The sequence below is a fragment of the Trachemys scripta genome, chromosome 14, assembly GCF_013100865.1.
Source record: "Trachemys scripta elegans isolate TJP31775 chromosome 14, CAS_Tse_1.0, whole genome shotgun sequence".
In the NCBI taxonomy this organism is placed as follows: domain Eukaryota; kingdom Metazoa; phylum Chordata; order Testudines; family Emydidae; genus Trachemys; species Trachemys scripta.
Genome location: NC_048311.1, coordinates 26,203,029 through 26,275,117, shown reverse-complemented (window position 1 = coordinate 26,275,117; position 72,089 = coordinate 26,203,029). Strand labels below are relative to the sequence as shown.

The 72,089-nt window shown below is 38.2% G+C and overlaps 2 protein-coding genes across 2 annotated transcripts in view; one reads left to right on the top strand and one right to left on the bottom strand.

Annotated features, from left to right (window-relative positions):
* The window catches only part of CRLF3 (cytokine receptor like factor 3), a 23,732-nt gene extending 9,447 nt beyond the window's left edge, over positions 1 to 14,285 (top strand). Inside the window, exons 4-8 of the mRNA XM_034789981.1 lie at positions 416 to 593; positions 1,740 to 1,962; positions 2,967 to 3,099; positions 9,784 to 9,896; positions 11,411 to 14,285. Coding sequence (XP_034645872.1) covers positions 416 to 593; positions 1,740 to 1,962; positions 2,967 to 3,099; positions 9,784 to 9,896; positions 11,411 to 11,664 — 901 coding nt within the window. The 3' untranslated portion in view covers positions 11,665 to 14,285. The remainder of the gene's footprint in view (positions 1 to 415; positions 594 to 1,739; positions 1,963 to 2,966; positions 3,100 to 9,783; positions 9,897 to 11,410) is intronic.
* A 1,683-nt stretch (positions 14,286 to 15,968) lies between these two features.
* SUZ12 (SUZ12 polycomb repressive complex 2 subunit) lies at positions 15,969 to 60,552 on the bottom strand. Its single transcript, XM_034790436.1, has 16 exons — positions 60,246 to 60,552; positions 57,001 to 57,047; positions 56,843 to 56,907; positions 48,490 to 48,558; positions 39,923 to 39,972; positions 35,684 to 35,769; positions 32,816 to 33,047; positions 31,843 to 31,945; positions 29,585 to 29,690; positions 28,704 to 28,881; positions 22,941 to 23,032; positions 22,493 to 22,636; positions 21,161 to 21,318; positions 20,194 to 20,392; positions 19,522 to 19,601; positions 15,969 to 18,366 (listed from the first exon to the last, which is right to left on the bottom strand). Exons 1-16 carry the CDS (start codon positions 60,550 to 60,552, stop codon positions 18,021 to 18,023), a joined length of 2,262 nt encoding a protein of 753 aa, XP_034646327.1. The 3' UTR covers positions 15,969 to 18,020.
* Between the last annotated feature and the right edge of the window lie 11,537 nt (positions 60,553 to 72,089).

Here is a 72,089-nt window from a genome sequence, read left to right as displayed (position 1 = left end):
TTAAGGCAATGGACATTAGGGACTTTTATTTCAAAGGTTTATTTCAGGCTTTGCTATCCCACTTACATATAGATTCTGGAAGGGGTTGGCCTTGATAATTCAAGTTGTGTTCAGTCCTCAGATGGTCTCTCTTGAAATATGGATTGTCTGTTTGCAATAGTTTTCATCAATCCCAATGAAAGAGAAGAGATTACTGAGACACAGATGACATCATTAGGCCTAAAATATTAGGTACTTCCTCAGTCTTTTAAGTCTGAAATCTGGAATTCCTTTAATGTTCTAATTTTTAAAACCAGTCCCTTGAAGTATAGAGTTAAAAAAATAATCAACACATGTGTTGTCTTTTAAGTGTATGGCTGAAATAGAATTGTATACAAGCTGCTCCCTTACATGTCAGCAATTTTTCTTTCCTTAGCTTGCCAGAAGTGCCCGCCTTGGTTGATGTGCCTTGTTTATCTGCCCAGCTGGATGACTGTCTTCTTACTATAGTGAAAAATCAAATCTTCAACCATGGGACTGTAGCATCTCGGCCGCCTGTACAGGTAGAAGAACTTACTGAGAAGCCTGGCGGTATCCTAGTCCGGTGGTGTAAGGTGAGTAAAATCTCTTGAATGTAACTCAGATTCTCTTTTAGACCCTGTTTCAGAAAAAAGAAGGTATTCTTTCTCAAACTGAATGTCACTTTCACGCTGCATTTCTTCCTCCATCAAGGGAATCATCTCCTTTTGACTTGGGATTTAAAATACACTGGAAGAAATTGTATGTTATGGTTCAATCCAGGTGCACATAATGGTAGATTTTGAGGCACAAGTGTGTGTGGAGGAAGACTTTCACATGAGAATCCAGCCCTTAGACCGCTCAGTCTGGCACTGGGCTACCTGTGTGCTGCTTGATAGTACCTACTGTCTCCCAGTATCTGCCAATTAGTGCAACAGGGCTGTATACAGTCTGTTGTGTAGAAAAGCCAGCAGAGCTCACTGAAAAAACTGCCCACTCCTCCTCTCTTCTTGGGCCAAACTGTTGGAAATGGAAGAGGCAGGAGATTACCTCCCCTCCCCCGAAAAACAAAAACCAGCCTATAACACTTCCCCCTAAATAGATGAGTGCTACAGAAATATTAATTCTGTGACACTATCATCTAAATAGCAATTGCCGAAATAGGTCTTGTATTTGTCAGAAGCACAGATTGACCTAGAAATAAACGTCTTGTAGAATCCATACTTGGTGGTGATGTGTATTACAGTAGGTAATTGCAGGTAGGGCCCCATTGTGCGAGGTGCTGTACAAACAATGGAAAACTCCCATTGATTTCAGTGGGGCCAGGATTTCACTCATAGGGATAAACATTAAACTTCTGCACCCTTAAATATTTAGTACTCTGGTAGGTACAGTGGGTGAGTAAAGAACCTCAGATTTTGTATCAGACGCTTGGCTAATTGCTTTCTTCAGTATTCAGAAGGCATTCCTTTTTTATTCACTAAATCAAAGGTATGGTTGCTAGGACCATACATATTTAAGTTGCTACTGGATGGCTCTATCTTCCTTGCCATTCCTCCCTAGAAGTATGAAAGAATGTTGTGTTTCGGATGTTGTTTTAACAAAGGCCAACCATTGGTCACCTTACCTTGGGAAGGACAAATGTTGCTAACTTGCATTGCTACTGGGATACATTGTAGTTCAAAGAAATCCAGGGAAGAAATGGTCATGATCCCTTGTTAATGGAATAAATGTCTGTTTAGGTGGATGATGACTTTATACCACAAGACTACAGGCTTCAGTATCGCAAGAGTACTGCCAATCACTTTGAAGATGTGTATGTTGGCTCAGAGATGGAATTCATAGTACTACATATCGACCCCAATGTTGATTACCAGTTCAGAGTCTGTGCCCGGGGTGACGGACGGCAGGAATGGAGTCCATGGAGTATTCCTCAAACTGGCCGTTCTACATTAGTTCCTCATGGTATAAACTTTTGTTGTTAGTCTTCTGAAGCTTATAGTGTGTGTGAAAAACCCATAATGTGCTGTAGATTTTGTGGAGCTGTTTGCTGTCTGCAGACAATGGAATTTGCTGCCTTGCAATATATGGAATTAAATGTGTATCTAGATAATACAAGGTAATTAGATACATACCCTTCTACAGTTGGAGTCTTTGCTTAATTTTAACTGCAACTAATTCTGTAGCACACATGGTAGCTATCAACCTGATGCTTGGGCTGGAGCAGCGCCTGCACTTGGAAAATGCCAGTGTGAGATTCTGTTCTATGTTTCATGAAGAATTTTAAATTCACATCTGTCATTGCCTGTTGTGTCAGAGCCTGTTTGCAGGGGGTTTCTACCTACTTCCCTTTTGTATTGGTTGTAATGAGAAATGGAGCGTTAACTCTTGTTCTGGCTTTCCTCAAGGATTTCTGGTTTCTGTAATAGCCTGGGGTTTTGCTTTCTTTGAGGATGGAAAGTTAGGTTTCCATTGAGAAATGAGTTCCTATCTCATCGTGATGTTATTTAGACAGGTAGCTGAGGGGTTAGCAAGATTCACTGAATGACAAAACTGAAGATCTTTCCTATTTTTTCCTCATTGTTATAGAAAATCTACATCTAATAACTTTGTAAATGTCTATAAGGCTAGTTCTTAAACTGGCTGAAAATGAGAGAAACGCCAGGTTATCTTTAGTCCCAATTAATTTTATAAGGAAACTGTGTAATATACATTTTTGTCACTTCTGTGTAAGTAATCACAGCCAAGAGTCAAATGCAGGTTAATCTTTTTGGCGACAATCACGATATTGCAAAAAATGCCTCATTTCTCTCTCACTCCTTTTGCACATCAATGAGAGGTTAGACCCAGAGCTATGGTAACCTGACTCTAACTTGCAGATGAAGTAAAAAGACTGGATGCAGCCAACTGAAGCTCCTTCCCCACATGATAGCCAGTGAAGTAATTCATGTTTTTGTTTTTGTTTGAAGAATGGACAGCAGGTTTGGAGGGTTACAGCCTGAGCAGTCGAAAAAACATAGCACTTCGAAATGATTCTCAGTCATGTGGTGTGCTCTACTCCAAAGCTCCTACTTACTTCTGTGGGCAGACATTAACGTTCAGGCAAGTACATGCTGTATTGCCATTGCATGAGGCACTTACGCAAACAAGAATTTCCTGTTTTGTCTCATTTTGCTACCGCTGTGTTGTACAGAGAACTCAAGCCTCACTATGCCTTTAAGTTGTAAACTCCCAAATCGCTGACTGAGTGGTGTGTACGTAATACACAGTCTCATTTGTGTGTGAAGCCTGAACCTTCCGCTCTTTGCTTCCACCTCCTAGTTCTTCAGGACAAAGTCCAAGACCCTCTTGTAGGATCCATCCTAACCTAGAACAGGAGCTGAAGTGCTCTATTCCTTCCTCAATGAGGTCCCCAAATTAGCCTAGACTGAGTGGAGCTGTGGGGTATTTAGAGCTTTTTTGGTGCTTCTCAGCAACTGCTATGACCTGATCTAAAGCCCATTGGTATTCTTCCATTGACTCCAGTGGGCTTTGGATTAGGTCCCCTAAACAGTAACCTCTTTCCTTCCCAACCCTCCTAATTCTTCTAGGACTGTTGGAGCGTTGTTTTCATGTGACAGTGTAAGAATGGCTGATTGGCAGTGGAGTAAGTTCTCAAAAAGATACCACCTCCAGGATAATTATAGCTCAGGTCAGATGACTGTTGGTTGCCATCTGTAGAAACTCCTGAGGGGAAAAGATAGCATGGGGAATTTACTTTCAGGGTTAAGAATTTTAATTTGGCACAACAGTGAGATTAGAAACCTTGGCAGCTTTTCTGCATTGAGCCCTTCCCTTGAGATGAAGCTGTTTGGCTGGGGAAGAGGAGAGTCCCTGTGGAGATGTCTCGTCTGCCAGGCGGTGTCAGTTGTGATAGTAGATTTAAGAGACTTAGCCATAGTTTTTCCCCACCTTTCTCTTATTACAGAGGCACACAGACTGACAGTTTTTGTATAATAGGCTTGACAATCCTGCTGCAAACTCCACTGGTAGTTTAGGGAGTGTGATTATGGTGTTTATCCATGTAGCTTTTAGATGATGTTACATTAACCCTAACCCTGAAACTTAGATTCTGTTGGCTTTGGATGGTCATAGGGCGAGGGCATATTCAACTGTCCTCTGTCTGCCATGGATGCAAAGAGCTCCACAGCTTCCATCTCAAATAAAACAATAGGCTTAATATTGCCTGGTACAGAAGCATCTGTGCTATTAAATGCAGAGCTTTGAGGCGTTCCCTGGTTCTGTTTCACACCAGTGTGTCTCTTACCTTTTCATATTGGTAACAGAGCTGAAAATCCTTTTGATGTGCAGTTTTTTTGTAGTGTGGATTTTGCTCGTTCTCTCTGAGGAAAGATCATGTTTCTGTATCACAGAGCTCTAGCCCACATGTGTCTTCAAAAGATGTGATGGAACATGTGTTTTTTTTTTAAAGAGAATCTCAAAAGTTAGAAAATAGGTTGTGTTACTTTCCCCAATCCCCGCAAGAGCTTCCCATTTCAAAGCATATATTAGATTCTGCTAGTTCACTAGATGCAATACTTAGCATTTGGCTTTATCCCTCTGTTTCAACAGTACATTCACAAAGGGATAACCAGCCTCCTGGATAGAAACGGTCAAGACTCATGTTACAGATAATCTTCTTGTCATATATGCAGGAAGCATAATAGCCTCTCTAGTGAGTAGCAAAGCTGTAATAAAACCAGCATTTCATATGTCCCCTTCTCATAACTAGATCTCTTTAATCGGAGTATCACCAACCAAGACATTTAGATGAGGCTATAATTGGGGGTATGAGGTAATTGGCCTGGGCCAACATTATTCCCAGTTCTCTGCTGCCCCCATGGAGCTGTGCTTGGAATGGATGGTGAGAGATTCTCCAGGGTGACCACCCCCTGCTCTTCAGACTGCAGTTGTTCGTAATGCTTATCCTTGCAGTAGGAAGACAAGATTAGTCCAGCTGCGCTAGCAATTCAAGACGATAAATGAGGCAGTCTGAGAGGGCGAAACAGTGTGCCCCGGTGACTCTGGCAGGCTTAGCCTAATCTACATATAGCTAATTCATAAATTAGTACATATGATGGATGGTGACTTGTGCATCTCTCTGTTTTTGAGATTAATGGAAACTGTGGGGTGTTCAATTTCACTAACCATAAAAACCTATGGTTGATCTTGTATAGCTGTCTACTCCCTGCAGTTACAAGGAGAGGACATCTTGTGGGCTGCATGCTGCCTTCCAACAAAGTGATGATGTAGGATTTAAAACATGGTCTGTTAAATAGTATTTCTACTGCATGTTCTAGATACAGTCAACAACTCCAGGTCACAAGTTCTCCAAAACTGCAGAGAAAAATAGTCATCCTAAACATGGATTCTAGATCAAATGGTTTTCATTAGTAAAATGAATAGCAGTTTATCCCTGAACACCACTGAGACATTCATAGCTAAGTCTTTCTAAAAGTTCCCTTATATACGACTCCTGTCTAGGGCTGTGCTTCCTGGGATGGTTTGCTGCTGGAATTGACAAAAATATTAAGCTAAGAAATGGTGTCCTGCACCAAACCCATAGGCCTGTTAACAATTTAAGCTTACCCCCTTACTGGGGTGCCCAGCCTGCCACCATGCCCAGGGTCTTTATACTGCGTGTGTTGGCATATTATGTTTGTAAGGACTTCCACACTGTTGCCTTGAGTCCAGTGGTTCTGTCCTGCTGATTGTGTAATCGCTCGGTTTTCCCTCTACTATTAGTCTAGCTTGTTTCTTTGATCTGCTCAGTCATATATGCCAATATGCATGGAGTGATAGATCAAAGCCATGGATCACTTACTTGAAAATGGGTTTTAAATGTACAGATAAGCTAGTGCACTTGGTCAGCTTTGTGTTATGCAAACATACATATTTCCAGACAAAAAAATCAAAGAGATGCTGCATTAACTGGAGAGGCATAGAATTGATGTTCTCTAATGTACAAAGACATTAACGATATCTGAACATTTCTAAGTTAATATTTATAAAACTGCAGTAATGACTAGACCTAATGAACACAACCTTATCTAAGGTTTTTTTGTACAAACAGTTCATTGTGGATCAATTCAAAATGCAAAACTTCTAGACACTTAGATTTTTGTTTGTTTTCTTAGCTGAAAGCTATGTTATAAAGCAATCTCAGTGATGATTTCCAGAGAACTGAAAAATCTGATAGAATGAGAGTACAACATGGTTCCAATTTGGATTTCTCCTGTACATCTTTAAGGAACTAACTAATAATTTGCCAGACCACTCTCAAATCCTAAAATATAATTAAAAGGGGCTTTATTAATTTCCAGTTCTTGAAGCTGCTGTTGCATGTTTGTGAAGTTTGACAAATCATAGAAATGTAGGACCTCAACAGGTTATCAAGATGAGCTTCTTACGCTGAGGCAAGATCAAGTATATCTAGACCATCCCTGACAGATGTTTGTCCAACCTGTTCTTAAAGACCACCAATGATGGGGATTCCATGACCTCTCTTCAAAGCCTAGTCCAGTGCTTAGTTACCCTTACAGTTAAAAAGGTTTTCCTAATATTTAACCTAAATCTCCCTTACTGCAGACTAATCCCATTACTTCTTGTCCTACCTTCAGTGGACATGGACAGCACAGCACAGCCTGTAACATGTTTGAAGACTTATCAGTTCTTCCCTGCCTTCCGTCAGTTTTTTTTTTTCTCTTCTCCCCAAGACTGAACATAAGTGTTTTTTTCCCTTTCCTCATAGATCAGGTTTTCTAAACCTTTTATCACTGTTATTGCTCTTCTCTTTTTTCCCTCTAATATGTTCACATCTTAAAGTGTGATGCCCAGAACTGGACACAGTACTCCAGCTGAGGCCTCACTAGTGCCAAGTAGAGCAGGACATTTACTACATTACACTCCTTTAACCCAGAATATTAGCTCCCCTTCGCCCCCCTTTTTTTGGTTGCAACTGCATCACATTGACTCTTATTCAATTTGTGATCCACGGTAGCCCCTAGATCCTTTGCAGCAGTACAGCTGCATAGCTCAGTGTCTTTCAACCTGTGGCCCGTGAACCCCTAGGGGTCCACAAACTATGCCTAAGATTTCCAAAGGGGTCCACACCTCCATACAACATTTTTTTAGTGGTCTGCAAATGGAAAAAAGATTGAAAACCCCTGGTATAGCCAGATATTCTCCATTTTGTAGTTGTGCATTTGATTTTTCTTAAGTGTAGTACTTTGGTCTGGTGTTTCATCTTGTTGAATTCAGATCAATTCTCCAATTGGTCTAGGTTCCTTTGAATTCTAATCCTTCTAATTGCATCCCCTCCCAGATTAGTGTCATCTGCAGATTTTATACACATATTCTCCATTCCATTATCCAAGTCATTCATGAAAATATTGAATAGTACTCGACCCCTATCTACACCATACATCCTTCATGTTTGACAGTGAACCATTGATAACTACTTTGTGCACCAACCTTATAGTAATTTCATCTATACTACATTTTTCTGGTTTGCTTATGAGAATGTCAAGTGGGACTGTGATAAAAGCCTTACTAAAATCAAGATATATCACATCTGCTTCTTCTTCACCATCCTCTAGGAAATTAACCCGTCAAAGAAGGGAATTAGGTTGGTTTTGCATGATTTGTTCTTGACAAATCCATGCTAGCTATTTCTTATAACCTTATCATCCTGCTGGTGCTTACAAATAGATTGTTTAATAATTTGGTGCAGTATCTTTCCAGGCTGACTGGTCTATAATTCTCTGGGTCTTCTTTGTTTCCCTTTTTAAAGATAGCTACTATATTTTCCCTTCTTCAGTCCTCTGAGACCTCACCCCCTGCCATGAGTTCTCAAAGACGATTGCTAACAGTTCCAAGATTGCTTCAGCTAGTTCCTTAAGTACCCTAGGATGAATTTCATCAGGCCCTGACAACTTTAATACATCTAATGTCTCTAAATATTCTTTAACCTGTTCTTTCCCTATTTTGGCTTGTATTCCTTCCCCCTTGATAATATTAATTGTGTTAAGTATCTGGTCATCATTAAATGTTTTAATGAAGACTGAAGGAAAAAAAGCATTGAACACCTCTGCTGCCTTGATGACATACAACTAATAATTTATCAGCTCCAGTGAAAACCAATTCCCCCCAAAACAGGGCAGGTTATGTTTTCAAGAGTGCTCAAGGGAGTTAGGAGTGACTTTGCCACTTAATAGTCTGTTGCTTTGAAAGTCAACATAATGTTGTATTTGAAATCACTTGGGCTTTTTTGAAAACTTTACCCAGCATCTTTAAGGAACAACAGAGGTAAATGTACGATTCATGGGACAGAAGAAAACAGATCCATTTATAGAAATATCTTTAAACATAAAGCTTATATAGCCTCCCTCTCCTTTATAGGCCTGATTATTGGCCTTTGGCTGGGATGTGGGCATTCGTTTTCAATGGTTTGTCCGTACACACACGTCTGCTTGGTTGATCATTGGAAAAGTCTATCAGTTCTTTATCAAAATTATAAATTCATCTTGGCAGAAGCCAGGCTTGAAAATTACTTGTTGTAAGATTCTGTCCCCACCTTCCCCACCAAAGGCATGGTCTCTCTAGCCAAAGAAAGTTAGCAGGATAAGTTAGGGTCCCATAATTGTTAAGGGAACCTGCTACTCTTTATAATAAATGCTAGAGAAAGAGCCTGCAACTGTCAGTACATTCTCACCCTGAGGGATTAATCAATGACCCAACACAGGGCTTCATATTAATAGGGCTATATGGCTGGTCAGCCCCTTAGTGACAGTCACTTTAACTTCTAATAAAGATTAGAACACAAAAGAGTAACTAGGTATATGGCAGAAGTACACCAAGCTCAGAAATTCTGTGGTGGCAGCAAGCTGCCGCTGAGCACTTAGTTGCCCAGATCATGGGTTTATTTTCAATACCTTACCAATTGACATTTGCAAATATCAGGTACGATTCTATTCACATGAATAAATTTCCATTCTGGCCTCTCTGCAATGCCTTACCCTTTTACAGTTGACTAGCACCACTGATTCTATTTTTCCTTTCAAATAGATGAATGGCAACTCCTTAAGAGCGTACAGTGTTAATCTGATAAAGATTGCACCTTGTTCTTCTGCATGATTCATCCTCCTTTTGTCATGGATATCATCTATATTAAACCCACTTTCAACCCCTCTATTAGTAACTTAAATCAGGGTTATGTTCTGAGTCCCTTTTAAGGAGCTTTTGCTGCACAGAGGGCCTTCTGTACCTGCCAGAAGTGGAGCACTTTGCCTTAAAAATGTGATGTTGACCGTTTGGTAGACAATTTTGTGATTCTGCCTGGATTGGTACAAATACTAATAGATGGGACAGCCAGCCTAAGGCCATGTGCCACAACTGTTGAAAGTGGCAGGCCAAAGGCTATATCACATGGGGAACATTTAACAGAAGAAACCAAAAAAAAGAAAATTTTAAGATTGTGAGAAAAGATACAGCTGTAACCTCTATGCCAGCTGAGCATCTGCTACAAACTGAAGAGAAGTATATGGTGAAGCTGGTCTTAAGGACCTACATGACCAATTACTCAGCAGAAGTGGTCTCAAAGTTTGTGTGAAATTGTGGTGGACACCTTAGGGCCATTGTAAAGAGGCCCTTTATGATAAGGTAGTGCTGATTTGGTATGAACCTTGCTGCAGTTTTTACTGTTTGTTAATTTAAAACTTCAGAATTTAACAACTTTCTTCTTCATAGAATTGAAACAGTTGGTCAGCCAGACAAACGAGACAGTATAGGAGTCTGTGTGGAACAGCAGAACGGCTATGATTCTTTGCAGCGAGATAAAGCAGTATGCATTAGTACGAATGGTGAGCTCATTAATATTGCACTATTGAATATAATCTACTTGTTTATGAAGATCTTGGCTATGTCTCATGTCTATTGTGTGCTTGCCAACATATTTGTCTCTAAATGGCTGGATCTTTTGCTGAAGTGTTGTTACAGCTTCCAGCAACCCGAGCAGTCGAATTCTGTTATTTGAAGTGAGCCACATGGAAGTGTACTGCATCTTTAACATTCACAAGTTCGCTTAATACTGTGTATGCTATAGGCATTTGCATGTGTTGTTCTAAGACTTCAAAAAAAAAAAAAAAAAATCAACTCAATTCCTGAGACTAGTCCCCATTTAGGAAAACCTGCTTGGAGCTGGGCTTTCCTCTTACTGACTGCTACTATTGAAGCCTGCCCTGTGTCTCGTGTATTAGATAAATTCATGGAGGATAGATCCATCAATGGCTATTGGGTAAGAATGCAACCCCATGTTCTGGGTGTCCCTAAACCGCTGCCTACCGGAAGCTGGGACTGGCTGACAGTTGATCTGGATGGATCACTCAATAAATAGCCTTGTTCTTTTCATTCCCTCTGATGTATCTGGCACTGGCCACTCTCAAGACAAGATACTGGTCTGGATGTATAGACTTGGTCTGAAATAGTATAGTCATTCTTACTTTCTTAAAGAAAAGTACAACTGATTTTTACTTAAGGTTACATTGATAAAAGAGAACAGTACAACTGGTAAGCTTCCATTTTATTAATCAATTACCCAAAACTTTGCCAAACACCACTCAAACATCTAAAAAGAAAGTCCCTGCCCTCAGGCACTTACAATGAAAGAATTTGTGGTACGGACAACTTTCCTACCTTGATAAGCAAATGCACTGGAGATAGGAAGAGGGATAACATGTTATTTTAAAATCATTGATCTATGCTTTATTGGCGATCCTTTGTTTCTTGACCCAACAATTAGTTTGCCATAGCCTTAATTTTTTTTTAATAGTAGATCAACATAGTATATTGCCCTATCTTTGATAATTAATCCTTGTCTATGTTTAGTGCTTGTCAGTCTCTCTGTATTTAACTTAAATAGAATATTTAAGAGTTATTGTGAACCCTAGTTTCTATTTTATTGCTGAAAAGTCAATGGTTAATAATTTGGGATAGGAGGGCAAGTGAAAACATTTTTAAGTTGATTGTTTCCTGATGTGTATAAGGAATGTAATAGTGGAGCTCTAATACACTTGTGTTTCAGCTGGTATATTTGCTTATTAGGCCCAGTGCAATGTGTCACAGGAACTGGTTAAAATGTTGTCAATACCACCTATTCTGTTTTTGGGAAGAGCTAAGACTGGCACAGAATTAGTATAGCTGTTATAAAGTTCCATTACGATTTTACATGTCAGTTTTCTTTGGGTTTGAGTAGTGAGCAAATCACATGATGATATGCATTGGGGGGGTGCTGGGGCTTCATCAGTGGTGCAGCCAACTTCTGCCCCTAACCATTATGCACTGTAAAAAAAATGTTTAAATATCTTGACTGTTTCAGGGGCAGTATTTGTAAATGGCAAGGAGATGACAAACCAATTGCCTGCTGTTACTTGTGGATCAACTGTGACATTTGACATGGAAGTTGTGCATTTAGGTCCCAATAACAACGAGGGAGGAAACACCAAACTCAGAGTAACCATCAGTTCTAACAACAGGGAAGTAGTTTTTGATTGGGTACTTGATCACTCATGTGGTTCTTTATATTTTGGATGTTCATTCTCCTACCCAGGCTGGAAGGTGTTAGTGTTCTAGCCTCTTTAGTTGTTTGCTCTAAATTTTAAAAGTTGAATTCATTTTTCCAGCTTTTAATCTCTAACTTGGGTTTAACAAAACTTGTCTTTACATCACTTGAAGGTCACTATGTTGTACTTAAATCCATTTCAAAATAATGGAAAACATGATTTATTACTCTATAAAAAGCTAAACAGGCAATTAATTTCATACAGGCTTGGAATAAAAACTGGAAAAACCTCAGGGTACATGTATTGAATTGAATGAACTTTGCTTACTGCTGCTGTTCTGTGAAACAAGCCTGTAACACTTTTGGCTTAGGGTTAATGGTCCAACGTTTTATCTATCCCACCTACAATAAGAGCAAACTATCTTAGTAAATTTCAGATAGACTTAGTTACAGAATGCTGCAACTCGAACTTTAAAAAGGCAGAACTTTTGTGGTTCTACATAATACATTTTCTTCTGGGTGTGGTACGGTTTGTCATCATTCCCCCAAAATAAGAATGTCTGAGCCTTAAGTAAGTTAAAATATGTAGTCAGGCTGTTAAGTGTCTCATTTCTTTACCAATGTGCCTTACCTTCAAATACTGAACAGTAGTTTGTGTCTCTTATGGAATAAGTTTGATAAACCACATGGACCATGCTTAAGACTCAACACTTTAGTACCATGAACTATGGAACTTAAGTCAGACCATAAAGCAAAGAATGGTAACTTATTTTCTTGCTCTATTATAATAAAGTGTAGTAGTATAGGAATTTACTATGAATTTGAACAGGGTAGTTATAAATGACTGGGTAACAGTATTAAACTAGTCCTGTTTCTTGTCCAGAGACTATTAGTGTTACTTTGTTTACAAGAGCATGTTAACAAAAAAGTGTTTAGAGCGCTAAAATACAATAAGTATATAAAAAACCTTTGCTTACCTCAAAGGCAAATATTGTGTATATAAAGCAACTGTGGCAGTTTTTTAAATACAGGTGGTGATATTTTGTAAAGCTTTTTTTTAATAGATCATACAATCATAAGATCTTGCCCTATTCCTTTCATTTAAATATACCCATGGCTGTGGTAGCTACAGATGCCCCATACTAGTCACAAATAAAGTTACCCCATTTGGACTATGTGAATTTTTCCTGTCTTTACCCTAAAGGATATAGGAGAAGCAAGTTGATTTTAAGACAGGCAACAATTAGGGGCATGGAAAAACTCAGAGGGGAGGGATTATTCACATTAGACAACATGTTGAAAGTGGGGAGAAGCCAAAGTAGGAACTTTTATACCCCTTCTTGTTACACAAGAAATATATTAAATGTAAGTGAAAAGTAGAAATTTCAAACAGATACCAAAAATCTCCTCAGCCACCACAGAACTAGATTAAGATTTACTGTGAAAAGATGGTGAGAATTAAGAATTAGCTACAGGTAATAATACCCACTGAGATTTTTGGATCTTCAAACTTCATCATATAAACTGTTCAGTGGGGATTAGGAAGAAACTTTGTCTGGGAACAGGTTAAGTGCAGGATTTCTTCCTTTGAGGCAGCTGATAGAGGACATTTAGTGTAGTGGATTAGATGGACCACTGATCTGATGCAAATTTTTTTTTTTAACATAATATAGTTCATCTATACCTAGGAAAGTGCTTTTGAAGACTATTCATGTAGTATCCCTATTTACAGGGGAACAGAGGGTACAACTTGCCAATAGTCAAGTTAGCACTGAAGCTGGTAGCAGATCTGTTTCATATGCCCATGCCTTATCCACTGGATATTTCTGATCCCTTTCACTCTGAGTCCAGGTGTTAGGTACTGGGTGTGTATGATTAACCTCCATAAAACTCTACTTCAAGCAAAGAGAGCTAGATTGCGGTCTTTAAGGAAAAAAAAGGGTATTCACTCTAAGAGGCAAATGTATGCCTCCCTCTTCTTGTGAAAGGACTGGTAAGAATAGGTAACTATCAAAATATAAAATGGAGATACATTATATAGGGCTTTGTTCACACAGTTCAGTATACTCCTACCCGAGATAGATCTGTCAGCTTGTTTACAGTACATTCTACAAACCAGCTTAAAAAAATATAATTTGTAGTAAGGGCTGGTACATTTGTACAAGATGAGAGAAATGTCCAGCATGGTAAACTAGCCCCTGCACTACTGCAAACCCTCACTCTCTCTAGCTTTTAGGGAAGGTATAATTGAGGTCAAATCAGTCTTACCTGAAATCATGAAGTTTAAGTAGATAAGTCACTTACATCAAAACCCATCTTTTGCCATTATCCAAGATGTCAGCTTCCAGCTGTTTGTAAAGACAGATTTGTTGTAGATGATCACAAAGGCTAGACGCATGAACTACTAGATAGGTACTCTTCAAACACCAAAGTACTCACCTGTACTGTTAATCCTTTTAAAGAACATTACTGTAGCAGTAGCTTCTCCAGAACAATTGAAGGCTTGACACTTGCAACTGCTTCAAAACATGTTCCACATCTAAATACTAGTCATGCAAAAAGCTTGTTGTAAATACAAAACTGCTTATGAAACTTTGAAAGTATGTTCTCTGAAGCCATAATACTCACTTACCTCAATGACAGATGTTTGTCTTGTGAAATTATTTTTTAAAAATAAAAGTTGATCCCTGAACTCTGTGTATGTCTGTTAATTGTTAGCACTGCTTATATTGCTCTCTTCACCCCTCCCTCCGGAATAAACCTCAGCATCTGTTCAAACTAGGTATACATGAGCCCTATACTAGTAAGTCCGTAGATCAGATGACCAGCATAATTGGGTCTGTCCATAAACATGTCTACTCAGACCAAGTGCAGCTTTACTATTATCCTTTCTGTATGGAGTTCTTTTCTAGTAATTTTCACAGGACCTGCTACTGAAGTGTACATAAACACTGTTGGTGATTCTTCCCTCTAACCTCAGAAGTGCTACTGTTGGGAAGAACAAGACAAGCATAATTTCTCCCTTTAAGTCACAGCTAGTTCATTTGCCACAAGACCAAAGATGGTATCATACTTGAAACTTGCCTTGCTCATTATATAGGTCTGCAAACCTTGCCACAACCCGCACAATTGTTGTTCACGTACATTGCTAACATACCTATGCCTTAATTTCCTCTCACTGCAACTCCTTCCTGTGGCTTCCTACTCAGTTTAGCCTATGCTGGTGCCTCCTTTCATAAAATAAACACCCTCACACAACTCCACTGGCTCCCTCTTAGTTTCAAGATCCATTTCTAAACTGCACATTTAAGCACTCTATGAACGTGATGCAGCCTATTTCAGGCATTGCCTCACTACACCCCTGCCTTTTGCTCACCTACTATTGGCCATGACTCTTCCTTCCCACAAAAACACAGCTGGTGAAACACCAAGCCTTCCCAGCAGTATCTCCCCATCTCTTCTGAAAACTCCTTTCATAATGACTCCATCTGGCCATTACTATTGTTATTTGCCTACTCCAACTAGTCGAAGCAGCTTTGCTGAATTTCTTTGTGTATAAGTCCACCTTCCTTTGAAAGGAATATCAAGACCACCACCACAAGTGTTGGGAGGTGAATGTCAGACACCCACCCACCCAGAGAGAGAGAGAACACGTGTGAGGGGCATTTCCCCTTTAACCATGCTGCCCTTTTAAGTAGACAAGCATGTCCAGATGCAGCAGCAGCTGCCAGCAAGCTCCCTCTGTCCTGACCCATTATGTGTCGTCCCCCCAACCCCGCTCTGTGGAGATGGGGTACAGGGGCAGGGGGACACCCTGACATCAGTGCTCCCCACCCTGCACAGCAAGCAGGAGGCTCCCAGGAGCAGCTCCAAGGCAGAGGGCAGGAGCAGCACAGTAGTGGGGGGAGGGACACCTGAAGTGCACAGCACTTGATAGCCTACTGGGCAGCCGCACAACTTAGAGGGGCCTTAGCTCACAACATATACACCATCTACCCCAAACACCCACCCTCAAAAAATGAAATAAAAACCTGTAAATGAAACAAAAAAATCTCAAGTGGATTTTTTAAAACCTTCAAAAGAGCCAGAACCAGAGACTCCCTGAAGTCCATTAGGGATTTCAATACTGATTTTATGGGGAAGGCACTCTGATACTACAATGATGGGTGACCATATAAAAGTCCAATATAGACAGGAGAACTGTGACAACTGGACAGATGGCGAGTGTAGATCCAGATTTGGTCAAAACTGAAAACTGAAAAGAAAGTTATGTCGTTCAGACAAGGTATTATTTGTGGCCTTTTTGCACGCACACAAAAATGACTGGACAACAATGGTGGCAGATTTTATATTACTGAACTTTATGTACAAAATCTGATTTCAAATAAACATTTAATGTAAAAACAAAGGTTCATTTAAACAACTGAACTTGCTTCTTTCTTTACATCTACTGTACCATTCAAATGCTTTTTAACCAGCTTACATGATTTCTTCAAAATTTCTCGTTAAGGGTACATATAGAAAAGGCATCTTTATTATAAATAGAAAACAAAGGGATTTTTTCAGCTTTTATTATAAATTGACATGACATACAAAGTTTACTGGACAGAAGTAATTTCATTACTTTTTTGGGGATCACCAACTTTTTGTGCAAACAATGCTAGCCTTCTTTTAAGCATTAAGAGCATAACTGCTTAAGAAATGACATAAGCAATAATTCTAGAACTACATCTCCCCTAAAATAATCTATTTTTTTTACATATGTGCACAGCTTTAGCAAATTAAAGCCAGAGAGAAATGCTTGATGTACTACCCAGAGGCATAATTAGAGTTTGTGATAACTCAGAACTGACAAATCAAAGAGTTTGTAATGAAAGCTGCAGTTTCCCTCTTTCCTATTTTTACACAAAATCAGTGACTAAGAACTTAATACTGGATGACAAATCACATCCACACCATTAGTTAAATAGTCTCACAGTTAAACACATCTTAAGGACCATCAAAATCAGTATTTACATTTTATAAATTTCTGAAGACACCATTAGAGAGCTTATATATCCCTTAAACAAAATAGGGAAATGCATCTTATGGTGATGGAATGAAATAAAAAAATTAAAAATACCTGTATTTACAGCAGCATTGTTCCTTTATAAATAAAGAATATGAAAAATGCAATATCTTAAGGATAATAAAAAATTGAGGTGATGTCACAACCACAGTGCTTGCTTGAATAAACCCTTCGGTGCTGATACTGTACCAGTAGTGAAACCACTTTCCATTGGAAAAAATCTGTAAACATATGCATAAAATGTGTTAACAGCAGTGCAAAACTGCTCAAATATATTTTAGTCAGCATCTTAGTATCTGTATTGAATACAATACATCACAGAATACTTGCATAAGAAGTGCAACACATTTTCTGGTCCAATTTTACAGTGCATTTTTCCTCAAGAGTGGTATCTCAAAAGCCCAAGCTAAATCTATTGCCTGATCCTGCCGTCTGTACTCAGGCAAAACAGTATGCATAACTCCAACTGGAGTATTTATCAGAGTAATGACTACATACTGACTGGGCCTTAGCATGGCACACTACGATGCAACCCTTTACAAAAAAGAGTTAGACACCAGATAGTTCTTTTGTAGCTGTGTAAAGGTGTAATAAAAATAGAAAGTAGCTAAATGTTCAAGTTTAAAATGGTACACTGGGCGATCAATACATTAGAATTATCCACAAAAAACAAACTGCCAGTAACCTCAAAAAGCCAAGATGGTATTTCACTGTGTCTGTAATGTGAAAAGCCAAGGTCTTTCCAAACAGGCACAAGACAAAGAAGTGCTATGTTAAATTTGCAAACTTTTACAATTTTAGTGTAAAAAAATTATCAATTTGTGGTTTGTGATGATCATAAATTGATAAATGATTCCAAAAAACAAGGATCAAGGTTAAACTTTAAATAATGATGCATATTTTCACAAAAAAGCTAACTGGAGCATTTCTAAATTAGAAAAAGCAAATTGTATCCCAATCCCTTCCCAATGTTTCACAACTTCATGGTAGGAAAAACAGCCAGGTACAGATGCAAAAACCTTAATATAAAAAACTGTTTTACATATACTTAAATTATGTAAATTCAGTAGAGTTCATAAGATACTAATTACTAAAATTACAAAAAGTTTTTTGTATTGCTCTTCATGCTCAAATTCTTAGAATATTGTCATTACATCACCAAAACCGATATACATGTAGTACTTGCATAATTAACTGAATAGAAATCTGTTGTAACAATATCCTTGTTGAAATCATTTATTTCCATCCAACAGTGCCTGTTTGGAACCTGTGTAATTTTTTGTTTAATTCTTTATATAGCTCATGCACCCTAGAATGTCACTTCAATGTTTGTCCATTGAATGGCATTTGCCTTTTCCTTCAGAGCTTTTGTTTTTTGCTCTGTTTTGTGACCCCTGAGACACTATCTGTTTCTGAAACTCTCTCTCTCGTGTTAGTTTCACTATATCCATTTGTTGTCCCACTTTGTTCTTCAGAAAACTCCTCATTTGTTGGGGTAGTTGATTCTCCTTTTTCTAACTTCTGCTGCATTTCTCGAAGCTTAGTAACAGCTTTGTCTATTGACATTATGCTAATGAGGTTAAAGTCATGCATGCTGACCAGATGAAGCATAAAATTTCTACATAAGTTCTTCTTAATAATTTTCTGTCCGTAATTTTCAACAAACAGCATACAGGCATGATTCATTTGATTGTCAGCAATAAACCTGTCAAATTAAAATATTGTCAGTATGGAAGTAAAACATTTTGGAAATCAAAAGCAATATAACATGTAGTTCACATCACTAATAGTAATGTCACTATCAGAGCCTGGAAGCTTCCAGATATAAAAGCTTTCAAAATTTCCAGAGATTAATCTAAAATAGTAAGAAAATGCAAACACACTGCAGCACATTCCTCTTTTAAACTGATCTCCCTTTGGATTTTAAGTGCTCTGTATCTGTTTAGTGAATTACAAACAAATCAAATCATGGTAGAGACTTGTTGGATCAGTTTCAGAATATGTCGTCATCCTTAGTATAAGTACATAAGAATGTAGAGATAGTTCTAAAAGAAGTTATTTGTGGGACTTTTATTTCCGTTACATCAAACCACAGGTATACTTCACGATTCCTGGGTCATCATTGATGCAATACAGCTGTGGTCTTAGCTATAGAAGGTATTTGACTTGCTGGATTTATGTTTACACCACATCAGATGTTTGGTTTTCCTTTTCAACTTGGCTTAGAAAAATTAAGGCTAGAAAATAAATACACTAGGTGTAGAGAAAAATTCCTTTACACATGCTACACTGTTTAGCAAAAGTAGCGTCTCATCCAAGATCCTAGGCAGCTGTGGCTACTGAAGATTCTACTGGACTTTTTGCAAGAGAAGGCAGAGTTAGCATAGACGTTCTGGCAAATTCCAATTCAAGCAATACGAATTTGCCTACCTAAATTACCTCTTCCAATTTCCATTGAATACAACGATATGTTTACATCCTTTCTAAATGAGGTCTGTGCACTGTTAAATAGTTGCTCCATTTCTCCCCAGAGCTGGTTGTAATTTAGTGCTATGTGAAGCATTTCGCTCAGTTTTAAAGTACTTTGTGATCCCTCCAGGATCAAAGGCATAATTAGAAATAGCATCCCAAATGTCCCAGCTTCCAGAAACTGCAATCAAAATGCAGGATTTAAATATCCTCTGATAAGGTACTGTTCAAGATTGAGTATAGCGAATAAAGAGGAAAGGAGGATCCACTACATTTTAAAAGGTTAAAAAAACCCACACAATTAATTTGTATTTGAAGTCAACTTTGATGCAGCAAAGAATGGTATAAAATAAGTCTATTCTAGTAAAAAAGTTACAAGAAACTATCATACCCGTGCTTCATAACATGTAGATTCCACAATTTCATCACTTCTTTCTCTCCTTCGTTAACATCAGAAAATTCTTCAATTTGCTGCAGTGAAAATATCAAACAAACATTAAAACCCCAAGGTTAGCAAATACAGTACTTGTTCACTTTGAAGTTCCTTTCCTGGTTTTCAATCACCTATATTTCACAGAAACAACTGCTCCTGTAAATTCATCAAAATACTCTTCAGTCAGGGTAGATCATGGTGTAAAAACATCATGTGCAAGTCCTTTATTACTAAACCCACATTTCCATATGTTTCCTGTTATCAAGTGGTATTCCTGCACTAAATAATAGCAACATATGAAAACGAAGGGAGCCTGTAAGATTATGTGAACTGCAACTGAGGACAGACTTAATGTTCACTTTAGTGCCTGCAGTTCAAATGGATAAACATTTAATGTAAGTGGTGCAACTCTAATGAACTCAGGGCTTTAATCCCAAAGGCTAGGTTCCATTTGACTATTCTAATAAGAGCAGGTGTGTGTATATATACACACACACCACTATTTGAATTTCTGACTGATGGAAAACTAACTCTGCTTAGCAAAACTGATAAATTGTTTGCTGGATGATTTTAATAAAATATAGGCAAGGAAAATTCATCTAAATACATTTTTGTACATAAATAATTTACTGTAATAGTTTTCTCTCTCAGCCATTCAGGATCTTTTTCATCTTCACTGTCTACTTCCATTTCTTGTGGACGGAGAGGTAAACAGGTATCACTGTGGAAATATAACCGATTGTGTCCACTGCTGTATGTTCTTTGCTGTTCCACTTCTCCATCTTCTGATTCAAGAAATTCTGACATACTTGCTTTTGTACGCTTTGGCCTAATGAAAGAAAAAAATAACTAAGCATGCTTTACATGTTAGTTTTCAGTTCTATCAGACTTCAGCTATGCAAACACTAGTCACCAGTGGTACTAATTACTAATACTTGTCATTTTATTGGGTTGTGTATATTGTAGTTTCCAAATGCAAAAGATTAAGCATAAAAACCATATTAGACCTCAGAATAAGTTAGTGCAAGTATCTGAATATAATTAAAGAGCGCAGTTACAGTCAGATTAAATAGAATATGAAAATATCATATTCTTACTTGACTGAACATACATGAAGAGCAAGGTGTGTCATATCTGCTTGCTTCAGTAACAATACCCTTTCACTCCTGGTAGCATTACAGAGCCAGTACATATAGAAGACTCAGCTGCATTCTTTTCTGTCTCTCAGAGATTTGTAACTATGCTCCAAATTAAAAATCATCGTTACTGGTGAAGCACAAGAAAAAGGATATACCTTATCTTTCAGAACAAAAGGATGAGCTGGGTATGGCTGGCAGCTATGAAAGCACCTTTTTACTTAAAGTGAACTAGTTTTTATATGGAATCACTAGTGATGATAGCCCTCAATACCACTTTACAAGGTCACTTTTCAAAATACAACTACTTGTTCACTTTGAATTTCCTTTCCTGGTTTTCAAACAGAGGAACAAATTCTACCCTCAAACCATCTGCAACTTTACAGAAACCAATGGGTATATAAAGGCAGAGTTTGGTCCATGCAATATATATAGAACACCACTTCTTTTTATTCCTCTACCTGCATACAAGGATGTGTGTGATAGGAGTTCTTTTGACTGGTCCATTGCGACTGAAGGCAAATCCAGGCTGACGATGAATATCCTGAGGATTTCCTGCATAGGAGCCATCATAACACTCATTGATAGAAACATCTATCCTAGCACCTTTTGGATGATACTGTAACAAACAATAGTAAATACATTTAGCATAATAAAGGAAAGTCACTATTGCAACAGGATTTCTCCTCTTTTTCTCAATCCCTCAAGGAGTTTTAGAACAGTGACTGTTCAAACTCAAAATGCCTTACAAAATCATTGCATCCATAGTATCAAGTCTCACGTGGTTCTAGTTTTCTCTTCCTTCCCCAGAGATAGCGAGACAACTTAAGTAATAATTTTTCCTTTAGATGCAAGCAAAGGCCTCTTCATTCTGGATGCTTCATTCTCACCCTTTTCATCCAAGGATTTTAATACAAAGCCAACAGTTTGGTTTGAAAAACTCAATAAAAGTAACAAGTTTAAAAATTAATATTCAGAAGCTCACAAATACAGAAGTGATTCAGAAGAGTGCCTCAAAAGTTTTATGTATCAGGGGGTAGCCGTGTTAGTCTGTATCTACAAAAACAACAAGGAGTCTGGTGGCACCTTAAAGACTAACAGATTTATTTGGGCATAAGCTTTCGTGGGTTGAGGTTTTTACCCATGAAAGCTTATGCCCAAATAAATCTGTTAGTCTTTAAGGTGCCACCAGACTCCTTGTTGTTTTCAAAAGTTTTATGAATCCTTTAGGAAACCTGCCAGTCCTTGCTCTATATTCTAACCAGATCTACAAGTGCTGAAGCTACAATATGGACATAATATAGACAAAAAGAGGAAATAGGAATCTTAAGAGTTTAAAACGAAGGAAATCAGAAATAAATTTAGTGATTTGAAAACACTGAAACAATGCATTGGAAAGGAAACATTTCTTAAGTAATCTTTTGGATACAGTCCCTTACTAAACTAAAATTAACAGAACTTGGAATCGTTAACTGCTTCCTAAAATCTCAGGAAATTCCTGATTTTAAATCTAAGTTAAATTACTGACTACATCATATAAACGAATACACAATATCAAAAGACAACTACAGTGAAGAAAAATATTCTAAACTGAAGTGATTCTCCTGTACTGTTAAAGATTAAGTCAATTGGGGGGTGGGTGGGGATCTCTTGGGGCCCAATTTTGGCTTCACATACTTAAACAGGGAGCTGACCCTGACTATGTGACTTACAACAGAATGGCAATGATGTCACTGTGCTATACAATATCTATGACAGACTATTTCATACTGATAACTGTTGAGATTACTTACAACATAATTAAAAATAAATCTGCTGTGACAAAGCTTAAGATGTTTGAGTAAACTATAAAGTTTGCGGCAGTTCAACGTGCACCAGGGACAATGCAAGTCATCTCTGGCTTCAGTCTGCTGTCTTGTATTGTTGTTATACAGGAACTGATGCAAAAAAAAAAAAAGTTGGTATTAGCATTATCTGAAATATTTCATTTCTTAGTCCTCCACCCTCAAAACCCAGTTAAAAACCCATCACTTTAGCACGCACACACACATTCCCTATGGGAATGATTTAGGGGAAGTGCTATTCTGCTGAAGTGGCAAGTGGGACAGTGCTGCAGATATAGCTAAAAATGCCTCCTCTTTCACACAGATGGGAAAATCTGCATAAAGATCAGGCCTGAACATTTAAATTCTATAATACTTATGTACTCCTCCATTTTTAATGGTGTTAAACTTCCAATACCTGGTAAAATATTCGTAACTTTTGTCGAGGTTCATTTAAAACATCTCTCTCTTTTCTTGTTTGTAGGTCTGTTGGCAAGGATTCTTTCACAGCTACAAAAAGAACGTATGTATAAAGACATGCACCCCTGTTTAATGTGATGGGAAAAGGACATTGTTTCTTACCTGAATAGAGCAGCTCTGTAAAGGGTTCCCTCATTCTGGAGGAAATGAGCTACTTCAGTGTACTCTGAGTTGGGTAGCTCACCAAACAACGAGTCTTAGCGTTCAGCTTCCTTCTCAAATCTATAGTTACAAATATCATTTAAATACCAAGTGGCTCTCCAGATTGGGGGAACCCTTCAGATTACCTGAACATTTCAAGTTAAGAACAATGTTCTCTTTTCTGGTCAGGGCTTCTCCATTTAAGTTAAGACATTTCTTTAGTAATAGTCAAAACAGACCTGGGTGGGAAACACTGAAAAATATAGCTTCAGATGACTGCACTCAGAACACATTGCCTAAATTCAAATTTCAAAGATTTCTTAAGTCAGACAAGAGAACACACAGTATCAAATGCATCTATAATGTAAAAAAACAAGTATATAATTTAGAATTTTTGCCTGAAATCAAACTTTTTTGGTTAATATTAGGGTTAAGTTTTGGCGTTACAAATGCATACAACAACAATTCCTTAGTTGACAGTGCAATTCAATCATCAAATAGGTGCTTGGCACACAGTCTCTACCAACAGCTTCCCTTTCAGCCCACTATGGTCATTCCTTTCATTCAGCATAGTAACGTGATGCCCACTAGGCAAGTTACCAATAGTAAGCCAGAAAAATTACATGCAATACGTAGACTCAAATGGAGGTCAGAGACAAGAGACCTAAGTATACAACTTGATCCTTAAAAAAAAAAAAAAAAAGTCTACCCACTAAGAAGCGAGACCAATTATAAAACCTACTTGCCTCTGAATGGTCAACAAAATGGGTCAAAATTAGTCTCTAGCCACTAAATATAGAATCTTGATTTTCAAGCTGTTTACAAAATGCAGACACTCCACACTTAAGATTTTAGGAACAGGTGAAAATGTGCATACCCTTACTAGAATTGCAACATAAAAGCAAGAAAAGGACCTAAACCCCTTGTTCTTTGTACCACCTACAAAGAACTAACATTCCATGGGTAGTAAGCTATGGGCTTTCTTCTGGTTTTCAGGATTTAGCACAGGGTCAACCCAATGTTCTGAAAAGCTTTACTGTCTTAGAGAGAGATCCTTTCACAAGTCTGCCAGGAACACAGCTGACAACATTCAGAGTGTATTTATCCTTCAGAAAGCTGCATCAGATCCTATCCTTTGATGTCTGGGTTCTACTACAGACCATCCCAATCTGCAGATGTTATAATCAGGTATTTTCTGTCCATCTTCACTTCTCAACACTCAGGAAATAAGATGTAGGTATTTTAAAAAACAACTTGTCAATGGTCCAAAGTGCTGGGATATGAATCTATTGCAGAATCTTGAAAGTTTTGTTTTAGTTGATAAATATACCTTCAAGATAGTCTATTGATTGCAGATTGCTTTGGAACACCTTGCCTGGTGGGATCTCTTATCTGGGAGAATATGATCTTCTGCTTGATAAGCTGCTCTGATGCAAGACAAATTAGCAATGCAGGTTTTCTGGCCAACAACCTGTTTCTTGTCCCTTTGTTCATTTCTGCAGTCAATTGCTATTCTGCTCAACAATTCCACCGTTAGCCAAGCCCAGAGAAACAATGGACTACCAGGAGACCTGGCATGGAGAAGCAGTTAGAAAGAAGTGGAACTTTGCCAGTTGAGGGGGAATACAGCTTCCTCTACTGGGACTTATCCAAGTTTATCTGAGCTGAATTAGCAGTCCCTATTTCCAGTCACGAAGTAGTTCCTATCCCTTCTCTAATCCCTAGTTTGTGGAGGATTAATCAAAAGGATCTGGCACTAGGAAGGCCTTACTGAGGACAGCATGATTTCAGTGCTTTATTCTGGACAGCATCTCAAATTCCTAGAAGGTGCAGCTGCCATTTTGAGTATGGCTGAGAAAGTTAAGGTTCATCCTGTGAAGGCTGGGCATGGACTTCTGGACAGCTGGGCACAGATGCTGTTGCTGATTGGTGTGTGCATTATTATACAGAAGAGCTGAAGTAGTTAAATGAATTCCCAGCCCCTGGAAGAAGCTGTATAGAGATAGGGGCCATTTGTGACCCATGTAGTTTATTACTGTATAACGCAATAGTTGGGCAAATTATAAAAACATGCACCTATTGGAAACAAATGGCCACAAAACAGACCTTCTCCTGTTATTACCTCCAGCCACAGTTACTATTCCAATGGACCAAAATCAGCAAACAAGAGATTAAATTAATGCATCTTGCATTACCGTCCTAAAGGCATCAGACTTAAGCGAACAAGAATAAGAAACTCCAGAACGGAGGAGATTCTAAAGAGAATAACTGCCTCCTGCAACCTCTAGGAATTAAATCCTGGTGGACAGAACTACATTCCAGCTGAAACCTATGAGGGACACTGGAAGTTTCCAAGCCAGTTAAGGTTTTATAAATAATACTATATCTTGAAAATCTGAGTAGATTCGCAAAATTTCAACGATGATGCTAAAAGCAAGGCTTATTATAGGAGTAAAAGGTAAATTTTCTATTTTGAAGTTTTAGGACCTTTAACTGAGAAGTGACTTTTTTGAAAAGAAAGCTAGTGTTATTTTCATACCTTACCTCCAACACTACAGCTATGACAGATGCCTATATTAATCCCTTTTACAAGGGGTTTCTAATATAGCCACTATAATTCTCAATGCAAATCAAGTCTAGGTATAATTTTATATGCAATAAAAATATACTTTCAAAAATGACCCCCTTACAAATTTAGGTGACAGCTTTTAAATAGGTACTGAAGACATTTCTTCAGGCTTGTGTATATTTTGCCATTTTATTTTTATGTACAGGCATTTCAATAGTGCTCATCAAAATACTAGGTTTCAGAGTAGCAGCCGTGTTAGTCTGTATCCGCAAAAAGAACAGGAGTACTTGTGGCACCTTAGAGACTAACAAATTTATCTGAGCATAAGCTTTCGTGGGCTACAGCCCACTTCTTCGGATGCATAGAATGGAACATATAGTAAAGAGGCTGAACTTGAATTAACATGCAAACTAGATACCATTAATTTAGGCTTGAATAGAGACTGGGAATGGCTGAGTCACTACACAGATTGAATCTATTTCCCCATGTTAAGTATCCTCACACCTTTTGTCAACTGTCTGAAATGCGCCATCTTGATAATCACTACAAAAGGTTTTTTCCTCCCGCTGATAGCAGCTCATCTTAATTAATTAGCCTCTTAAAGTTGGTATGACTACTTCCACCTTTTCAAGGTGGGTGGGTGGGTGTGGGGGGGTGTGTGTGTGTGTATATATCTCCTTACTATATGTTCCATTCTATGCATCTGAAGAAGTGAGCTGTAGCCCACGAAAGCTTATGCTCAAATATATTTGTTAGTCTCTAAGGTGCATCAAAATACTAGTTCATATAAATTAAACCAATTTAACTATGCCAGATGAATGAAAAAATGTCTCTTAGATATGCAGTGAATATCAATAGGTTATGATAAAAACAGGTCTCTGAATAAGTAATGGGCCAGATAATATTGACAAAAGTGATTTAAATTTCTACTTGCACAACAGCACCAACATCTATATATAAAAACCCAATTGTTCCACTAATATTGCATTGAGTACAGAAGATTAAGATTAAGTAAATGCAAAAATATAAAATTAATACTACCATTTAAAATTTTTTTGAACTACAGTAATCCATTAAAGTCTTCAATTCTATTATAAATTAAAATGGGAATGAAACAGTGAACATTTCAACAAGTCATTTTCCTAACTGAAGCATTCTGAACTAACATTAAATGAATTTGAAAAGAGCACTCTAGCCAATATTGCTTGACTTTAATGACATTTAATGCAGTGATGAAGAAAACATTTTAAACACTGACATTGTTACAGTTTGAATCTAGACTCCCAATCCGTTACGGGAAGACCTTACAGTAAACGCTAACAGGTTGCTGAGGGGGGAAAAAAAAGAGAAAGTGTCAAGAGAAAATTCATTTAACTAAAATGGAAAGACAGAACAAAGTTTGGAAGATTTTTAATATCTAGAGCTCTGATCCTTAGAATTACTAACTCTTCCACTAACAGGTTGCTGAGGAGAAAGATGGTCAAAAGAGCAGTTCAATAATAAAAACACAAAAATCTGAGTATTAAAGCTTCACCTATATTCTATGAATACTAATTTACCTCAGACAATTACAAATGACTAAGTCAGCTTTGTTCTAATTTACCAACAGGACATCAGTACACAGTTTTACCGCTGAGCATTATGAGTAGAAATTGGAGCTACTGCAGCTCCTCTGAAGGCTGAGTTATTACAATTTTCAGAACTCCTCTTTCATGTAGATGGAAAGTACAATCATGATATTCCAAGAGTAAGTAATTTCCATCAGCTAGTCATATGCAAATTATCGAGCAAAAAGGGCAAAAAATTGAAAACCCTGACAAGTGTCTAAGAAACTCATTTTACTTGAACAGTAAATATAGTTCAGGTTTACAATACACTATATCAATTACACGTCAAGGGGATCATTACCAGTTCAATATCATTCTCAGACAATGTAAAAATTAGCTCTAGAGATTACAAAATCTCTATATTCTGATGAATGCCAAATGAAACATCCATCTCTTAAACTTTTATCAAAATGTATTCTGACTTAAAGCACCAACTATTTCAGACAGTGTTTTTCGACGATGTTAGAAACAACTGGGTGTTAAGTGTTACACAATTGTCATATGAATGCCAAATTCTGGACTAATGGGATCATTTTCACCACAGTGCATGAGTTGGATGAAATTTCAATTAATAAATTAGAAAGATTAAGGCAATCTAGGAAAGCAGAAAATCCTAGAAAAAGTATACTTAGGCCTGGTCTATGGGGGTGGGGGGGGAGAGAATGATCTAAGATACGCAACTTCAGCTACAAGAATAGAGTAGCTTAAGTCGACGCATCTTAGATTGACTTAGAATTACTTACTTTGCGTCTTTGCGTCGTGGGATCGACGGCCGCGGATCCCCCATCGACTTTGCTTCCGCCTCTCGCAGAGCTGGAGTTCAGCAGTCGACGGGAGAGCGATCGGGGATCGATTTATCGCGTCTACACTATACGTGATAAATCGATTCCCCGATAGATCAATCTCTACCTGCCGATCCGGCGGGTAGTGTAGACATACCCTTAGAGTCTACCACTACCTTTCCAAAGACTTATATCATATCAATATATAAGATAAGCATCTATCTATCTGCTTATGAATATTTAAACTGATCTCACCTGCTAGTCTTAAAATAAACTTATGAGAACAGCTATTCCACGTTCTGCTTACCTTAAAATTCCATTAAAAAAATCTTCAGTAAAGCAATTAAAATATAATAATCCTACAAAAAATAAATTAGGAAAACCAGTACATACACCATTTGTTTCAGCTGCAGTGGTTTTACATCATCTTTTATAGCTCCACTGGTGTAACAAGGCACCCCACAGGTTGGTTTTTTTAATTTAGTAATGCAGCAATAAGGAATTCTTAAAGTGAGCATTTCAGTGTAGATGAACTCAAAGAGACTGTTAAGACCCAAAAAAATCAGTGTCCCCAAAACATAAGAAACTGGGTGTTCACTTACCTATAGTCTGAGCAGGTTTTACAGAAGTAGGCTTGTTTTCTTGAGGGAGACTTTCTGAATTTCGTGTTGCAAGAGGTTTGGCTATAGGAGCTGTAGATTTATCATTTGTATCTCCTGTCCAACGAAGGGTAAACTGAAGTGTAGGCCCCTGAGAAAATGTTTCAAATGGAGGTAACCTCTGGGGGAAAACAACAACAACTCATGTTTTTACTTGGGAAAACATTGAAATTACTTTGCATGAAAAAGCTTTTATGGGTGATGTGACACTTCCCCCCCCCAACAAATGAAAATGTACAAGTGGCTTTTGATCATAATTGTAATCATTTTCTAAATTTATACTCTTGTACTCTCAAGGTAAGCATTTAAAAAAGTTTAAATTTAAAAATGCTAACACTAAGGGACAAATTGTGACTCTCCCTCCCTGTCTCCTCACACACTGGTGTGCAGTTACTCGAAAAGTTCTCACCTCAATGGTGTGAATAACGGCTCACCAATATGAGTGAGGGCCCAAAAGTCCATGATCACTACTTGGAATCGACACGAGCAAGCACTCAAAGAAGAAATGGAGAATTTCAACACAAGTTTAGTTTGTGTAGTGACCTTAATTTTACTGTAGTTAGAGTATTATTGAATATTTGTATTGTGGCAGTGCTTAAGAGCCTTAGTCATAGACCAGGACCCCACTGTGCTTGGAGCTGTACAAACAAAAAGGATTCCTGCCCCAAGAAGCTTACAATTTAAGTACAAGCCTAGAGACAATAAATGATACAGACAGAGGAATACAAGTGAACAATAAAACAATATTGGTCAGCGTGACCGGCAGCGATCTCAGCAGCTTAACTCTTAAGCATTCTGTAGAATAATGGGACAATGGTCTATACCTTCCCATCGAGTATAGTTTCCCATGTTGCTCTTTTCTTGCTAATTGGACACTCTTCCATTTCCTGCATTGCTACTTCATATTCCCCATCCAGAAGCTGCAAGCGCCTGGACACACAAAGTAACATTTTATTCACTGTCTGCTGAAATATATTTGACATTTTAAACACAAGTAAATATATTTCAATGAAACTTGCACATACAAATCTCTCAAAGTAGTTCATTTGCATGAAATGAATGCAACTCCCCCATAGAAGTATATTTGACAACACAGCTTGCATCTCAGCTAAAACAAAAACTATGATGAAAATGGGACACCTACTAACAATATGACAAAAAAATCCTAGAGAACACAAAACCACATGTGATATGAGAAAATAAGCATTAAATACAAAATTAATGCAATGATTAGAATCTTCCTGTAAATGAAAAACCTATTGACCAAAGGTCATCAAAAAATGCCCAAATTATCCATGTTCCAATATTAGATGTTCCAGTCAGGACATCAGATCAGGACTCCTAAGACTGAAGAATTTGTCCCACTCACTACCAGTGCCATTTTCAGAAGCCATCTTTCAAAGACACTGTTGGTTTAATGAATGAAGTTCTCAAAAAACTCCACAAAACACCTTTGTCTCCACTGGAATAGACAATTCAAGCATGATACTGTGCTTTTTCATTTCTGTCCAGACATTGACAATATTAGTAAGGACAATGCCAAAGCATGTGCATTAGATAATCTGTATAAGCATTTCATCTCAAACACGATTATTCTAAAGTCAGCCGCACAAGCCCGACTGCTGTCTAAGATTTCTACAGAAAAATATTTTATTAAGTTTATCCCTGTCACTCATGTTGAACAGCATGGAGGAGCAGCAGAGAAGTGACTAGGAAGTAAAATTTGAAGTCATATACTAGAAAATGTTTAATGGCAGCACAAGTTTCTATGACACTTCTGAAGGTATACAGAACCAACTATTGAGAAACTAATGTTTAACAGAAAACAAAATATTGTCAAGCTTCTAAGAGGGCACAGACTAGGGTAAAGAATGAGTACATGGCACTGCTCCTTAAAAATCTTTTGTTTGAAAAATTTGTTTGGATAGATATGTACTTGGACAGAATTACTGAGAGGAACAGACAAGAATTACTAAGGGACATACTGTATTTTAGGCAAATAATTTGTATGGCTATAGATTCAAGTTGCTTTTAACTAACATTCAGAGACTGATCTAGATGACCCACAGAATGCCATTTGATCCAACTGCAATAAAGGGAATTCTATATTAATAAGCCATACTTCCATCTAATCACAGCACACAGCTTGTGTCTCATCCCAGACTCCAATATTTTAAGGCTGTACACAAGCAGATCTCATCCTTTGCTATCACTCACATTTATTGCATGACTTTCCCCAAAATAAACACAGAATACTGGAGTATTCACTTACACAAAGTAACGGTAATGGGTATCTTCTGAAGCATTTAGATTGTAAATAAGTGCAAACTGCCTTTTTTAAAAAAACTAAGTACACTAACTAGTGTCATGTTATCTTAATAAAAACAAAATCATTTAATGAATGTTTTATGATAACCTAATAAAGCAAATTAAAGAAAACTGGGTTGTGTTTTTATTGAACAAAGCTGCATAATCAATGGTAACTGATATTTACAATGAGGCAGCACACACGCTTGTTGTTACTCAGATAAATAATATGCTTTTGATAGGAGAAATATGCAATTACTGTGGTGTTACTGAGGTAATGGATAACTAATCTATCCTTGAGATGACCACGGAATAGTATACGTGGCTGCATCATCAGGGTAAGGAGAAAGTTCCATCTCAACAAATAAAATATTAACTACTGTACTTAAGAGTTATTTTCCCAATTATGCAGTCACTGGTCCATAAGACTACAGAAGTTACACCTGTCTCTAACAACTGATGAGGGACACAGATTTTATGTTGATTATCCGCAGGATGATCTTAAAACTTGTTTTAGCAGGGAATGTTTTCTGCATTGGTTATAAAAGAATGTTAGATTTGAAGTGTCCTCTGTGAAATCTGCAAACTAGTTTTTCAAGGAGTTTACACTTTCATAGCAAAGCCCAAGCTAACAACACTCGTTTCAGCCATCCACTGATGTACACGTTGAAAACGTAGAATACAAAAATTGAGAAAAATGAAATTCAAAAGTAGATTTTCATTTAATATCAAAGTGCATGAGTAACAAAAGAAAACCATTTGATTTTCATATTACCTGTTTTTATCAAATACTGTCATTTGTGCCACAAAAGTCTTTTCTCCATCTTCACGATTCGAAGAATTACGTTTTCTTCTAGCAGGAAGCTCCTCATTGACATCTGCATTTCACAAATATTGCATACAATTGTTAAAAATGCAGGCAATTCCAGTAAACTGGGAAGTCAGTGTGAATAAAGACTCAACTATATACTGTATTTTAAGTTATAACATTGGTGTGATTTTTAACTAGTAACAGAGGCAAGGATTAATGTAATGTAATATAATCAATTTTTTGGGGGGAACTTTATCATTAATTGAATATTAGTAACATTTTAGGATACCCCATTCTTAGTGTGTTAATCACGTTTTAACTTGGTGTTAGATAAACTGGCTTACAGAATTTGAGCCCTGTTCTCCCTCCCTTTTCATCCTGTATTTTAACAATTAAAAGCAAAAATAAAAAAAAATGGACTATTTCTCTAAACTACCATTAAAGTGTTGATGTTTGTGGTATACTATAATTCTCTGATAAAATTAAGGTATTAGATTTAGTCAGTTTTATTTTAAAACAAGTTTGCTCTGTTAATGAAAGCCACAGCAGTATCTGTGGAATCCGTTTAGTTCAGTCACTAGTAACCTTCCAGCGGTGTTTTGGCAGGACGATTAATCAACAGCAGGAATGAAGAGATTCCAGAGTTCTGTTTTATATCAACTCTATGCCAGAGCTAGCCTTTACTATTGTATGCACATTACCATACATCTTGATAAAAGTTGCTATTACATGTGTATACTATACCAAAAGCCATTATACATGAGTATTTTAGTACTGTCTTGAGCAGACATCTTTATAAACTAATGAAAGCCAATTAAGTCACCCATATTTGATTCTGGATCCTACTGAGCATGACTAATCAACCTGAAGTTCTGAAAGATGATATACATACATATAAGCTAAACCTGACAAATGCAAGTTCAAAAACTGAACTTACCTATGTTTTCATTAGTCTCACCATTGATCATTCCATTAAATTCTCTTCTTCCTGGACGAGTTACTCTGAATAATAATGAGTACGACTTCACCATATGGCTGTTGCTAGGTTCAAACTCATTGCTGGAAACGGCGAGTGATGGGAAGTTGCCTGGCTTTATTTGGTTGATGTCTGGGTTCAAAGGCACCTGCTTTTTACCTGTAGGAACTTGCCTTATTGGACAACTGACATCCTGCAAGCATAAAAAAAAGTTTTTAAGGTTTGGGGTTTTTGTTAAAAATGGAAATTCCTCACTATCTTGAAAATATGTAAAATTTAACTATCTGCTCTACCATCATTTTGGAAATAATGGAGCTGCCTAAAACCATGCATCCTCTTGGTATGACTAGATTCAAATTTCAAGGAACTACCAATCTGAAACAGCAATCTCAGGTTTTGCATGCATAAACAGAAATTTGGAAAAGTGTAGTTAAAAATGGCATTTTATAAAGAGCAGCCATCTTTTTGGAAAAGTGATTAATTTGTTACACTATCATGCAGCATTCAATAAGACTAAAGTAGTTAGTCCCAATTTAATTCCATTTACTTAACAAAAGATTACATATTTTCATTATATATATTGTAAGGGCTCTCCTGTCTTGTCCTTCCAATATTGCAAAGTGCTCTTAATGAAATGTTTGGGAGATAAAGAACTACTCAACTTGGGTTTGCCATATGCAGTATCTCCCAAACAAATCATGAAGCACTTTGCCATATTGGATGTACAAGGCAGGAAACCTTTAGAATGATTAAACTCACAACAAAATTTATATTTAAAATAATAATCAACAGTAGCTCCCATCATTCTACTTGTCCACCCCTAAGTAGTAACAAACATTGTCGAATTACATGACAGATCTTAAAAGCAGGTCTGAATGTCTGGCATCTAAGAACATTCAGTCAAAGTACTTTCCCTAATTTTAAACCTAAATGGAAACAGATTTACAACTTGGCTTCCACATTTCCATAGTCATGAGGGATTTAAGAGTATATAAGGAAATGTCTGGTTAGGATTAGTCTGGTTTGATCCTGGATATCAATTATCTGGATGGCTAATTTCAAGAAGTGAAATTTGCTGGTAGCTGGGATGTAGCATTAAGTATAATTAAAGTAGCAAGCTAACTCAGAGAGGCTTCTGCAAATTACTGTAGTACACTAAATTTGTCAAACAAAAATATTTCAGAAAAACAAGGTAAAAAAAATGAACACAGAACGGAGCAAGGAAAGGGAGAGAAGAGGTTGCAGATGATTGGGGAATACAAAAGGGTTTAAGCTCCTTAGGACAGCAATTATCCTATAATTTTGTACAATGCCTAGTTTATTCTGCCTCTGGACATCACCACAATGTAAACAAAATACATGGAGATAAATTAGAAATATGGCTTTAGATTGGTGACGGGACAAAAACTGAAAATGTCTTTTACATAAAAGATGGTTGAAAAACAGCAAAATTAAGTGAGATGTACAAGGAGACTAAATTATATGAAATAAAGCTGAACATGTCTTTGAAATCTGAGAACCTCCACTAGAGTCATTATACTCTAAAGTAGGTTTCATTCAGGAGAAAAAAGCTTGAAAAGTTTTAGCCCACTTACTAGTCGGGGCATATACAAATGCATGTGGCGTAGTTAAAATGAATACGAGTGCTGGTGTGGCCACCAGCAAAGTCCAAAGCAGTGGCTTTGTGAGAAGCCCAGCTTCTGAGGTGGTAAGAAAGGGTGCTATGATTTATACCCGAGTCCTGTCCCTGGCCTCAATTTGGGACACCATCTTTTATACTGGGCTTCAGCCATTCGATATCTGGAAATCTGAAGCTTTAGAACTCCTCTACAAATTTTGAAAGGAGGTCTCCACTAATGTACTCTTTTTCAGCTTAACTGACGCTACAAAAGAAAAAACTGCATTTTTCCACTCTTCACCCACTTTTCATTTCAGGGCCTGACACTGTTCATAGCTATATGCAAACTCAGAAAGACATGAAGTATCACGGGATAGCCGTGTTAGTCTGTATCTACAAAAAACAACAAGGAGTCTGGTGGCACCTGCATCTGTAACTTTCACTCTATGCATCTGAAGAAGTGAGGTTTTTACCCACGAAAGCTTATGCCCAAATAAATCTGTTAGTCTTTAAGGTGCCACCAGACTCCTTGTTTTTTCAGAAAGACATGCTACATTTGGTGAGTTATCTTTAGAACAATACAAGCTAGTAACAGTGTTTTAAATGCACTAGATTTTTTTTTTTTAAATTGATGCAGTCTTAGCCCACCCACATTCATGAGGGAAAGTTTACCATTTAGTCAGATTTTTCAAGATCTGCAAGAAATCATCCTGAGAATTACAACTTTAGTTGAATAAAAAAAAATTGGGCCTCCTAAAATATAAATATACCCAAAAATATCTTGGCAGGCAAAAATTGAAAGTGATAAGTTAAATTTCCTTCCCAACACGTCTAGATTAAGGACAGCATCCATAAGTAGAACAGCAGGCAACAAGTTAAGTAGCTTTTCCTACAAGATTATTTTCAACAGTGCTCAGTACTGGTCAACTCTGCTCCTGCAGAAATCAGTGGTAAAACTCCCAGTGACTTCAGTCAGAGCAGAATAAAGCCAATGTTAAGTGCTTTTGAACATTCCATCCATAATCAACAGAAAGTAATTTAGACAGGTACTGTTCTCTAGTAGTAATGTAAGTTTAAAACAATTTAATCTCTTAACTGAAGCATCATGCTGTCATTAACTAACATTAACAACCTGGAGGCTAAAGAGATGTTTAGGAATCAATTAAGTTTTGCACTTTAACATTTATTAAATGTTTCTCAAGTCATGTTACCTTTCTTTTCTTGTGGCAAACTTTCACAAGCAGTACTTCTAGGGTTACGGAATTTTGTTCATTCTCTGAGTTTTGCAATGGCTTATCTAAACAGAAAAATATTTTAAGTCTTGAAAAAGTAACAACTCTATTCAGTGCCATAAGTTTACTGGAGATTTAATTTTTTTTTTTTAAACTCTGCCATTTTCAGAAACAAGGACTTACTGCAAAGTTCTGAAGTCACACCCACCCACTGAAATTTCAGTGCTTATATTGAGAAAGAACCTTACTTTATAATTGCTTCATTATTAGCAGATTAAAAATGTAAGAGTTAAACTTTCAAACATTACAGATCAACAGAAAAGGCCAAACTCACTTCCATTGGTCTTTTTTTTAGCTCTTGATTATTAGTAAAGTACAACTCTACTTTTAACTCTCCTTTTAAATAAAGGAAACAGCCAGTAAAAAACTGAAAAATTTACCTGTAACTGGAGTTATCCAAACAGGTCTCCCTCATAGATCCACATGCCAAAATACAGTTTAGATCATAAACACTTACCCAATACTGCTATAACTAAAAACTGTAATTGAGGGTACTGTACAGGTTCATAGTACAGCCCAGAGGCAGAGCAGAACATTCACCAACTACAATCTTCTAAAGCAATAGGAAAGAAAGGGCAAATGTGGATTTGTTAAGAAAAGCCAGAAAACTCCAGTTTCAGGTGAGTGACAAATTATTTCCCATAAAAAATTATTTACTCCTCCCAAATCTACAATTTACTTTGCATCATTGCCAAGGACCCAAATGCCATAAGTTAGAAATCTCAACTCTCAACCCCAAGAAGAGTGCCAGAGACTGAGAGAACTGAAAGAAAAAAAATGCGGTTTAAAATAATTTTACAATTCCTGTGCTACAGGTTTTCCAATCGATGTAATCTTCAAGGTGTTTATTACCAGCAGTATGATCAGCAATGCCAATAAAAATCTGTGTTAAAACACATTTACAGTATAAATAAAGGCCTCATCATGTGAATGTAAGATATTCTCTAACAAGAAAGCATTAATTTAGAATGTGTGTTTTGCATAAGAAAACAATTTCAAATTTTACTCTGTACATGATCTAAAGATGAACTTTCTGGAAGACAAGTTCAGTCTCTGGCAATATAGACTGACCAGTCCAGCACTGAACAGATCTAACGCTGTTCTCTTAAAACTGAAATTTAGAACCATCACAGAGTAAAATACAACTATTTCAGACAATTTGAGTGTAGTGTGAACTAGTCTATTTTACTGATCGCCTGGTTATTAAGTAAATTAACCTCTGCATTATATCAAATCCTTATTAAATTAACTGGCAACATTCCTGAAGTCCAATTCTTTTCTTCCTTACTCAGCTGAATAATTTTATTTCAGCAAGTGTATTTCAGAGCACTACTCATGGCTCTAGGTGCTTGTGTAAATACGAATATAAACTAAAAGATTAAAAAAATCCCAAACCCAGTAAACTTATCCAAGCTAACTCCAGCCAAAATAAAAACTGCCCACAGCACCCACTATATAAAAAAAAAGTATACACCTCACACCATGGCTTCATGAAAAGCAGTGAAACAGATGGCCTTACAATGTGCTTTCTGCATGTTGCAGCACTGAACTGGAAACCATATTCTTCACTAACTTGAGTTAAGATGCATCCCCAGAGAACATAATAGTATGACGACAACAAAGACAGATAACTGTAGAAAGGTCTACATAAAAAAAAAAGTTTTGCTCTTGACCAGCACAGATTTAAGAGATAGTCTTGGTCAAAGCTGCTACCTTGAACTATCAGTGACAGCTAGATGCTAACACTTAAAATTGCAGCAGTATATTCAGTTTGTGAAACTGAGTAACAATCAAAGGACTTTCATAATCTGCCCATTTCTTCTAGTTGCCACCCCCACCCTATTACCTCAGGATACACCCGTCTTATCTGTGTTAAGCTTAAACCAACTAGCCTTCACCCAAAGCCAAAATCTCAGACACCAAGTAAAATGTTCAATCACACCTATCAGAACAGATGAGATGGCAAAGAGTTGTGAGCATACTAGAGACCATGCCCTGTGTCTCCTAACTAACCTTCCTCCTGGCATTATATTCACACTGAACAACATGATCTGTTTTTAATTTAGTAACAATCTTGGTAGAGCATCTGAAAATTTTCATTACTTACAGAGACATTAGCAACCTTAAGAATTGTAATGGATTTACTTTCTTTTTAGTTTTAAAATCTTTCACCTTTAATTTGAAAATTAATCCTGTTCAGACAAGTACGCAAATGTTCACAGAAAGACATTCCTAACAAAGAATACCTACCAGCAGATATAAAAAAAAAAACCATAGCCGTGTTTAATTTGCAAAATAAAAAAATAGTTAGCATTATTCTGAGAGCTTCTGGAATCATTTTTACTATCACACCAAAAAAGCATGTCAATGGCTAGTCGGTCATAAAACTTTCTATATTTAGTATTCACTACTGCTCATGAGAGATGTTATTTAGGATGAACATGCAATCACATTGTTCTCACTATGCATAGTCCTCTACTGAAATAGCAGCACCAGCATATGAGGATTTTATAGTTAAACAGCACAGTCATATTACCAACAGTCATAGAATGACTTACAGCAAGCTTGAAAAATCTGCTCAAACCTACTAACACAGGGAGTCTAAGTCAAAAATTAAATTAAAAGACAGGGTCTGTCAGCAGGGCCCACAGAGAGCACCCGTGCATCCCCATTCTATACATCAACTATTTGAAGTTGTGTATAGTATGCTTCCCATTAAGTGTTGTCCATAGGCCACACCTGGGAGGAATGGATCATTAGGTGTCTGAAGCTAGACTACAGCACTCCTTCCCTCTGCATTCCTTCCCCCTGCCCCCATCCTCTGCCAGGCCCTGGGGAGAAACAATGATTTCTTTTGCTTCTGCTCTCACCACAGGGTATGGGCTCCTTGATCTCCTTGTTGCTTCCATGATAAAGCATTAGAGTAGAGGCAACAAGTTGAAAAATTCCTGAAGGAATAAACGGAAGATGAGTGAGTATTCCCAAATGGAATCAGGGCAGCAGTGGGACCAGCACTCTTCTTTGGATATTCCTCTTCAAATCCACAAAAGGAACACTCAGAAGTATTCCTAGATCAAGGGAGCAACACGCACTCACCAAAACAAAATTCCTATTTATCACTGGCAAAATAGTTTTTCAAATCCAGATGCTACTAACCATAATTTAAGTGTATTTTGGAACAATTTCCACGCCAAGTAAAGTATACAAAATGTTCAGAGAGCATAAATGTTTGCAGACACCATTACCCATACTAAAAATATAGATATTTAAGTGAGCTGAATATTTTTTGAATAATACAAATAAGGTCATTAACAGAATACGTGTTCATTTAAAAGTTGGAAATAAATGTTTTAAAATAAAATATTTGAAAGTCATCTTCTTTTACTTATCTGCAAAAAACTGAGTTCGGGTATGTAAGAGTTAATAAATTAACAATATCTAAAGCACCATAAAGAACACAACTTCCTGTTTTAACTAAAGGAGAAACAGAACCACGGACTCAGGTCTTGCTAGTTCAAGAATTCTATTAACTTTTTGTGACGTTACAGCTGCTCATTATACATACAGATATTTACAATAGTAAATCATTAGCAAAATACAAGATTATTTCAGTTCATCTTTAAAGATCTAGGTATAGCATTTTCAGTCTCATTTCTGGACTATATTTTATATCAATGAAAATATTCTTCCAACTTTGTGGAACATCAAAATATGAATTTAGTATTTCTTGATTTTTTGTTCCACTTCAAATTCCCAAGAAAACCTGAAGAATTCCATATGGATACTTGCTTAAAGAGAACAATTCAACTCTACTTTTATCTATTAATAACTGTTTAAAAGCACGACAAAGACTTTAAACTTTTAATAGAATCTGCATGTACTGAGTGAAAGTTTGCAACTTTTTATTGCTAGTATTAATGTCACAAAGCACTTATCTAAAGTACACATGAGAAGGTACACATTTTTCTACTGTAAGAAGTAAAATATTTAAGTATCGTGCTAGTGGGATAGTTGAGCTCAAAGCAATTAAAAAATACTGTACAAACATCTGGGATTTTAATATATGGCAAATCTATTCAGCTCAAGTGTACTCCCAATACTGAACTTAAGAGGTTTATTACACATTATAATCTAGTTGTATAATGAATTTTGACATACCATTTTTATGGAAGAAACCAGTAAATGTGAGTTGCAGATGGGCAGACAAGCTAAACAGGAAAAAAAAGTTGTTAGAATAAATACATATTTCCGCCTAAAAAAAAAATCCACAGGTTATTCAGTACATTATTCCTCAAAATCAATCTATAACCAGAATCAGATCTATAATCAAGAAGTGAATAAACTGTCTCCCAGTCACTTAGTAACTTCTAAAGCTTCAGCATATTTAATATAGGAGTTGGATGCAAATTTTAAGACAAACTTCTTTGCATATAGAAAGGTACCCCTGCATGGATCAGCATTTTCAGAAGGCAGAGGGTTTGACCACTACCTTAATGAATACTCAGTACCTGAAGACAAGGGTTTGAGGGTGTATTTTGTAATATACTACACACAAAATCTATGCTAAAAGAACATTCTGATTGAAATGTCAGGCACTCAAAAGTTAGGAAGTGACAGAATTAGAGTTGCCTGTGCATATGCACTATGATACAGTCTTATATTACATAATCACATACTATATTTTCCCTACAGGGCCCCAGTATTAGTGCACAGGATTAACCTGCTCTGGGGATGAATCAGGACTGCGTAAAAAGAGAGGCTGCTATCTGTAAAATCCCAACTTCATCTGCTGAAGTTAGAAGACGTGTGGTGTATAAGGCAGGGGACTGCAGGAACAGAAAGGACTGTCTCATTGTTATGGCAGTTGAAAGCTGCCATCCCAACTTTCCTGTCACCTTGCCTCCAAGTCCCAGCCCTCCCCCCCCCCAAACAGTCTCATCCTCCCATTTCCCCTTCCCCAGACTCCTTGTCACAATTTACTCCATTCTTTCTTCCCAGTCTGGCTTTTGTCCCCTCACCATTCCAATCACACTGCTTCCTCCTCCAGCCTGGGTTCCAGCAAGGTGGTTAATTGAGTGACATGACAGGCTCCCTGCTCACAGTTCCACTGGCCAGCTCCAGCCCGCAGCAGCCATTACAGAGAAAGTCTGTCTTTCTCACCTGTAGCCCTGGGCTGAAGCAGACTCAGTCACTGTGGCAATGACACATGCAGTCTGGTGAGCACAAGGAGCTGTGAGAGGCTCAAGCATGCGCAGTGAGAATAGGATCTTCTGAGATTTAGCTGCTAAAATCCAAGAAGTCTCTACTAAGCATACGTGAACTACAGTTTTTCAAAGGCTTACTATAACTTGATAAAATTTGGGTCTATTTTCATGGGATAGCAAAAGGCACAATTATGAAGTCAGGTAAAATTATTAGCAACTGAAAACTGAATCTTATGACAAATGATGGTCAACCTTAATAGGTGGGACTAGCAGCCCCGCCTTTAATACACATACACCCTCCCACACATGCAGTTAATGGTTTGATTACTGTGTATTTTATTTTATATTACTGTAGTTTATTATCCTACTTTTAGTATTGTACTACTTTAAGATTTGGATAAGGTGGATTTACTAAACTCAATGAGGTAATTTAATACATTTGGATAAAGGTTGAAAAATTAATATGAAATTATTCTGGAAATAGCTGTCACTCTATGACCAGAGGTTAAAAATCTGAATATGCTTAAGTCCTCTACATATAGAATCTATAATATTTGATGAAATATTGTCATATTGGATAGTGTCCCATATAAGTCACAACAGCATTAAAAACATTTAATTTGGGGCAGTTGGCCATCCTGAATAACTTCACTAAATTTTTTTCCCCCCAATATGGCCTGTGAGGCTCCAGAACCATTTATGAACCCAGCAGGAAAAATAAAATTGATTTATAAAAAAAACAGATTTAAATTGAAATTTTTTTATTTAAATACTTTCCCCCCAAAGCTATTTAAAGTTAAATCTGAAATTATGACTATCTATGTTAAGGTCTAAATATACTAGAATATTAAGCAATACATACTTGCTGCCAAACTTTTAATGAAAATCAAACCACTGAACTGGTGGAAGTCATTGGCTAAGCCAGTGGTCTCCAAAATGGGGTGCGCGCACCCCCAGATGGTGCGCAAGAGGATCCTTAGGGGTGCGTGGTAGGAGGAGCAGCTTTTTTTTTTTTTTTGCGCGCGCTTGGGGTGGCAAAAATGGTAGAGCTGGCCCTGCGGCCTGGCAGGGGCTGCATGCTAAAAAGTTTTTTTATTGATATGGGTGCGCGATCAAAAAAGTTTGGAGACCACTGGGCTAAGCAACTAGAACCAGAGTTTGCTGAAGTGCTAAACCAGCTTTTGACAGCAGCAGCCTCTTCTGCAGTTGCAGAGAGAATATATTTTTCATTTCAGTTTATTCAGCTAGTTCAGTTCTGTGACTATTTCACTCAAATTAAAAACTGACGGGAAACTGAAAAAGCAGGAAAGCTTGTTTTCCCTCTTCCAATGTATGAATAAACCTAGCTATAAGAGAATGACATCTACTTGTCCTAAAATACTGAAGGACATGGTGACCAGAAACATTCAGTTCAATTCACTAACTATAGCAAATACTTGCTTAGTTTTAAATGCAGAATATATTTTGATACATTTTTATTCTTATGCATCTGGTATACTTAAAGTAGTTTTAATTAAAAAAGGTAGTTTTGTGCATTTTAAATTCTAATTTCCATCCAAGTATAGCTTGACAAATCACAAGTAAAAAAAAAAGTCTAGTAAATAAGAAACGCATCATTCAGCATTTTCTAACATAAAAAAAACAAAAATCAAGTATCTAATAGATGTTTATTTAAGAAATATATATATGAGAGAGCGCGCGCGCACGTGCTAGGTTAGCAAGAAGTACCACAATATTTACTGTAAAGGCTAAATTTCATTGTAAATCAACATGTTTTAACCCTTAACTCTTTAGAAAAATAATTAAAAAATAAAATTGAAAAAAAAATTTAAAATAGGTTTAAATCAAGATTTCCTGTTTGATTTAAATCATGATTAAAAATGGTGATTTAAATGGTTTTGAGTTTTAAAAAAAATCAAATCAACCCTAAAACACAGACTTTCTTGGAGTGCTCTGTCAGTGCATGACAAGTATTTCCTGAAATCCTCAAACTATTGATGTTTTAATAAGTACCCCAATTGCTTTAGTATTTACAAGACAATGCTTGCACTGACTTGTATATTACATCAGAATGAAAGAATGTGTTAGTGCCAGACTGCATTATCATCAGGAGGATGAGGACTTGATTTTATATTTTTAAAAGTTAAGGTTTAGTAGAGGGAGCAAAACAAAACATTTTGGTGTTAGGCCAAACAGAAATGTATTTTAAACTTGGATATTTTGATTCAGTAAGGTCACAGAACAATCCTTGGAAACCAGAGATCCATCTGGCTTATTTCAAGCAAGCAATACTTTTACAATTCACAAATGTAACCAAAACCAATTTAACTGGATTAGTGAATAAATTAATAGTGTTACTGATTTACACAATTCCCAAAATAAGCTGATTTCAATGCAGCACATGTGCTTCATAACCAATTTTCAGCTAATATTTTACAAAACTTTGCAAGCCATACTTTCCCTCAGAGGCCTATAAAGAAGAGTGCAAAAGCACATCTGAATGATTCTCAGTTTGTGAAAAAGCTTCTCTAATGTTCTGGTTGGTCACGTATGTTACAATCTTTCCATTGTCTGGCTCTGTTCCATAATTTATAGAAAGCATAAAATTTCATAAACCATTAAACAACCTATAGAAATGTTTTAGCTGATTATCAATAGTTTTTGCACTCAAGGAGAATATAAAGCCAGCATGAAGAACTAAATGTGACCTGCTCATCAGGATACACCATACCCCATAGCAAAATAATTACTGTGGACGTTCATAAACAGGGTTAATGAAATTCCACCATATTCCTTCCTAAAATAATAAGGTAGCTCAATGTCTAATTTAGGATAGGGAAGAAATTCTAATTTTCATTCACTGGAATTGCACCGAAAACCTCAGAAGTACAATGTATGCTTTAAGCAACAGAGGGTCCTGTGGCACCTTTAAGACTAACAGAAGTATTGGGAGCATAAGCTTTCGTGGGTAAGAACCTCACTTCTTCAGATGCAAGTAAGCCAGATGAATGTATGCTTTAGTGTCTTCCCATCATAGTTTCTACCAACTGCTTATATGTTATTCATTTGCTCTATTAAAGAATACAGATTTAATATTTGTGGATTGATAGAATATGGTGACGTTTTCTGTACTTATGATATCCATCAAATAAAACTGTTAAGCCTCTATTACAAATCTTGTTCATTAGAGTATAGTGCACCAAATGCTTAATAGTAGCAAAATGGTCACAATGTCACCAATCTCAGAATACTGCTGGAACCAAAATGCATTATCACCAGCAAAATCTTTAGGGGTCTGCAACTGAAACTATTAAGTGCAATTGTAATTACTGGGGCATCAAATACTTAATGAAAGGAGCAGTGTTCATTGCATATGTTGGGTGTCTGCAATATTAACAGCTGAAAGGGAATCCAACCCTTCCAATCTGGTACTGGAAAGTAAATAGAGAAAACTAAATTAAAATGCAAGTCTGCATAGATTACTGATTTGGGGATTTTTATTTTCAGTTCACCTATACAAGTCAAATTCAAGTGACGTATATGTTGTGCACATTCCAAGATGCTGACAGTAAATGGGACAGATATCAACTTACTTTCAGAGAAGTGTGATTTCTTTTATCAGCTACTGTCACAAAACACTAATTGAGAGATTAGATATTTTTAAATTGTTTACTTTTTGCATTTGAGAGTTCTCTGCAAGCAATCAGTTTCACTCTCCCTCTCAAGTTTGAGAGTCTTTCAGTACAGCAGAAAGCAGCTTTATAAAAACAGGAGTATAGCTATAAAATTACAGTAAGTTGCTCAGGATAGGTATAGGATGTGCAACTATTTTTAGCTATTTAAGAGACACTTTCATTTTCTTAAAGTTTCCAATGTTTTATACCTGAGCTATTTAAAAAGCTGATTTGCACTGTAATTTGTTATAAAAAGTCAGTCCAGATACACTTCTTTGGAAGTCAATTAAGCTATTATTAATTGGATATAGAAAACCAAAATAAAATTATGTTTCAGGGACCTTTGGCCCACTGTTGGCCAATTTGTCAATAACTGTTTGTGGTTTATGGAGACAACATACCAGTTACCTGAATATCTGTTTTTCTACAACCATCACAACGTCAAAATAAGCAGAATTTTGTCACTCCAAGTTTTAGATTTGCTATGTTGAACTTTGAAGTTTTCCAGTTATGTCATCAGACCTTGCCAAGTAAGAGCTGACATCTCAAATACTTATATTGGAGCAGGAAGATGCATACCTTACTCTATTTTAAATGTCTTCTGTACAAGATCAAAATGGGAACAAAATAAAGCTAATACTCTTAAAGCAGTGGTGGGCAACCTGCGGCCCATGATGGTAATCCACTGCCAGGCTGCAAGACAGTTCATTTACATTGACTGTCCGCAGGCACAGCTGCCCACAGCTCCCAGTGGCTGCAGTTCACTGTTCCCAGCCAATGGGAGCTGCGGGAAGCAGCGCGGGACGCATGGACACGCTGGCCGCCACTTCCCGCAGCTCCCATTGGCTGGGAACAGCAAACCGCGGCCACTGGGAGCTGTGGGCAGCTCTGCCTGTGGACAGTCAATGTAAACAAACTGTCTCACGGCCCGCCAGCAGATTATGCTGACGGGCCGCAGCTTGCCCACCACTGCTCTAAAGGATCCAAATGCTTTTCAAAAAAAATTAGATTCAAACCTTTAAAATTGTTTAGAAACTTTTAGTTCCACCTACATGAATCTACACAAGTATGCTTTTCATAGCTTCACATTTTAAACTCACCTGTTTGCTTACTTCCACAATGGCAAACTGCAAAACTTACTAAACTTAGCTATGCATTCATTAAATCCACCATTTCATTGCTTAATAGCATAACCTTCCCCCCCCCCCCCCCCAAATGCACAGCAACAATTCCCACTGGGCAAGTCAAACATGATGTTCACAGTTTAAGATCAACCTCCTTTCTTCTCTGCATAAAAAACATTTAAAATGTTTCTTTAAAGTGAAGTCCCCCCAGTCCCCACCACCCCGACATAATAGAATAAGAAAAGCACTGCTGAGGGAAGCATATAAATTTTTTTTTTTTTTTAAATGTACCTATGTGGGCTCAGATCAAACACAGAAAGCCTCAGACCAAAGGAGTTCCCCCCCGCCCTCCCCCCAGCAGATGAGAATAGAGGGTTATGGTGGAAATCTTGCAATCTTTGATGAACAGCTTTCACTACAATGAGCACCATAATAGAATAAGAAAAGGCCATTAAAGGTAATGAAATTAATAGGGCTGTCAATTAATCGCGGTTAACTCACATGATTAACTCAAAAAAATTAATTGCGAATAATTGCAGTTTTAATTGCACTGTTAAGCGATAGAATACCAAGTGAAATTTATTAAATATTTTTGGATGTTTTTCTACATTTTCAAATATATTGATTTCAATTACAACACAGAATACAAAGTGTACAGTTCTCAGTTTGAATTAATTTTAATATTTGCACTCTAAAAATGATAAAGTAGTATTTCAGTTCACCTCATGCAAGTATGAGTGCAATTTCTTTATTGTGAAAGTGCAACTTACAAATGTAGATTTTTTTTGTTATATAACTGCACTCAAAACCAAAACAATGTCAAACTTTAGACCTTACAAGTCCACACAGTCCTACTTCTTATTCAGCCAACTGCAAAGACAAACAAGCTTATTTACATTTTCGGGACACAATGCTGCCTGCTTATTATTTACAATGTCACCTAAAAGTGAAAACAGGCGTCCACATGGCACTTTTGTAACCGGCATTGCAATGCCTTTACATGCCAGATATGCTAAACATTCATATACCCCTTCACGATTCAGTCACTATTCCAGAGGACATGCTTCCATGCTCATGACGCTCATTAAAAAAAAAAAAAAAAAAAAAAAAAAAAGCATTTTAATTAAAATTGTGACTGAACTGTTTGGGGGAGAATTGTAGGTCTCCTGCTTTATTTTACCCGCATTCTGCCATATATTTCGTGTTATAGCAGTCTCGGATGATGACCCAGCACATATTGTTAATTTTAAAAACACTTTCACTGCAGATTTGACAAAACGTAAAGAAGGTACCAATGTGAGATTTCTGAAGATGGCTACAACACTGGACCCAAGGTATAAGAACTTGAAGTGCCTCCTAAAATCTGACGGGATGAGGTATGGAGCATGCTTTCAGAAGTCTTAAAAGAGCAACACTCCCATGCAGAAACTATAGAATCCGAACCACCAAGAAAGAAAAATCAACTTTCTGCTGGTGACATCTGACTCAGATGATGAAAATGAACATGCGTCAGTCTGTACTGCTTTGGATTGTTAGCGAGCAGAACCTGTCATCAGCATGGACGCATGTCCTCTGGAATGCTGGTTGAAGCACGAAGGGACATATGAATCTTTAGCGCACTTGGCAGGTAAATATCTTGTGACAGTGGCTACAACAGTGCCATGTGAACGCCTGTTCTCACTTTCAGGTAACATTGTAAACAAGAAGTGGGCAGCATTATCGCCTGCAAATGTAATCAAACTAGTTTGAGTAATTGGCTGAACAAACACTAGGACTGAGTTGACCTGTAGGCTCTAGAGTTTTAGCTTGTTTTATTTCTGAATTCAGGTTGGTTTTTTTACATAATTCTATGTTTGTAAATTCAACTTTCATGATAAAGACAATGCACTACAGTACTTGCAATGCGGGAATTGAAAAATACTATTTGTTTTTTACAGTGCAAATATTTGTAATCAAAAACAAATATAAAGTGAGCATTGTACACTTTGTATTCTGTGTTGTAATTGAAATCAACATATTTGAAAATGTAGAAAACATCCACAAATATTTAAATAAACGGCATTCTATTACGGTTTGATCGCACGATTAATCTTTTTGATTGCTTTTTTTGACAGCCCTAGAAATTAAGTTTCTTTTATTAAGAGCACTGTAAAAGTAAATTACAGAGTTCTAAAATACAGGCACTTCAATATTTAAAAAGTTGTTAAATTCATTCAATGAAAAATTTAATTTCTTTTCATAAAGACCAGGAATAAAGGAACCTGTGAAAGCAGCAAGCAGAGCAGAAACTAATCACATGAAAAATGAGAATATTACCGTCAGAATCTTGCTAAATAAAGACCATGCAAATCTTCTCCACTGCTTAAATATAATTTTCATGGATCAGTTGCTGACACTGCAACTCAGTTAAGCGTAAGTTTGTTTTTATTTTTTAAAAGCTAACAAAGACGCGTAAGATACTTGAAATATGAACAGTAGAAATACTTGGAAAGTCTATCCCAACAGAAAGCCAGATCCTTTGTACCTTGGTCTTTTATGCTCTCAATTTCTTATATTTTGCAAGTACTCAAACTTTTAAGAGTGCATACTCATCAAATATTAATTGGATGCTACACTGCACTCATGTGGCAGGTACTGCACCTTGTAATAATCACTCCCTTTTATCCTGTTCCCTCATTGACAGCCATACATGACTTATTGATAAAAATATGAGCAGGTAATACCTGTGAGACTCTTGCTCTCCCTTCATTTTCTCTACTTTTGATAACATGTCATCTACTTTGAACGTTTTCCTGTGGAAAAATAAAATGCATGAATAGTAGGTAATTTTCATTTTTAGAGGTATTTCCTTTATATACAATATTAACTGAAATAAAAATTCTGATTCTATTAAAACAAATTTCAGTATACACATCAGCTTCTTCAAATATTGGTTTAACCTGCTGTTCTAACTTCTCCCGCCTAAAAAGAGGCCCAAGAAATCAAAGACAACTGCTTGAAAAGCTGCACCTCAGTATCAATCACAGGACTAATTACTAAACTATGAGAAATTAAAATTATAGAATTTTGTAGAGCAACACAATTTAATGTTAAGACACTTCAATATCAGCAAGACAGCTAGTTAGGAGTCCATTCAAACTTTGGTACAAATATATTTTACTAGAAAAAAAAACCAACCTCCTTACACTGATTGCCATGCCAGCTATCAATATACAAATTTTCTCTCAGGTTGTCCCAAATTAACCATATACAAGGATTAGAAATATGGTTACTATGTGGCAGAAGCAGGTCTATTTATATTTAATTCTTGAAAGATTATTTCTTTCCTCAGCAAGGTGAATTAATGAACATAATACAAAAGTGACATTCACTAATGGACCAGTTGTAGGAATATTTTTCAGAGGAAAATAAATTTACAGCTTAAGGAATAATCACATTACATTTTTTCTCCTGTAAGGTATTAACATCAGCCTATTCATCCTTTTCTATCTTATATGATACAGTATTCACATTCCTAGGCAAAGGTTATTCAAAATTTTTCAGAAGTAGTCTTCCAATCCTCTTTAATAGGAAGACTGAAGTTCCATCCTGGATTCCAGCAAAGTTCTTTAGATTGACTAGTACTAGACTCTTATTTATTCACTAACAGCAAGTGCAGCCCCGCTTTGCATTTCTCTTCCTATTCTAAGCAAGACAGATGAAGAGAAGAAAAAGGAATGTTTTTCTGCCCGATACATGGTCTCTTACCATAAAACAGGCAGTGAACGTGAAAGGTTTGTCTACACTAGGTTTGGGGTTTTTTTGGCCAGAAGTTTCCTCCAGCAACAAGCATGGTCGAACCAACAGTCCAGACAGGGCTCCCAGCAGATACCATATTAACTACCAAGTTGTGTAACTCTGTTCAGAACAAGTCTACATGGCACAATAGTTAGAGCTCCAAGTAAATCTTATTGGTATGTCTGCACTCGTGCCTTTCCATTGCGACCACCAAAGAAGCTGACCAGGTGGTTATCAACAGTGGGATATTTATGGCAAAAGCCTAGATAAGGCCTAAGCAACAAGAGATCAGCATATAAAACCAAAAAGTCATTTTAAAGCAGTTAAATGAGCACTTTCTAGCTCTAAACTGATGCACAATAGAGATGCCTTTATAAAAAAGACTGGTGTGTAAACTTATTGAATCCTCATTCCCAAAGTCACAAAAAATATTCCCTTCAATGCTATAGGTTACACCAATGTAACCTTACACCAACAAGATTTTCCACATTTAGATTTAGAAAAGGCAATACTTGTATTTCTGGCAGTCTTGTTTTGCTGACATTTCACTGACTAGATGGTCACCAATATTAATGTAGATATTTGTATATTTAAAACGTAAGGTGAAGAAGGGAGACCAAAACATTAATTAAAAGGCAAGTGTGACTTGGCAGCTTATCAAACTGTTATTTTGATTCTTAACTGAACTGTAACTACTTTATTCAAATCTTACTGACATTCAAATAGCATTTAAAAAATAAAAGCCTGCTATTTCAAAATGTACCACCAACGGGGCCAAATGCAATATTTACTATACAGACAAGTGTACGAATACCCTGAAAGTTGCCTTCACATCCATAATTTTTATTTTGATAACTTGCAAGTATGGTTTAATGCTATAATCTCAATATAAACCTTTTATTAACTTTAGCATAGTTTATCCTATTCCACTGCAAATTTCTCATCTCATACTTCCTTTCTTTCTCCAGTTGCCTTTCTGAAACATTTACAAATTTAGCTCCAATTCAATTAATTTATTAAGGAGCTCTACATTGGCAGTGTCATATTTATTACAATGTTGCCAGAAATAAAGCTATTTAACCCTTTATATGAAGTTCCAGCTTGTACAAAATTTCAGTTGCTCAAGCTTTGATTTATATTAAGCTGCTCACTTATTTGAGTGATTGTTTAGCTAAAAATAGATGCATATTACTAGCAAACCCACAACAAAGTGATAATACAGTATTGGTCAAGCAACTCCCACAAACAAACTGACTCTCTCTCATGCTGGTGACATTGGTTAGAAAAGCAAACCACTACTTTTTTGGAATAATTAATTCTAGACCATGAAACAGGAGATGTTCCACTCAAACTAAGGCTCAGTAACAAAAGCAACTTTTTTCAACAGTGGTTCAACTATACTTACTAATAGTCACTACATTCTTGGGTGAGGGATTACCAAAACTAGCACTGATATATTAAGCTTTGGGGGAAGAGAGGGTTTTTTGTTTTCCTGTTTTTTTTAAAAGAGGAATTAGTTAAAAAAAAACAACTCACAACTTTGAAACCAAGAGTGAAGAAATTAAAAGTAATCAGATTTGGCATGTGTGTTACTTAAGCATACCTTAACTTGTAATAATTAAAATCAGCTACTATTCTGGAGAATAGCACATGTACAATCTTTAGAATGGTCCTAGGGATTATCTGGAATTACAATCCAGTGACCCTTACATAATACCAGATAAAGCAGTAATAAAAAAAATTAATTACTAGATGCCTAGGTGAACATAAGGACAAAATAGCATAACTACTATAAATGAAAATTCTCTCTCTCCAGTGTACTAGAATTTTTTAGCATATCAACAAAATACTGGATAAGGAAAAATCAGTAAATTTATTTCGATTCCCAAGAAGCCTTTGACAGAATCTATTAAGAAAACTAAGGCCTTGACTACACTTGGAAATAGTCCCTCTTCGGCAATCAGTGAAGCAGCACCATTACTAACTCAAATGTGGACAAGGGCATGCAGGGTTTGCATATAATCAAGGTTTACCCCTACTTGTAATTGGGATTTCAAGCAGTGAGAACCTTGGCATGCCCTTGTCTACACTGGTACAAGCCAATACCAATTGTTGAATGAGGGCTATTCCTCACCCTAGACAAAACTTTAGCAATCATGGCTCAAGAGCAAAGTTATGTCATTGATTAAAAAATGGCTAAGTGACAAAGTGAAGGAATAAATAGATTTTAAACTTTAGAACTCAAGAAAAAGAAAGTATCCACTCAACACAAAGAGATAAGCATCCTGATGTTTTGTTTTTTGCCTAAAAAATGGGATAGAATATAACTTTGAAATATGCCATATGATAGAACTTCATTTTAAGTACCGTTCTGGTCATCCTATCAAAGAGAGAGCAAAAAACGGAAGGGGTCCAGAGATAGACAAAAACAATGATTAGTCATGGGAGACTTCCATAAAAGGAAAATGAGAGAAGAGTAGAACTAGATTTGTGTCATGTTGGACATTACATAACATGATAAGCACAGCTGAAATATTTGAAGACTAAAATATGTCACTTGCCATTGCAATGATTTTGTCATAATATGCAAGATTTTCAGTGTATCACCATTTACTGATGCTTGCAATACTGTATCTTAAGTGTCTCCCCCCCAGTGAAGCAGCACACATTTAACAAGGTAATAAGAATCAAAATGGTAGTGTGCCTCAATATTAAAAGCACAAGTTTCTCCAAACATCTTTAATATTAACATTTTCATAATAAGGATTGCTAACCAAAACCAACCTAGCAGTCCACTTATCTTACCAACTTGGTCACCCTTCTGCACTAAATAAATCATCACAAAACACAAAATACGTATTTAATTAAATACCAGTTTATCCTCAATATACATATATGCAACAACAGTATGACTTCTGGGGTATTCTACCCCTTCCCCCTCCCATGGTAAATTTTTAACTCTCACCACAAACTTGAAAATAGTTAGAAAACTAGAAAAATTCATGCTCACTGTCTAAACTACTGCCTGAGTGAACAGAGAAAGTCAGTTCTGTCAAAAAAAAAAAACCACCAAAAACTTAATTTTTACTGGACTACAAGCACAGAATAAAAATTTGTATCTGACACTGTAGTGAGACTAGGATGAAAATGTTACAGTTCAAAAAAGATTAAAAAAACAAACAATAAAATGCAAAATGGATTGATCCTTAATTACATCAAAGCGAAGCTTTATTGAAAACGTCATTTCTGACAGGATAGTTTCTCTCCTCTTCAATGACCTACGGTGTAAGTGATTTAGTTACAATTTGTCTGGCATTTTTTTGAGATATTTAAGAGACCAGGTATATTAAGAGTGGAGATTATTATTATTGTGGTATGTAAATATATCATATGCAGTTGCAGATGTTGCTTTATATTGATAACAATTGTATATTACTGTAAATAACCAGAGCAATTAATAGGCTTTTTAAATATAAAAAAATTGCTAAGCATAAAAAATCACTTGATAAAATTAAGTATTTACTATATATGCATTGTGATTTATAATAGCTGTTCCATAAGTACCATTTTCTCAAGAACTAATGAATCCTCTAAAATTTTCATCATGTTCAAGCTGTGTATACAAATTCCCCACATAGAAGCTTCAGTCAATGAGATTTTCCACTCCCTCCTTCATAAAAAAACAAAAACAAAAAAAATCCTTTCAAGCTTCTTGCTATCTGCAATCACAGTGTCTCATGTACGGAGGAGGTAGTACATAATGCTCTTAATAAGAGCTTAATTGGTTGTACAGATTCCTGCTGAATAAACAGTGGCAATTAGGGTCTGGCCTACATGTTTGCCAGTACTGCTATACCAGCAGAGGTATATACCAGCAATCCTCACATTGGAGATGCCATTTATACCAGCAAAATAGTTCTTTTAAACCAGTTCTTTGAATGGAGTAAGCTATACTGGCAAAAGGACTTTTTTGCGGATATAAAGTGCTTGAACACTAGGGCTTTTGCCAGCATAGCTATGTTGGTCAGGAAAGGGGGGAAAAGTCACCACTCCTGACACACACTGCTATGCTGGCAAAAGTTTAAGTTTAGATCAGGTCTAACAAGAGCTCCATCAGTAAGATTTGGGGGGAAAATGCATTTGTGGATAAGCATCTTTAGCAGTTTAGTTGAAAAAACATTTCCCTTGAACATTCAGAAATACCGTGTAAATCTACTTCAACAGCTGTATTAAAAAAAAAAAAAAAGTTTTTTTTTTTTTTTTTTTTTTACACAAAGTAAACAGTAAAAAGCAACAGAGGGTCCTGTGGCACCTTTGAGACTAACAGAAGTATTGGGAGCATAAGCTTTCGTGGGTAAGAACCTCACTTCTTCAGATGCAATGTCTTGTCTCTGTTGCTTTTTACAGATTCAGACTAACACGGCTACCCCTCTGAAAGTAAACAGTATTATACAGCTTTGCCTCTCCATTTTTCCTACATCTAATTACTGACTTGATTTCAATGGAGCAGATTACTTTCAGAAAACCCAAACTTTTAGTTATTATAAATGAAATGACCACTAACCAATTCACTACATATGGAAACACCAGCTGTCAAAGTAGATTTCTAGACTTTAAAAGATGGTATATTTTACCCATTAATTAAAGTTAGTAAAGATAAATATTTGTTTCAAATAGAGAAACTGGGCATTACTTATCCCAGCTGAGGAAAGAGAAATTTCCTATTATGGAAGACAGCAGCAAATAATGCTTAATGTACATGCAAAACACCACTTGTGGTTGCTTGGCAACAAACAAGAGGCATCTGAAAAAAAACAAACAAGTTTCAGGTAATGGAGGGGAGACATTTTAACTATCCAGAATGAATACATGTGATAATTTTCACAACACAAATCTGTTTTTGCATATTGTATTGTTTGCTTGGTATATCCGGTAGATACCGATACGATCTAGGCTGAGACATGGTAGTCTTTGGTACAGGACAGGTGGCTTGAATAGCCATTGGAGAACTTGCTGGAAAAGGAGAACGGCAGTTTGAAACTATGAGCTTGCCCCCTAGTCCCAAAGCAGTCTGAAGAAACAGTGAACATTATTTCTTAAACTCTGGCTTTGCACCAATTCAGAACAATTAAGGGGGAGAATCAAGATAAACTATCCAAACCACTGCAGTAACTGTCATGAGAAATAAATAATAATAAAAAAAAAAAGAGTAGCTACAAGTTAACTTATGACAGGAAGTCAGAACATGCTTTCAGCTCATCCCCTATTGGGAGACAATAACTTCCTTTTAAGAAGGAATAACGGGTTGTAGGTGCAGATTTAAAAAAAACAAACTAACAAAAAAAAACCCACTATCTTCAATTCACTGGCAATAAGTGGAAATGACCTCTACAATCCTAAAGGGCAAGGAAATTACATTAAATGCTGATTATTAACTAAAACAAAATATGAGAATGCGAAATACAGCCTACTCACAGAATTTGCACTTTATATTTTTTGTTGGATCAAATACAAGTCTGTCCTCATTGGTTGCCAATTTTATTTACTGCCTACACAACCATTTGCTGCCTATACAACATCCACTCAATGTGAAGCAGCAGTTAAAAAAGTGAACAGAATGTTAGGAATCATGAAGGGATACATAATAAGACAAAGTATCATATGGCCTCTATATAAATCCATGGTACACCCACATCTTGAATACTGCATGCAGATGGAGTTGTCCCATCTCAAAAAAGATGTATTGGAATTAGAAAAGGTTCAGAAAAGGACAAGTAGTATTAGCAGTATAAAACGGCTTACCAATGAGGAGAGATTAATAAGACTGGGACTTTTCAGCTAGGAAAAGAGATGACTAAAGGGGGATATGATCGAGATCTATAAAATCATGCATGGTGTGGAGAAATTAAATAAGGAAGTGTTATTTACTCCTTCTCATAAATTAATAGGCAGTAGGTTTAAAACAAACAAAAGCAAGTATTTTTTCACACAACACACAGTCAACCTGTGGAACTCCTTGCCAGAGGATGTTGTGAAAGCCAAGACTATACCAGGGTTCAAAAAAACTAGGTAAGTTCATGGAGGATAAGCCCATCAATGGCTATTAACCAGGATGGACAGGGATGATGTCCCTAGCCTCTGTTTGCCAGAAGGTGGGAATGGGCAACAGGGGATGGATCACTTGATGATAACCTGTTCTGTTCATTCCCTCTGGGGCACCTGGCATTGGCCAGTGTCGGAAGACCGGATACTGGGCTAGATGGACCTTTCGTCTGACACAATATGGCCATTCTTATGTTTTAACACTATTCCTTAAATAGCCATCATTACAAATGTTCCAGTCCACCCTAATACTTTTTTCAAGCAATTCAACATTGTTAAAATATCTTAATGGATTAACTAGTAAAATTTTTGCCTGCTAACTATCAATAGAATAGTGAATGATTTGCTGTTTGACTAAGGAAATAATTCAAAGAATTTGTAATTATAACCACCAAACATTTTGTGCCTTTCACCCAAAGAACTCTAAGCACTTCAGTCTTCAACTATAGAATTGCAGATATCCAGAAACCCTGTACTGAATCATATGCAACTCAATACAACCATTTTAAAGAAAAGATATGGTTCTAGAGCCTATTTAAAAAAAAATCTTAGTTAAAATTAATGCTTTACTGCAACAGTCAAAAATAAAGCTAAACAGCTTTCAAAACAATTACAGAAAAGTAACACTGATTTAGTTTCCTACATTAGTAGCTTAAGCAGAATTCCCAACATGCTCATTTAGCTAACTAACCTGGCAGTGTTCTTTAGAAAAATATACATTGATTATCTAAGTCAGAACTTAGATCAGATTCATGTAATAAAGCATAATTGGTTTTATAAACTTGGGCCTTCATCCATTTATCTCTTGTCAAAGGTTATTGCCAACAACAGAAATTTAAACTTACTTTATTGAGAATTTAGGCCCAGATCCCGCACATGCTTAACTTGCATATTTAAATATTCCTAATGAAGACAATGGGAATATTCCCATGCATAAAGTTAAGCATATGCTGAACTGCTGGGAGGATGAGGTTCATCTTTACAAAAAGAAGTCAGTTTATAAACATGCACATTTCCCCTGCAAACTGTATTTCAAAACTGAGCTGGTATGAATCTTAACAACTTCAAAAATGCCTAATGCCTCACACTACATCTGAAAAGACCAATTTAAAGTGCAAAATAGAAATGGAGCAATGGGAGAGAATAATCAGTTAACATTCAAATATCAGGAATAGCTTTTGAACAGAATAAAATTACCTTTTGATATTTGTTCGGGAGTTTCTGTGGGACATGTACGTGAGAGTTCTGTGCAAAAATATTGGCTGCAAAGAAATGGAAAAATAATTAAAATGCTTAAGTTGGAGATTCCTACAAATTCAAAGTGAAGAAATAAACGAATATCAACAATTACTTACTGCTATTAGATTCCGGGTACGAAGAAATCTATATATCTGTGTTGGTTCTATGGGAAAGAAATACACATTATCTGCTGTATCTTATACCCCACAAAAAAACTAAGCTTACAAGCAAATACTGAAAATATACAGACAATTCTAAATAGGTTTCACTTAATGTATATTTAACTTTAACAGCACCTATTAAAAACTATGTGACAACTATAATGTATAAATCATAATTCAGATTAACAGCAGTTTAAGTATCCACTTGTTATCTGTAACATGACCAACATTTTATTTAATCTACTACACTATAACATATATCAACTACAGTATTAGAACTCTGATCTACCTTTGATTTTTCATCAAAAGATGTAGTCCCTGTTGCACCTTAGATCCTTTAGAAGGTGAGCAGAGGCAGAAAACTGCTAATTATGAAAGTAATCCCAAAGCATTCTTTAACACTCAGCAAGTTTTCTCCCCACCCAATCTATAATGTCTGATACATTAATAGCAGATTAAGCTATATATCAGACAACTTGAGATTGTTTTACTTTGCTATAAAGCATGAAGACATCACTTGTGAATAATTACATGCCAAAAGAGTGTCTTAATTTAGAGTGGCAATCATAATGACCTATAAAACTTACACATGTACAAAAATGCCTGATATAAATGGATTTAGGCTAGGACAGAAATATCAGAAAGCTCTCATGTCCACATTATGGGAAAACATTAACTTAGAGAATTTTTCACTTGTTAACAACCATTTCAACAGCAAGTTGGCTCTACCATAACTGATTGGTGATAGTGGGTCTATGACTCTATAATCATGCTGTATGCTAACTTCTTTTTGATATAATGACTGGTAGCCACCAGTCTAGAGACTAAGCCTTGTCTACATGAGAAGATGACACCTGTATTTTGACCAGTGTCATTTTAAACCAACTTAATTAAACCAGCTCAAGAAGCTACACAAAGAACTCTTCTTTCAGTTTAGGTTAATTCAATTAAGAATCAGTTTAAGATAAAAAAGAATAAGTAAACTGAAATAAGAATATTCACCAAGTTAACACAAATGGGGAAATACAGCGTAAACTACAAAAACAATAAGGAGTCTGGTGGCACCTTAAAGACTAACAGATTTATTTGGGCATAAGCTTTCATGTGTAAAAACCTCACTTCTTCAGATGCATAGAGTGAAAGTTAGAGTAAACTGGAGTGCGTGAAATGAGTGGAAAATTCCTATACAACTCCTGTGTCCCACTGTGTCCCCCACAAGATTATTTTTAAAAGTAAGGGAGCCATCTCAATATTTTAATACAAGTTTTAGGAATATTAAAAATAAGCAGCTGACACACCTAATTTGTTCTAGTGACTGGAAGTTATATTGTGATTTGATGAAATTTTGAAAATAGCAAATGAACAAGAAGGACGGTGCACTACCAAAAGTATTCCATTCACATTAATTTTCACAAATGTAATTCAGTTTTACTTGTAAGTACTTTATTTTAAAAATCAGTTCCACATAAAGCCTTAAGTAATCTCAGTCCTGAATTCTGCATATCCCAACTGAGAAACTGAAAGATTTCACTTTGTGTTCATTATAAACTGTGATTATAATTAAGGTTTTACTATGCTTAGGACCAAGTTAAAAAACAGAACCGAAGGGAAAAGATTAAGGATGTATCATAGAAAATAAAAATGTTTTATGGTCATCATTCTTTTAAGAGACTCTTTAACACCTTAGCAACCCAAAAGTAAAAAATAACTACCACGTAGAAGGACATGAGAAAACCAAGTGCGGTCACAGAGATTTAATATTTCATTTAAAAACAGACTATGACTTTTTGAATTTAAACTCTGACTTCCTAAAGGAATGAGTGAGGAGTGAAAAAACACATTATAGCAATACTTTATTAGACACTTTTCCAAAAATACCTATTAAACCACACATATTCCACAATCCTACCATACTGTCAAGTCAAAACCAAAAATAATCTAATTGAAGATGATAATTTACCTTAAAAAAGAAAAAGCGTTTATTCTATCCACAACTGCTAGGTTATACGTAAATCCTAATAATATTTTTATTGTATTCTTTTCACATTAGTGCTATAAAACTGAATTCACAATTAGACATTCAAGTATACCTTATACAGTATTACTTATTTCTACTCATTACATGCCCAAATTTAAAACCATCTTCTCAAGTAGTTAGAGCAGGGACTAGGAGCAAGTATTCTGGGTTATATTCTGAGCCCTGCCACTGATCACTTGTGATCCGGAGCAAGTCACTTAATCCTCCCTACATCACTTGACCTAATACAGTATTTACATTCCTTCCATCTGCATTGATGGGGTTAATTAGCAGTTGTAAAGAATTTTTAGTCAATGATCTCAAGACTCCTCACAAAAAACATTAAAATGATAACTACTATGTATTACAAATAACTGCAGTGGTGACAAGCTCATCCCAAAACAACCTCTGGATTTAATATTTTATTTTTCCTTCAAACCATGTAGACAGCAGGGCTCGGGATACTAGGGCACAATGTAAAAGTTAATTAGAGTGGGTGTTCGGACCAAGCTTGTATCCTGCATCCAAAATGACTCTCTGCCTACCTGGAACCACCGGGGTGGGGGGGGTGACTTAAATTTCCAACTTAAAATAACCTACTATAATGCTCTTTCGCACAGAGCAGCAAAATTAAGTTAACTGAGGATCATAATCTTCCCTTAACAGCCTGAGACGCAAAAATCACCAAAAGGAGCAACAACCGAAGGGGCGCAAATACCCCCTCCCTCCCTCCCGCCCGAGAAGCGTCCTCGGCCTGGGGAAGAGCAAAAATAAATCGCCTTTGAAATCTTCCCAGCTCAACCGTTTCCAAGAGGCCAAATTGACCGCCAGGAAGGCGCTTCAGTAGAGCACGGGTACAAATGCGCCGTCCCCCGAAAGGGGCCCCGAATCTGAAGGACGCGGCTGCCACTTCGGGCTTACCCGCACCCCAGCCACCCCCGATCCCCGCTTCCGCTCCATGCGACGAACCTCTCTAGCCCCCGGACCTTCCTCCCTCCGGGAAGTCCGGCCCCGGGTTCACCTCCCGCCCCACGCCCTACCCCACGGTGTGGTCTCGTTTCCTTCCCCCGACGTCCCCCTTTCCCCGCCTCCCTGCGCCCCGTTCTCGCCTGCGCTCACCCCCAGAGCCTCCTCTCCCCCCAGCCCCTCCCTCTCCCTTCCTGCGGCCGCTCCCGGTGCTCACTCTCGAAGGCCTGCAGGAAGAGCTCGTGGTCGGCCTGGATCTGCTCCATCTTCGGCTTCTTCACAGGGGGCAGCGCTGCAGCGGCCGCCGCAGCCGCCGAGGAGGCCGAAGAGCCTCCCGAGTAACCGCTTCCTCCTCCTCCTCCCCCGCCGCCTCCTGGAACACCACCGGATTTACCGCCCGGAGCCGCGGCAGCCGCGGAGCCCCCGAACCCCCCGCCGCCGCCTCCTCCACCGCCTCCTCCGGCGGCGCCGCCAGCGGAGCCCGAGCTGGGCCCCGCGCCTCCACCGTGCTTCTGAGGAGCCATTGGCCTCACCCCAGAGCGGGCCCCGGCGGGCCGGAGACCGAGCGAGGAGGGAGGGGGGCGGCTGGGGCGGGCGGGGTAAGGAGGGGGGAGGGGAAGCACCGAGCTCCAACTCCTCTAAGTCTCCTCCGCTCCGTTCTCCTCAGCTCTACGGGCGACCAGCCGAACCCGACGCCGACACCGCTCCCGCCTCCCCCGCATGCCCATTGGCTCCGAGGATGGCGCCGCATGGACGGATTGGCCGACGGTAGTCCCGCCCCTGCGTGACGCAGAGATGGTTCTGGAAGAGTTTGGTTGGTCGGTGCGCTTCGCCGCTCGGTGCTTTCCCCCTCCCCCTCCTTTGAACTGAATTCGCGGGAAAGGGCCGCTCGTTCCCCCTCGCTCTCCGAACCGCGGGGCATGGTGGGTAAGCACTGGTTGCCTGCAGCCTGGGAGTCATCGGCAGTCCCCGCGGTGTCTCTCGCCTGCCCTGTCCGTCAGCTAGTAACAGCCCCTTCTGCCCGCCAGGTGCCCACTCAGCGCAGCCCCACAAGGCCCTTCCGCCCCCCCGCTGATCTCACCCCGGCCCAATAGGGTCACCCATCTCCTCTAGCCCCCAAACTTCCCCAGCAGCTGCCTCCCTCCACCCTCATGCCAAATGCCCCCCCCGCTGCCCCAGCTCTCGCAAATGCCCTCCCACAGCGCTGCTACCTCCATCCCCAATGCTGCCCCACAGAGCGATCATCCCTTGTGCCCCACATAGGACTGCCCCTTCCACCCACCCGCTCCCCGGGCCGTGCTGCCCCGCAGTATGACCTCTATGAGGTTTAATCGGATTAAGACCATTAAAAACCCCAAAAGAGCCAAATGAAGCTGAATTCGTTGAAATAACTACATAGGGGCTTGGCTGTGAATAGCCATTGGTTTGAGCATAGGAACTGGATCAGCTCCTACTGTTCCTGCCCCTCCAGGAACCAAATATTTCCCTATGTTTTCTTTCTCTTTATTTTTTCTCTCCCCTCCCTTTTCTTTGCCAAGAGAGAAGGAAAAATCAAGAAAAAAACGATGTTGTGTTACTGCACTTATTTCCATATTTACACATACCAGTACTCCCGTGTGTACAGTTAGGTGCATAAATTCAGGATCAGGGCCATAAAGCAATCTATAATACGCACCGTTTATGTGATAAAACGAGATATTATTAAAAGATGCATTAAGACAAACTCACTGAAATAAACTGATGCAATTCCACTTACTTTATTTAGTAGTGTTACTCCCACTTACCAGCAATATGGTTGGCTCCGCAAGTAAAAGGTTTTCATGGTCATCCAACTCTATTCCCTATCTCTTGAGAAATTAAACATACTGACAGTGATGATATGAGAGAGAAATGCCACCTGGTTAAAAATGTACTTCCCAGGAATATAACCTTGAATTTTGATACAGCCAATAACTAGATCCTCAGCTGTTGCATTCATATGGTTCTCTGATGTATTTTTTTATTTTTAATGTTTATGTAAAGAAATAGAAAAGCAGTGTGAAGAATAAACTTTTCAAATTATTGACTCCATGACATCAAGCCCAACTGTGTTAAAACATACAATACGTCACAAGGGAGAATTCTAACTTTATATTGCAAACTGATTCTGTATGATTACCTTTGTTGTATTTTAAGAATTTATGTTGTATACATTTGTATAAAAACCTGGCAGCAAGTGTAATACAGAAACAAAAGCTACTGTCTTTTCTTGCTTCTCTTTGCAAAGTCCATGCAATCATTTCAGATGTTTTTCTGTAAAACCTTCATTTTGTTAAAATATTCCAAAGTTTTCATTATGAATAACCCTGCAATGAAACTAGTGAGTACATATCAAGAGAGGCAAAGGGAATTTTGTTCAATGAGAAGACATTTCGGTTTAAAGTATCCAAGGAATGATTATAAAAATAGATTAAAATAATTCTTTAAATATTGTAAGAATAGATTGATAGTACCCTTTTACCTGGTCACTTTTTTCTCCTTGCTTTTTTACCTATTCTCTTTTACTCCTTTTTAGATAGCATCATAACGTATATTTCCTCTTTCAATTTCTGTTTGTTAATTTTTTTAATTACCCTCAGCTTTTTTTCTCTAACACCATCCACCTTTCATCCTTTTTTTCTGCAAAATTGTTCCTTTCATAATTGTTTAGCTTCTTATTTATTTCCTTTCTTATTTGCTCCCATTTTTGGTCAGAAGCTGACATTTTCTGTAAACAGTCTTTGCCCCCTCTGTATAATTTATGTTATTTAATGTTCATTTATCTTTTTTCTTATTATTTCATTTTAAATTTTCTCCCATCTGTCAATGTTATGTCTCTCTCCCTCCTTCCTTCCTTCCTTCCCGCCCACATTCCCCTTTGGCCTTGCGATCTCTTTTCAAACAAAAATAATGGTACTTAAAAAATCCTTTGCATTTATACCATGCTCACCGTCATATAATCAGAATACCCGACTTCCATTTCCCCTGATTATTCAATTTCCAGGGAACTCTTAACTTTCTTTCTCTGCTACTCACTCAGGATTATTGCTGATTATATCTTGTGCTTAGTGAGCCAGTTGCATCACAACTGCTTGATGCACTGTAATCTCAAAGAGAGCAAGGTAATCTAATAGGGTGGTCTTCTCTTCCTTCCTAATACTATGGTGTTTGTGCTGTCGTACATGAGCTGTCTGTGTGCCACTCTTCTGATGATGCACAGCGGAACAGAGGCAGCTCAACAGGTGGGGTTAACACGTGAGGACCACCTCTAAGAGTTCCAAGTTTGGTTGTGGGGCGTGTGGTACCCTCTGCCAATTAACCCATAGTGCCTCATATGGGCTCCTCCTCTTTGCATCACAATACACTCATCCCTAAAGGTCACCTATTGTCTGCCACCCTCCTACAGGCTCCCGCCGCCTACATGAGAGGTTCGGCTGCTTCTGGTGACTCACCCTTCTAAGTAGGAAGCCAGGAGGTGGAGCCAGAGGGCTACTTTCCAAGCAGGGAGAAGGAGGACAATTGGGGAATTAATCTCTGACAGTGGAGTCAGACAGGCCTCTGAATGGAGAAACTGAGGCTGACATCCCAGCCTGGTGAGTCAGATGTGTGCATGTGGGGCTACTGGAAGTACGGGACCCTATGTGGCTGCATAATCATAAATATATCCTGCCTACCAAGAAATAGACTGTGGAGTACAAAGATGCTTTATAAAAGCTCTTTCTGTACTTAGAAAAATAATAACAATAATCTCAGAAGTGGTGCGTTGGCTTCTTCTTGTGTATTTACATCAATGAGTGCAGGGCTCAGCACAGAACTATTTGGGTAAAATGTAACGGCCTGTGGTATGCAGGAGGTCAGACTGGATGATCTTTTGGCCTTAAACTCTTATGAAACACAATTCAGACAACTTTCATTGGAGTAGCATAGGAAAAGCCCCAAAGGCTGTGAAATGTAAGATTTGGGGCTTTGTGGTGTGGGATGGCCAATAAGAGAACATGGGATGAGGGAAAGGAACATGGGTGTGTGAACCACTGGCTGGGGAAGGCTAGCCCCCAGCCTTGCCCCTTCCACCTGAGGCCCCGCCCCTTCCATCTGAAGCCCCACCTCTTCTGTGCTCCCCCTGCTGGATCCAGACCCCCCCCACCACGGCCCTGCCCCAGGCTAGTGCCCCACAGCCCTGGAGCACCAGGGGGGTGGGTGGTGTGGCCCCAGCCCCCGCAGCCCTGGAGCAACAGGAAGGCGGGCAGCACCGCCCCAGCCTCCCTAGCCCCGGAGTGCATACTGCGTGCAGACGTGGTTACCCCATCTCAAAAAAGATATATTGGAATTGTAAAAGGTTCAGAAAAGTGCAACAAAAATGATTAGGGGAATGGAACAGCTTCCGTATGAGGAGAGATTAATAAGACTGGAACTTTTCAGCTTGGAAAAGAGATGACTAAGAGGGGATATGATTGAGGTCTATAAAATCATGGCTGCTGTGGAAAAACTAAATAAGGAAGTGTTATTTACTCCTCATAACACAAGAACTAGGGGTCACCAAATGAAATTAATAGGCAGCAAGTTTAAAACAAAAGGAAGTATTTCTTCACACAATGCATATTCAACCTGTGGAACTCTTTGCCAGAAGATGTTCTGAAGGCCAAGACTATAACAGGGTTCAAAAAAGAACTAGATAAATTCACAGAGGATAGGTCCATCAATGGCTATTAGCCAGGATGGGCAGGGATGGTGTCCCTAACCTCTGTTTGCCAGAAGCTGGGAATGGGTGTCAGGGAATGGATCATTTGATGATTACCTGTTCTGTTCATTCCCTCTGGGACACCGGGCATTGACCACTGTCGGAAAACAGGATACTGGACTAGATGGACCTTTGGTCTGACCCAGTATGGCCATTCTTATGTTCTTATGGGATAGACAATACAGAATAACCATTGGAATCAATTATTCTGATCCTTGCCTTGTGACGGGTATAACATTTTGTAACTCTGAACTGTCATGTGTTTGGGCCTGACAATAAAGATCAATCTCATATCAATATTCCCGTCTATCAAACACTTTTATTACATGGTGTGCAAAGAAAATTAAATGGTTGGCAAAAATTGAGTAAATTAAGCCACCCGAATCCCTTAGTATGGAAAGGAACTTGAAGTTAGTCGCGGCCCTTCCAAATTTTTCTGAAAGCAAGTGGTATAGGAGAGAAATCGTAGAGGGTGAAATTCTCCATGCTGCTGGTGGGCCCAGAAGCACCAGGGATCTATAGTACAGTCCAGAGAAGCATGAAGAAGACTACAAACTACTAGATATAACTGTTCAAGAAATCATTTGAAGAAGAGCTTTGTGTATGCTCTAAAGCTTGTTTCTGTCACCAACAGAAGTTGGTCCAATAAAGATACTATCTCAGCCACCTTGTCTATCTGGGAACAGCACATTTTCTTTGCAAGAAACCAGCTGCCAAGTGAGATCACTGACTATATGTCATAGGAGAGCATTATGTCATTGGCCTACCTAGCAATCCTAAATTGTGTGAATTTTCACAGCTAACTGATGCACAAATTAAAGACCAAATTATTTGTGGTATAACTGTAAACTAGGTCAGAGCAAGATTATTAAAGGAAGTTGAGGTTAGTGAAAATGATGCTTCCTAAATTAAAGTATTAGCAAGTAGTAAAAGTATTGCAATGCATCTTACTAAAAACTTATACCAAGAAATAACAATAAAAATCAAGGGTAAGCAAATGACAGAGAACAGTTTTGTTTGCAAGAATTGTGTAGGAAATCATGTGACAATGCGAATGCATCCAGCTCCAGTGGTTCAGTTTCAGGCATGCAATAAAAACAACCATTCTGGAAATGTCACGTGTGTCAGTACAGTACAAATTGTCAAGAAATACTTGGCTGGGATGATATTAGGATATATATCAGAGTTTATCATTCAAAATAGCTGGTCTAGTCTTGTTTTCATATACTAACAGTGTGGCTAGCATTCAATATCCAAAATGTCAAAAGTTGCTTCTTGCCAATTAAAAGCATATGCTTAATCCCAGATCCCTCTTATCCCAGACCTCATTACAATCTACACTCATCTTGGAATTCCTCTGAACTTTTGAAGGAGTGAATAGCGGAGATTTTGTACCTTCTGACTTGTACGTGAAAAAATATATACATTTTTATATATTTTATCTTGAACTTTTCTCCTCCCTCCACAATTAGATGTTTTTCTTGCTCCTTTACAGAGCTCATATAGTTGCATTCTTCTGTTTCTCACAGTTCAGCCGCACGGTTCCCAGTCCTCCATATTATAGCTGCCCAGTGTTGAAATGACCCATCTGAAGAAGGAAACCCCTTACGATAGGAAGTCAGAGTAAATTGAAGTTCTGGCAGCCTAATTCTGATATTGCTGACACCATGGCTCCGAGCATGTGCATGCCTGCCTATATATTTAGAAGCTGTTAATAACTACCAGAAATAAAGGCATTTCAATCAGTTCATTAGTACTGTATGTGGCTTCACTAGCACAACTGTGCATGTTCTGGGTTATTTCTTTTTTCTTGTCTGTCTTCTGACTTTTTTATTTTAAATAAGAAGTCTCAGCAAAAATAATAGCTGAATAGGTGTAGTCCTGTTGTTCATCCACTATTAAATTCCTGTGCTAATTCAGCCTTTCATGAAGGCCACTATTAGTAATTAACAGGGAGTGCGACTTCAGAATATCTGGGGAGTGGTCAGTAGAAAGCTGGGATCTGCTGTGCAGAAAGTGGTAGAGAAAAACAAATCTGAAATGTAATTATCAGACAGCTGGAATATCGTGGCCCCGATCCAATCCTGAAGGCATTTTGTGGGAGTTAAGGACCAAGAACCTCATTGGGTCAGAGTCTATGTATTCAATACCCTCTACGTTTTCAAGTTTTACTTCTTTCTGCTAACATCTTTCAAGTTTCCATTTACCCTTTGTCATCCCACTTTTTACTTGACTACTTCTTTCCAGGTGGAGAGTGTCATGTTCCTGTACCAGATATGGACTGGCTACAGAGCTTGCTTATACACACCAGATGCGTGCATCATAAGATCCTTTAATGCTCTGCCAGGCATGGCTGAGGTTCGTTTAAATAAGGTATTTTATACACATCGTCGCCTAGTGGCCGAACATTATAATATAATTTAGCATTCCATTACCTCTCCCCCTTTAAGTTCTACATTCAAACCATTTACAATCTTTTACACTATCACACTATCTTTGAAGTTTAGTACATATCAGTCTGTTAAGCATCTCTGAATCGTACTGGTTTTCTAATGACACAAACTGAATGTGTAATAACTTGGTCATCTAGCTGTCTATTACAGTACACCCTTTCTATAATGAACACGTCAGGATCCAAGCCATTCATTCATTATAGCCAGGGGTTCGTTATATTGAAAGAGCCCCACTGTTGGGGGGAGGGGCTCCCAGCTCCTCCAGCTCTCAGCTGCGGTGGGGGCTCACAGCTCCTCCAGCCCCGTTGCAGCTGCCGGGCTGGAGGTGGGATCCAGGGATAAGGTTCATTATAGCCAAAGGTTTGTTGTTATGAAGGGCGTTATAGCGAGGGCGTACTGTAGTTGCAACAATTGGCTGTGGTCAGTTTGAAATCCTGGAGTAGTTGTCTTCTTCTTCTTCTGCATCTGCCATGTTTAGCGTTTGCTCCGTTGATTGTTTTTCCGAGGAACAAACTGATGGTTTCTGTTGAACTTCCCATGGTTGGTCTCAATCACATATGATCTGGGTGCTGAATTCTTTTTCTTTATAACAGCTGAAGTTGTCCATCCTTTTTCTCCAACCAGTTTGACATGAACACAGTCACCAGGTTTTAGCAGTTCTCTAATTGAATGTGGTCTGCTGTAAAAGTGTTCATAGGCTCATTTTGCCCTTTTATCCAATTTGGCTACTCTCTTCATTTCTGGCCACTTTGGAGATAAATTCTTTTCCAAAGCTGAAACAGTAGTGCTGAGTTATCTTCCCATCAGGAGTCGTGCTGGACTTGATCTGTAACTCAGAAGAGCAAAGAATGGGGTCTTCCTGCTGTAGAATTTTCTTGGCTGTCTGTACAGCTCTCTCAGCTTCTTCATTTCCTCGTGGATAAGGTAGGCTGCTAGTAATATGATCAAAATCATATTTAGTTTGGAATGACTTAAATTCTCCTGCCGTGAACTGTGGTCCGTTGTCTGTTGCTAGTTATTCTGCAATATCAAAGTGAGCAAAAGTGCACTTCAGTTTCTTGGTTTTAATTCACCCTTTATTTTGATACAAGTCCGTGTGTGGACTTTCTTCATAGGAATCCACGTGCACTATTCAATTTTGCTTAAGTCAATAAAAACTTGCGTCTCGTATTCTATTGGTGAGTTTCAGATATCTTCTTCAACAAGCCTAGTGGCAATGGCCAGTAATAGAACCCCAAATCTTTGTCTAATGCTCTAATCATGAGATCTTGCTCCGCTTTCCAAGTTGATTGCATTTTTGGAAGGTGAAAGAAGCCTTAAAACCCAGGAACATTATTAAGTTTATTTAGTATTAGCAATTTTCAATAGGTTCAAACACAAACGATCCGTCTGTGCAGTCTAGAGGGCAAGAAGTGATAAACATTTCACAGTAGCTGCTCTTCAGCAGCCTTCAAAACAAAATGGGAGGAATGTTTTAGTACTGGTGCTCCTAGCAGAAAGGACATTGAAACACATCTGCCTTTTATAGACAGACATGACAGTGCATGCAGGGGTATGCACACAGGGTGTGATACTTTCTTTAATCTGGGCCTTTGTATCTCCTTCATTTGAGGGAATGTTGTCTGTCAACTTGCAACAGGGCCCTACATTTTGATGTTAACCCATTGAGGCACAAGGTGATTTTTAGACTTAGATTTTTAGTCTAACCAGGGCAATCTAGCATGAGAGTAGGAAGGCCTGACCCAGTAATTCACATGTTTTTTCTATAGACTGAAGCTGGATGTATAGTTTTGCCAAGTATATTTTCTTGCAGGTAGTTGAATGTGCTATAGCAGGGGTCGGCAACGTTTGGCACGCGGCTCGCCAGGATAAGCACCCTAGAGGGCTGGGCCAGTTTATTTACCTGCTGACGCAGCAGGTTCGGCCGATCGCGGCCCCCACTGGCCCAGTGTGCGAGGGATGTGCTGGCCGTGGCTTCCCGCCGCCCCCATTGGCCCGGGACGGCGAACCGCGACCAGTGGGGGCCGCGATCGGCCGAACCTGCCGCGTCAGCAGGTAAATAAACTGGCCCAGCCCTCTAGGGTGCTTACCCTGGCGAGCCGTGTGCCAAACGTTGCCGACCCCTGTGCTATAAGAAGATTCAGATCATACTAATACTACAGCAGATCCATACATAAAACTCCCATTGACTTAAACAGAGAGTTGTGTGTTTTGAATGCTGCTTGAGAAGCTAGACATTTCCCTGTATTAATCTTTCATTTTAAATTTATTTCTAGATTCCCTTTTTAGTAAAAATCTCTTCCTCCATCCCTGCATACTTTGACCCATTGGTATTCACTGGACGTTGTGCCTGCTTACAGTTGGACTGAATTTAGGCCTTTCTCACAACCATTAATTCAGTCTTCAAAGTGTTTTCCTTACACGTACATTAACAAGCACATCCAAAAAACACAAGCAACTGTAGCTTTCATCTCCAGTTGTCCCCAGAGGTCTCTGGACATGTCAAGTGATGCCTCTATTACTTTGTCTGATCCACTTCCATTCTAATAAGGCTAATCACTATAGCAAATGTTAAGTATCCCAGCTATAATGACCACATGCCATCTGTTTGTTCTATATTGTACTCGCTCATGCCTTTTAGATTATAAACTCTTTGAGGGAGAGACTTCGTTATTTGTTCAGCACACAGATCTGGCTTTGGTCCCATAGGCTACATGGAGCCGTGCAACACATGCTCACAACTGACTCACTGGTCACATTCCCAATTATCCATTTTCAGTCCATTGTGACTCCAGAACCAACAGGCCATAGAAATTATTGGGATAACTGCTCCCCTAATACACTTAGGAAGGTGCAATTCAGCTCCCACTCCAGCCCTCCTAGTTCATTTAGAGCAGGGGTCGGCAACCTTTCAGAAGTGGGGTGCCGAGTCTTCATTTATTCACTTTAATTTAAGGTTTTGCGTTCCAGTAATACATTTTAATGTTTTTAGAAGGTCTCTTTCTATAAGTCTATAATATATAACTAAACTATTGTTGTCTGTAAAGTAAATAAGGTTTTTAAAATGTTTAAGAAGCTTCATTTAAAATAAAATTAAAATGCAGAGCCCCCCGGACCGGTGGCCAGGACCCGGGCAGTGTGAGTGCCACTGAAAATCAGCTCCTGTGCCTCACGTGTGCCATAGGTTGCCTACCCCAATATAGAGGGTGGTCAGCAGAAGCTATGAAATCTTGCAAACTGAAGAAGCCTTAGGGGATGAAGCAGTGTGGGAGTGGGTGGGTGAAAATTCATGGGTATGTTTTGGATGAAGGGATCAGATAACGGTGGGTTGGCAGCTCATAGTCTCAGTTCCATACTCTGTCCATTAGGGTCTAGGGTTTCTTTATTTTAATAGGTAGAGAACTGAGAACATCTTAAGCAGTTTAGACCAGAGGTCCCCAAAGTGTGGGGCACACACCCCGAGGGGGGCATGGAGGACCGTCGGTGGGGTGTGGCGGGGCCCAGCCAGCCCCAGGGGGGAGGAGAGGGGAAGAGGGAGCACCACCCAGCCCCTCCTCGTCCCCAGCTTTGTTTCGGTCCAGCCCCCAGCCATGTCCCCAGCTCCCAGCCCCGCGCACACCTGACCCCGTCCCCAGCCTCGATGGCTGGCTGTGGCTCTGTTCCCAGCCCAGGGCCGAGGCTGGGGGGCAAGGCTGGGGGTGGAGACGCACCTGCCCATAAGCCTGGCTGCTGCCCCCACTGCAGCCCAGTTGCGGCTCTGTGCCAACCCCTGTCCATGTCTCCCCCGCACCAGTTGCAGCCCTGCTCCCGGCTCAGGAGGGCAGGGGGGACACAGACAGGAGAAAGCGGGGACGCGACCCTCAAAAGTTTGGGGACCACTGGTTTAGACGGACTAGAGTATGGCAATGGGAAGAGTTTAGACAGTCAGCTCCATGTAGAACAAATAGCTCTTTGCATGGTTTTGGATGCAATTTCTGTGTGGGGAGATTGACAGAGAAACCCCTTGTGATTCTCAGTTTTGTGTTTAGGTGGGGACTGGCTTTTGTAGCAAGCTATTCAAATGTATTGCAGCAGCAGCATTTTCTTTTCCCATGCCTCTCCAAAATGCATAATCTCTGACACCCATATAAGGGACTTGCTTCTCTGATAATGCTAATACACCCACAATGTACAACTCTGAGTGAGCAGATTACTCAGGTGGCTGACTCACTGACATAGGAGAGAATGAAATGTGCATGCAAAGTACATGTTGCATCTTCTGTATTGACTTGCTTATCCTTTATTTCGTTAAGTTGGGGTTTATTAGACACACCGTAGCGTTATTTTGATCCATTTTTCCTGACTTTCCTATGGTGAAGTTCCTTCTCTGTTGTCCAGTTCACAATTTATTTATTGGTGTGTTTATGAAGCAGTATTGTTTGTTGTAGTATCTAGACAGCGGAACGGATATACCAGAATAGCAAGTAAAGAATACAAAAGGCACACACAGCTGTTAGTAACAATGAGCACTCCTGGATCCCAGCAGGCTCACAGATCTGTTATAGATCATTCTGGTATAAGCCTAGGAGTCCACATGCCACTAATTGTAGCAGAACTCAGTGGAAAAAACTACATAATGCACACTGAACTACTTGTGATAAGAAAACTTTGTAACATTAAAAAAAAAAGTAAGAGAAAAATCCAACATTGTTTAAAAAACGGAGGGCTCAATCCCAAAGTCTTTACTCAGGAAAAATTGTCACTCAAGTTAAAGGGTGTTCTGGCTGGCTAAGGGTACGTCTATACCCAGCCGCTAGTTCGGCGGCTGGCAATCGAACTTCTGGGTTCGACTTATCGCGTCTTGTCTGGACGC

Coding starts and splice junctions, on each gene's coding strand:
- SUZ12 (XM_034790436.1), bottom strand. CDS start 60,552: ATGGCTCCTCAGAAGCACGGTGGAGGCGCGGGGCCCAGCTCGGGCTCC. Junction 48,559..56,842: donor TCCCGAACAAATATCAAAAG/GTAATTTTATTC, acceptor ATTTTTCCACAG/GAAAACGTTCAAAGTAGATG. Junction 39,973..48,489: donor GGAGAGCAAGAGTCTCACAG/GTATTACCTGCT, acceptor TTTCCTGTTTAG/CTTGTCTGCCCATCTGCAAC.